Here is a 60948-nt window from a genome sequence, read left to right on the forward strand (position 1 = left end):
TAGCTAACATTAGCCAGCTAGCTGACTAGCTAACATTAGCCAGATAGCTGGCTAGCTTTATGGGTGTTGTGACATGAGTATGAAATTGTAATTCTGGTTGTTTTAGGGACTCATGAAACAACCAACAAACCAGGCTTTCGTTTTGTGTAACAGTGGATGTAAAGAATCTAGCTAGCTGAAGAATTTACTGCAAATTGAATGTACAATTTTGTAAGCTTGCCTTTTTGATATTTACCATGCAGATAGATGAAATAACGTAGCTAGCTATGTTCTTGCTTATTGTGCAGTGGATGATTAAAATACCTCTATGCCTATGGATGTGTAGCTAGCTATCTAGCCGATCTGTGTATGGACCCAAACGTTTGGTATACATATTAGTTCAGAACCTAGCTATGAACCTCAGCTATCATAGCCAGTTGTATCAACTTCAAAACAGCCTGAATGACATTAATGAAGCCTATGGATTGAGTAGAATATAATATCATGTTGTGCCAAGGATGCAAGTCGTATATACATGTAGTTATTACCATGCATGAGATCCCCACATTGTAGCCTGTACATTTAATATATTCACTGATCATGTACTCTACCTTGGCAAATAAAGGTGCAGTTTAGGTATGAATGTCTTTGAGATTATTTTTCAGTCATATCCAATACCAGGAGAATCAAATTCCAGTCTTTGAATGACGCTGTGTCTGCATGTATGTATTACAATTATACACTTCAACAGTGTTTACCAATCTTGGTCCTGGGACATCAATGGTTACACATTGTATATAATAGACTAGAAACAGGATTTAACTAGTTAATTCATATATACAGAAATATAATGTTAAAAACAGAACACTACACTTCCTATGCATCATGTAAATACTCCAACATCGGTTCATCTCAACATCTAATGCCCTTCATCTGCATTGATCTGGTAAAACACAGGATAGGTGGAGTATTTCATCACATTACACTTCATTTCAACCAGTAGAGAATGTGAAACGCTTTATTGAAAAGCTCATTATCCAAGTGTTATAAATACAAGTTCAATCTGTACTTCAATGCACATCTGTTGTGCATTATAAAAACAGAGGAAGAAAGAGGAGGTGGAGAGAGAGGTGTAAAAGACAGAAAGGGAAAGAGGTAAGCACATAGGAGCAGGGAAGGCAGCACATGATTAATGAATCACAGTGCTACATAAATATTCTCTCAGCTCATCACAATTACATAATAGTGTCTCACATCGGCACAAAGGTTATCTTAAAAGCAGGTGAGGTGGTGATGATGGGACTGGGGGTTGGCATCCTCTCACATCAAAACATATCTGCAGACGAGAGACAGATGGAGAGAGCGAGCATGTTTAAGCCTTGTGTTTTTATTCTAACATTGTTAGTCATCAATCAGGAGGTGAAATGCAAAACTGACCTTGGATCAGTAAATCTGGGACTACTGCATCTATCTGTATTTCAATGTAAAGCATCTCTTTAATAATACTTCCTGTATAATATAAACTGACCTGGGATCATTAACTCTGGGACTACTGCATCTATCTGTATTTCAATGTAAAGCATCTCTTTAATAATACTTCCTGTATAATATAAACTGACCTGGGATCATTAACTCTGGGACTACTGCATCTATCTGTATTTCAATGTAAAGCATCTCTTTAATAATACTTCCTGTTGTCCTGACCATGTGACCTCTCACCTCTGATCATGCTGTGCCCTCTATGTAGCCAGTTTAGATGCAGGAGGGGTTCACCGACACAGCTGATATAACCTAGAGGACTTAGGGAGAAGGGGAGAGAGGGATGAAGTGAAGGAGAGAGACTGTTATTGAGAAAATAAGGTAGTTAAAGCCACAGTGTTCAACAGGAATCTGTGTGTGGCCTCACCTGGTGTCCACACCACACTTAGTGGCTGCAGAGTACTTTATGCTGAAAAACATGAACGGACACACAAGGACAAACAATATAGCGTAGTTATAGAAATAATGAAGTGTCTTACTATTCTCCATGGTTGGCCCTCTTGCCTATTCTTTGAAGGTGGAAGGAGCCACAGTTATACACCTGAGCCTGCTTACTGCACAACACAATCCATCAATCAGATTGATACATGAGTGTGTAGGTGTGGGTTATAGGGTGTCTAATTGTTCTACATTTCTTCAATATTAGTGATTTAAAATAGCCTGTTTTGTTTTTGCACAGACATCACACCCTCACCTAAACAGCACCCTCACCTGAGAAGTAGAAATCAAAGGGAGAGAAACTGAATTGAATAACTGCAGTTGACATAGCTAAGTAAATGGAAGAATACTCTTACTGCAATGTGAATAGCTCTTAAAAGAGCCTTTGGTTGTGCATAATGTAGTCTATGGTGTTGCCAGGGAACAGCACCCTCTTTGAAGAGCCTTTGGTTGTGCATAGTGTAGTCTATGGTGTTGCCAGGGAACAGCACCCTCTTAAACGAGCCTTTTGTTGTGCATAGTGTAGTATATGGTGTTGCCAGAGAACAGCACCTTCTTTGAAGAAGTAGGAGGTGAAGATCTCCTGCACACGGATTGCCTCTCTTGCTGCGTTGTTGGATTCCATCCTTGAAACATCCTGCAGAGCAGCAGACTCCTCCTCTGGGACACGGCGGCGAGCTGCAGATCCCCTCCTGGTCCTCGTGTCCATCCTCATGAAGTTACGCAGGACACAGGTAGCCTTCACACACCTGAATTCCTCCAGAAGGCAGTCCCAGATGACCCTGGTCACCCAACCTTGCAGTGCCCTACACGGTAACTGTAGGCAATCGTTTTGAAGGAATCTCCAGTTACAAGGTATCTGTAGGAATATGGAAGACAATGTCATTATTAGACTTTTACATCACCAGGTCATTGTGGATTACTAAAGTATAATATCCCTGATAACAAATCATGATAACATTGGATTGATAGATGCATGGGCACATATATGTACATGTGTAGCATGTGACAATAACAGGATCATATCAAGGATAGCATCACAAATGAATACATAAATACCACTTGAAGCTTGATGATGAGTTGATCATTTGAATCAGCTGTGCAGTGCTGAGACAAAAACAACAATGTGCCTCTGAGTCCCCAGGACTGAGAACCACTGCTCTTCATTGGGACCTCTTCATATGTAGACTGGCTTTCAGAGAGCTCTTTATCTGAGGACAGAAAACCTCACAAGAAACACACTTCATTATAGTCAAATTACACCACACTGAATATTATGTTACTTTTATCTCCGTCCTCACTTCTAGGGACAGGAACTACACAAAAGTACCTGCCCTATCCAGAATAGCCTCCTCTCTCACTGACAGTTGGGGCTGCTATCCTTTCACCCTCCTCCATGGCTGGTAGCTAGCTACCTACAAAAGCATTTGGAGTTTGTTTTTTACAGTGATAAATACATCAAGATAGCTAGCTAATATGACGTTAGACAGCTGATGATATTTAATTCACTTAGCTATCTATCTATACAGACTGGTTACCTATTTAGATGTGATATGAAAGTATTGTGTGAAATTATTTTGATGTTAAAGTATTTTAAATTATTTTGATGTGATATGAAAGTATTGTGTGAAATAATTGTTATGTGATATGAAAGTATTATGTGAAATTATTTTGAGGAGTAACGGGGGCAGAGAATCAGCAGTAGAAACAATAACAAAGCGTACTCCCTGCCCGTTGAGAATCGATTCACATTTAGATGGAATATTTGACTATTTTAGCTGCCAGAGCCAGTCTACCTCTGAAAATAACATACAGTCCTTGGACCTTGAGGAGTAACGGGGGCAGCAATCAGCAGTAGAAACAATAACAAAGCGTACTCCCTGCCTGTTTCGGTAAAAAGCTGAGGGATGGGGCTGGAGAAATGCAACCATCCATGATATCAACATTCTAGTTAACCATGTTTTGGGGATATACCGTGTTTGTTTATATTTACTAACAAACATTGGAGTAAAAAAAAAGCTCATATTTTGGGTTCTGATGGGGTACGACAGTTGAAATAAGCTCATGAGGCATTTATAAGTGATTTCTTCAAGAAACAATGGGTACATATCATTAATGTATAAGTCCCAAAATGGATGTAACAACTGCTGATTCCCCCTTTAAGACTACATATTGGGCTAATCTAATAGGAGATATTGAGGACTACAGTATTTCAGGCATTGTCATTGGATGCATTTGATCAATTGTTAACGTTTTGTTGATGGTCCACTCTTGATGTTCTACATGTTACAGTGTAGCTTCAGCCATTCCTACAGAACAACATTAAAGTGTAGAACCCCTTTACAGCATATTGGTTCAACGACTGCAGAGACGGTACTTACTGGGGTTAAACAGATCTCCAACCTCCTCTTCTTCCTCCAATGTGACAGTTATCTCCCCCTCCTCTTTCACACCAAAAACTACATCCTCCTCTTTCTCATCTTCCTCCTCTTTAACTCTGAACGCGTCCTCCTCTTCTTTCAATGAAACGTCTTCCTCTTTCACTGTAACAGCCTCACCCTCTACTTCTTGTTTTACTGTGACATCCTCTTCTTCCTCCTCCTCTTTCACGACAATGTTCAGCCACAGACCTCCTTTCTCCGTCCAGCAGACCTTATCCTCTTCTTTAACAGGAGGGGAGAAGTTTATGGAGCTCATGTTCGGGGATGTTAGCTAGCTAGCTATCATTAGCGACTAGGCTAGTGCTAATTTAACCAGCCAGCTACTATAGCTGACTAATAAAAATTAACGTAATATTAAATTAAATAGGTTAACAAGTAGATAGGACAGAAGTGTGTCTAAAACACAGTAGGTAATATACACCGAAAGCGTATAAATAGCTTGAATCTTTCGGCTATGTTGGCTAGCAAGCTACCGAGGTGGTTGACGAGCTGTTTATGAAGAACCGTCCACTAGATTATACGTCACGCTGGCAGCGTCGCCTGAAAGACGCACATCGCCGTCTGCTGACTGGAGGGGAAACGCAGTTGAGGATCATATTTTATTTTCAGACAAAGATTATTGTAAATGGATTTAATTAAATAATACCATTATATTGAGACATACAAAGACAGGAATGTGTTGATTGATTAGTGCGGATAAAAAATGTTTACCACAGCATATTTAAGGCAGTTTCATTAAGTTATATTACATCTAAATTAGCAGCCAGCTACTGTAGGTCTATACTGCTCCTACATGGTGTAACAATACATCATGTAGATGTATATAATGAACAGACTCGGTCTATACTGCTCCTACATGGTGTAACAATACATCATGTAGATGTATATAATGAACAGACTAGGTCTATACTGCTCCTACATGTAACAATACATCAAATAGATGTATATAATGAACAGACTAGGTCTATACTGCTCCTACATGGTGTAACAATACATCATGTAGATGTATATAATGAACAGACTAGGTCTATACTGCTCCTACATGGTGTAACAATACATCAAGTTTTTTGTATATAATGAAAAGACTAGGTCTATACTGCTGCTACATTTTTGTATTATTATGTGTTATTTATTTCTCGTTTATTTAACCAGGTCGGCCAGTTGAGAACAAGTTCTCATTTTACAACTGCAACCTGGCCAAGATAAAGCAAAGCAGTTCGACACATACAACAACACATAGTTACACATGGAGTAAAACAAACATACAGTCAATAATACAGTAGAAAAATAAGTCTATATACAATGTGAGCAAGTGAGGTGAGAGATAAGGGAGGTGAAGGCAAAAAAAAAGGCCATGGTGGCAAAGTAAATACAATATAGCAAGTAAAACACTGGAATGGTAGATTTGCAGTGGAAGAATGTGCAAAGTAGAGATAGAAATAATGGGGTGCAAAGGCGCTAAATAAATAAATACAGTAGGGAAAGAGGTAGTTGTTTGGGCTAAATTATAGATGGGCTGTGTACAGGTGCAGTAATCTGTGAACTGCTCTGACAGTTGGTGCTTAAAGCTAGTGAGGGAGATAAGTGTTTCCAGTTTCAGAGATTTTTGTAGCTCGTTCGTATTAATGCAGATATTATGGACATTTTATTTAAAACATGTAATTAAACTATAATTGTAGCTCCTTTAATTTAGACCCAAAATGTATTTGCTATGTGTGCTATTGCCCGGCTATTAAAAGGAACAGGCGACTATTTGATACTCAGCCTCAGGAATGTTTGGTCACATGGAGTCAAGTGGTCACTAGATGTCTACGGTGCCAAAGAGAATTATAGTTGAGGGTGTTGGGAGTGTTAAGTGTGTTGATATAATGGTAATAATGTCACATGGAATCAAGTGGTCACTAGATGTCTACGGTGCCAAAGAGAATTATAGTTGGGGGTGTTGGGAGTGTTAAGTGTGTTGATATAACGGTAATAATGTCACATGGAATCAAGTGGTCACTAGATGTCTACGGTGCCAAAGAGAATTATAGTTGGGAGTGTTGGGAGTGTTGAGTGTGTTGATATAACGGTAATCAATCAATCAATCAATCAATTTTATTTTATATAGCCCTTCGTACATCAGATAATATCTCGAAGTGCTGTACAGAAACCCAGCCTAAAACCCCAAACAGCTAGAATGCAGGTGTAGAAGCACGGTGGCTAGGAAAAACTCCCTAGAAAGGCCAAAACCTAGGAAGAAACCTAGAGAGGAACCAGGCTATGAGGGGTGGCCAGTCCTCTTCTGGCTGTGCCGGGTGGAGATTATAACAGAACTATGCCAAGATGTTCAAAAATGTTCATAAGTGACAAGCATGGTCAAATAATAATCATGAATAATTTTCAGTTGGCTTTTCATAGCTGATCATTAAGAGTTGAAAAACAACAGGTCTGGGACAGGTGGCGGTTCCATAACCACCTGTTCCACTTCCATAATAATGTCACATGGAATCAAGTGGTCACTAGATGTCTACGGTGCCAAAGAGAATTATAGTTGGGAGTGTTGGGAGTGTTGAGTGTGTTGATATAACGGTAATAATGTCACATGGAATCAAGTGGTCACTAGATGTCTACAGTGCCAAAGAGAATTATAGTTGGGAGTGTTAAGTGTGTTGATATAACGGTAATAATGTCAAAATTCCACTTTTAACAACCATCAGAATTGGTTAAAAAATGTTATGCCTGGTGCAGCAGTCTAAGGTACTAGATCACAGTGTTAGAGGTGTCACTATAGACCCGAGTGGTGCAGCGGTCTAAGGTACTAGATCACAGTGTTAGAGGTGTCACTATAGACCTGAGTGGTGCAGCGGTCTAAGGTACTGCATGGCAGTGCTAGAGGCGTCACTAGAGGCGTCACCCGGATTCGATCCCAGGCTTTACCACAACCTGCCGTGATCGGGAGTTCCATAGGGCGGCACACAATTGGCCAAGCGTCGCCCGGTGTTTCCTCCTACACATTGGTGCAGCTGGCTTCCGGGTTAAGCGGGAGGGTGTTAAGAAGCGCGGTTTGACGGGTTATGTTTCAGAGGACGCATGACTCGACCTTCGCCTCCTGAGCCCATTGGGGAGTTGCAGCGATGAGACAAGATCCACATTGGGGAGAAAAAACGGGCGTAAAATGATAAAAAATGCTTAAATAATGACAACAAAGGTTGCATCCCAACGTGGCAATAAACAGTAGGCAAAGTGACCAGGACAAAATGAACTCAAACGTTTTACCATTGGAACACTTGATGTAATGATGTAATAATGGACAGAATGAACTCAAACGTTTTACCATTGGAACACTTGATGTAATGATGTAATAATGGACAAAATGAACTCAAACGTTTTACCATTTTACCCTCCATTTACAACAACGTCACCGAGCACCATCACTGTCTTTCCTTCGTGGATCTCCTGCATGTTTACATATCTGGCATTACTCATCTCATATGTATATACTGTATTCTATCCTATTCTACTGTATCTTAGTCTATGTATTACTCATCTCATATGTATATACTGTATTCTATCCTATTCTACTGTATCTTAGTCTATGTATTACTCATCTCATATGTATATACTGTATTCTATTCATTAACAAATACTAAGAGGGACCAAGAGTCTTTTGATTGGTCAGTCATTGGGTTCATTTGTTGAAGTCAAATCAAGCTTTATTTATGCAGCACATTTCAGACATGGATGCAACACAATGGCTTCACAAGAAAAAACAAATAAAAAAATGAAATATTTAGTACACAACAAACAGAAGACTAACAACTGAAAGACTAATGAGCAGCCTAAGGAAATGCCATTGATTAAAATATTAATTGGATGCAATGCAAAGTTCAAGGTATTTTTTTTTTAGGAGGGGTTCATCTCTCCCTGGTACCATATAGAACAGAAACAGTAACTCATGCCCTGGAATGTGGTCTCTTTAGGTTTTAATCACCCAAAAGACATTGTAAATCTCCTGTCAGTGTTTTCTCCCAGAGGCCCATCCTCAGTAGAAGACACAGACACAATAGTTCTAAGAACCCTCTATTCTGTTGCATAAAACAACCAGTTGATGCAATAAAAGTATTATAACATAATGTTGCAGTTTTGCTCTCAGTGTCCACTGAAAGTTGACTAGTAACAACAACTGGGACCTAAAAGACACCCACCATGAGACCCACTAAATCTGCCCAAGAAGACGCAAACAAAAGAAAAAACCCACACCAAACTTAAAGACAGGAAGCAAACCAAAAAGGTGGAGCAACTAAAGGTGTTGACTCTCCACATCTATCAAGACAACTGGAGCACTGGACCAGACACTCTTAAATAGAACCTGGACCAGCACAGGTGAAACACCTTCCCACTAACGAGATGGACAAGCCAGCACAGGTGTAACACATACTGACTAACGAGGTGACACCAATCAGTGCGCCCTACGTGCTAACGAGCTAGACGTGGAAAAGTCCAACCTCAAAACATAAATGAAAAACCAAAGACTGTAACACCTTCCCCCCTTAAGAGAATGCTCACCACCAACAGAAAACAACTTCCATTTCACATTATAATCAACTACAATGCTTCACCTTCACCAATATAAACATGGTGTCTACTGACCAACAATTAAAAACAAGGAAAAAAACGTATTTTTCTAGCTTTTCAAAACTAGCTTCTAGAATTCTTGTCTTCCTAAAACTCACTAGATTCTAGAACTCTCGTCCCCTTGGAACACATGGAACTAAAAAAAAACACATGGAAATGGAAGATATATTTTACCTCACTGGTTAGAGGACAACCTGCATTTTGGAGTGATGCATTTAAATTTAGGGGTCGCTAAACAAAGGAACGCAACACTTATTTGTCATCACTCATCGATATCATGTTGAAATCAACTGTGTGACAGGATGGAGATGAGGTTGCACGTCCTGTTAAAACTAATAGCTCAAAAACCACACGGAATCTGGGAGTAATGTGTACATCCCTGGTTAGAGGACAACTTGTAGAAAACGGCTAGCTACATTTTGAGGTGTTGCATTTTGATTCAAGTGGGTCACCAACACGGTAAATGTAACACAGCTCTTTTTGTGTTAGTCACTTTTTGTTAAATCACATAAATAGTACTCTTTCATTTCAGAGCCTGGATTTTCCCCCTGATGCTAATATCCATATCATGTTGAAATCAATAGAACAGGGGACAAATGTTTAGGGTTCTACATTGTGACATCATTAAAATACTCCTTCTACAATTTTAAAACATTCTACATTGTGACATCATTAAAATACTCATACTACAATGTTAAAACATTCTACATTGTGACATCATTTCATTGATATCACGAAATAACTCCTTTGATCAGAGATCTTTGTCTCTTGTCAGCTATAAGATTTCTCTCCTGTGTGTATTCTCTGGTGTAGAGTCAGATGGCCAGATGTAGTAAAACTCTTCCCACATTGACCACAGCTGTAAGGTTTCTCTCCTGTGTGTGTTCTCTGGTGTATAGTCAGAGTGCTAGATGCACCAAAACTCTTCCCACATTGACCACAGCTATAAGGTTTCTCTCCTGTGTGTATTCTCTGGTGTAGAGTCAGATGGCCAGATGTAGTAAAACTCTTCCCACATTGACCACAGCTGTAAGGTTTCTCTCCTGTGTGTGTTCTCTGGTGTATAGTCAGATTGCTAGATGTAGTAAAACTCTTCCCACATTGACCACAACTATAAGGTGTCTCTCCTGTGTGTGTTCTCTGGTGTAGAGTCAGATTGCTAGATTTAGTAAAACTCTTCCCACATTGACCACAACTATAAGGTTTCTCTCCTGTGTGTGTTCTCTGGTGTATAGTCAGAGTGCTAGATGCACCAAAACTCTTCCCACATTGACCACAGCTATAAGGTGTCTCTCCTGTGTGTGTTCTCTGGTGTTGAGTCAGATTGCCAGAATGACCAAAACTCTTCCCACATTGATCACAGCTGTAAGGCTTCTCTCCTGTGTGTATTGTCTGGTGTCGAATCAGATGGCAAGATTGACCAAAACTCTTCCCACATTGAACACAGCTAAATGGTTTATCTCCTGTGTGTGTTCTCTGATGAATTTTAATGCCTGATGAGGTGAATCTCTTCCCAGAGCTGCTGTGAGTTCTCTTCCCTGTGGATCTCTGCAGGTGTTTATTGAGGTGTTCTGATCTGGAGAGACTCTTCTCTGCCTCTTCAGCATCATGAGGTTGTTGAGGCTCCCCAGAGGATCCACGATAGTGAAGTATCTCTCCTGTGTGAACAACAAAGTCAGACAGATGGTTAAAGGCCCACAACAGCGGAAATCCATTGTAAAAGGTGATGCCAAAAGCGTAGCCATGATGTTGTACAACAACTGACGTCTGTAATGAATGTTAAAGTTATTTGACAATTGTCTTCTTATGGCTGCAAGGGGCAGCACTGAGTAACCTGGAAAGAGGTGGCCACTTCAAACGGCCTCCTACTCAATTCTTGCTCGTACAATATGCATATTATCGTTACTATTGGATAGAAAACACTCTCTAGTTTCTTTAACCGTTGGAATTATTTCTCTAAGTGAACCAGAACTCTTTCTGCAGCCCATTTCCTATCCGGAAGTGAGATTTCCAAAAGCGAGGTCTCTCTTCAAGAGCTTGTCTATAAAAGGGCATGTCACTTGGGACTATAGAAACACGTCATACACCTTCCCTTGGGTGTCATGCGGAAGTGAGAGCAGAAAGGACTTGAATATCTCGTTCTGGGATTGAATACAACCTCTTGGAGTGAGAGGTACGCCATAATTGTTTTTTTTGAAGCCTGAAGTTTGACCTGGAATTGCCTCCTGGAAAACCGTCGTTATAGGTGAATATGATCTCCGGCTCGGATTTTTTTTGATACATGTGAACAAATCATCATAATGTATGTTTTTTCAATATAGTTTAATCAGATTATTGACATTTTTTCGGGAGTTTTACCGTGTTCCGTCGTATGACTGTGTTTACGTCTGAGAGATTTGTGCCACTTGGCTACTTTCAATGCTAATTGAAGAGGGATATTTGCCATTCTGAATCCAAACAACGACTCATCTGGACAGAGGACACATGTTTCAACATTCTGATGAAAGATCAGCCAAAGTAAGACTCATTTTATGATGTTATTTCATATATCTGTCGTGCATGTGAACGGGTCGTGGGCGCCCAAATGTGTCTCTCTATTGTGGCTACGCTAATATAGCGATACATTTTGTTTTCGCTGTAAAACATTTAATAAATCGGAAATATTGTTTGGAATCACAAGTTGCCTATCTTTCAATTGCTGCAAACTATATATTTTTCGGAAATGTTTTATGATGAGTAATTAGCTATTTGACGTTGGTGTCTGTAAATATTATGGCTGCTTTCGGTGCACTTTCTGATTGTAGCTGAAATGTAAAATATGATTTATACCTGAAATATGCAAATTTTTTGAAAAAAAATATGCTATACAATAAATATGTTATCAGACTGTCATCTGATGAATTTGTTTCTTGGTTAGTGGCTATTTATATCTTTATTTGGTCGAATTTGTGATAGCACCTGATGGAGTAAGAAACTGATGGAGTTATAAAAGTGGTGTCATTTGCTAACGTGGTTAGCTAATAGATTTACATATTTTGTCTTCCCTGTAAAACATTTTAAAAATCGGACATGTTGGTTTGATTCACAAGAAGTTTATCTTTCATCTGGTGTCTTGGACTTGTTAATGTGTGAAAGTTAAATATTTTAAAAAAATAGCTTTTGAATTTTGCGCCCTGCACTTGAGCTGGATGTTGTCATAAGTGTACCGATATCGGGCCAGCCAGCCTAACAGGTTAAAATGAGCAACAATAATCATATTTTGTATTGTTTTCACATTAGTAGTAGAATCGATGATTGTAGGCTAGAAATAAGTTATTCATGTTGTTGAAACTCTAAGCAGTGAGCCAGACGACTTTTGGTCTCCAATATAGGCCCCTTTCTGTGTTTAATAAAATTGCGGCACGAGGGCAAAGCACATACAATTTGATTGTAGAAACACCTCCCTGCTAATGAGGAAACCACTAGTTATGGATGTAGTATATCTGGTAATGAGGAAACCGCTAGTTATGGATGTAGTATATCTGCTAATGAGGAAACCACTAGTTATGGATGTAGCATATCTGGTAATGAGGAAACCACTAGTTATGGATGTAGCATATCTGCTAATGAGGAAACCACTAGTTATGGATGTAGCATATCTGCTAATGAGGAAACCACTAGTTATGGATGTAGCATATCTGGTAATGATGAAACCACTAGTTATGGATGTAGTATATCTGGTAATGAGGAAACCGATAGTTATGGATGTAGTATATCTGGTAATGAGGAAATCAATAGTTATGGATGTAGTATATCTGGTAATGAGGAAACCACTAGTTATGGATGTAGTATATCTGGTAATGAGGAAACCGATAGTTATGGATGTAGTATATCTGGTAATGAGGAAACCACTAGTTATGGATGTAGCATATCTGGTAATGAGGAAACCACTAGTTATGGATGTAGCATATCTGCTAATGAGGAAACCACTAGTTATGGATGTAGTATATCTGGTAATGATGAAACCACTAGTTATGGATGTAGTATATCTGGTAATGAGGATAGCGCTAGTTATGGATGTAGCATATCTGGTAATGAGTAAACCACTAGTTATAGATGTAGTATATCTGGTTGTAGAAACTCCTTCCCGCTAGTGAGGATTATAGTTATAGCAAAGATTTTAGTTTTTCACAAAGTATTCTGAATGTGAATGGGTGAAAACTCAGGGGAGTAGCCTCCATTTCCAGGTTGCTTATGAGTGCATTTCACACTACTTTGGATTATAATTGTAAGGCTCGTTTGAATGTCCTGCTTAATATAATGTTTGTTTGATCATCGCAAATCAACCGCTTTGTACTTAAAAAACCCTTCAACCAGTAAAATGCTCTTTGTCTTTTCCATCAGCCTGACAATGAGGGTTTGTACACTTTTTGCCAAATTGTCCCATAACTTCACCTAACAACAAATATAGGAAAATAGCTCTGTGTGTTGTACAATAGCCTATCCATCAAGGAACAGTTCTCTACACATTATGAGCTAAGTATCTCTGTGTGCAAACAGACTAACGAGACCCTACTGTAAATCAAGCAGACAATAACATTATAAACACCAATTTGTTAGGGATGTTGGATCCAACGTGGAGCACGGCATAACTGTCTTTACCAGAGTAATGAATGAAGAAGCACTTTGGTTGTTGTTGCATGTCGTGATGTTTGTCATGTGACTGGCATTCAGAAAATTATTTCCTGCATCAGCTGATGATAGTTGAACATGTGACTAACTAAACAGCTACAGTATTAAGAATGATGTGTAATTATTGAAGAACCACGTTCATGACAGTATCCATTTGAGTGTTGTCAATAAAGTTAAGGTGACTCTAGGTTAGAACCATTTGATTAAGCAAACTCTGAAATTATTTTGGATTTCTGTGCCCATGAAAACTGTTTTCCCAGCGTAACATAAGGAGACACTAAATGTTACATAGTTAGAGTGCATTTCAGAGATCTGAATACAAAAAACTGTCCTAACAGGACAATAACCTGTAATGCGTTATCATTCTAAATGTACTGAATAAAGGAACAGTTCTCTGTGCTTTATCTTGGACTTATTTTTCTACTGTATTATTGACTGTATGTTTGTTACACTCCATGTGTAACTCTGTGTTTTTGTAAGTGTCGAACTGCTTTGCTTTATCTTGGCCAGGTCACAGTTCTAAATGAGAACTTGTTCTCATCTTGCCTACCTGGTTAAATAAAGGTGAAATAAATAAATAAAATAGATCAGCAACGGTGGCTTGCAAACAGTGGATAGTAAGTAGCCCACCTTTGGAATAACTATGTTAAGTCATAACTGTAGTATCCTGTATAACTATGTTAAGTTATAACTGTAGTATCCTGTATAACTTTGTATAGTTATAACTGTAGTATCCTGTATAACTGTAGTATCCTGTATAACTGTAGTATTCTGTATAACTATGTATAGTTATAACTGTAGTATCCTGTATAACTGTAGTATCCTGTATAACTATGTATAGTTATAACTGTAGTATCCTGTATAACTGTAGTATCCTGTATAACTATGTATAGTTATAACTGTAGTATCATGTATAACTGTAGTATCCTCTATAACTATGTATAGTTATAACTGTAGTATCCTGTATAACTATGTATAGTTATAACTGTAGTATCCTGTATAACTATGTATAGTTATAACTGTAGTATCCTGTATAACTGTAGTATCCTGTATAACTATGTATAGTTATAACTGTAGTATCCTGTATAACTATGTATAGTTATAACTGTAGTATCCTGTATAACTGTAGTATCCTGTATAACTATGTATAGTTATAACTGTAGTATCCTGTATAACTGTAGTATCCTGTATAACTATGTAGTATCCTGTATAACTATGTAGTTATAACTGTAGTATCCAGTATAGTCTGGGAGGAGGTGAAACCACTCAGGCTTATTTGATGTGATCTAATGTTTTGATCATGTAGTTTTCCTTACAAGCATTCAGTCACCAAAGGGGGTTCGGTCATTCCTTTGTTTATATACTGTCTCATTGACAAAAATATTTTGGATCATTTGTTTACATCATTCCTTTGTCTCGACATATACAGTAAACGTGCTGAGGTTCTACTGTTGCCAAGGAGACACATTTTATTATTTATTTACAGTTTGGAGGGTTGGGGGTCTGACATCCAGGAGACACATTTTATTATTTATTTACAGTTTGGAGGGTTGGGGGTCTGACATCCAGGAGACACATTTTATTATTTATTTACAGTTTGGAGGGTCGGGGGTCTGACATCCAGGAGACACATTTTATTATTTATTTACAGTTTGGAGGGTTGGGGGTCTGACATCCAGGAGACACATTTTATTATTTATTTACAGTTTGGAGGGTTGGAGGTCTGACATCCAGGCGACACATTTTAGTTCTAATGGTGCCGTTCTGTTATTCTTTTCAGCTTCTTTTTCCAAGCATCTTACATTACTCTGAGACTAGTTATCCTGGGATCTTACATTACTCTGAGACTAGTTATCCTGGGATCTTACATTACTCTGAGACTAGTTATCCTGGGATCTTACATTACTCTGAGACTAGTTATCCTGGGATCTTACATTACTCTGAGACTAGTTATCCTGGGATCTTACATTACTCCGAGACTAGTTATCCTGGGATCTTACATTACTCTGAGACTAGTTATCCTGGGATCTTACATTACTCAGACTAGTTATCCTGGGGAATAGTTTCAATACATTTGCAAAAAATCGAAACCTGTTTTTGCTTTGGCATTATGGGGTATTGTGATGTCATTATGGGGTATTGTGAAACATTTTAGAATAAAGGGATGCACCGATATTACATTTTTGGCCAATACCGACATCCAATATTTTCCTTGCCCAAAAAAAACGATACCGATAACCGATATTTAAAACTCTAGAGGCCTTTTAGGCATTCTACTACAGCACTCTAATAGTTAACACACGGACTCAGCAGTCTAAGCCACTGCATCTCAGTGCAAGAGGCGTCACTACAGTCCCTGGTTCGAATCCAGGCTGTATCACATCCGGCAGGGATCGGGAGTCCCACAGTAGTTGTCTGTTATTGGTGTAGAGTGGACGACAAAGGAGAGTGAACGACAAAGGAGAGGGATCCCACATGTGGATATGATACAAATTATCATTATTACTGGAAAATATTCATTTAAAATCCAGGAACTTTACAACTTTAGCTCTCTAGGTCAAGCCAGTAGGTTACAGTAGGTTGTATCTCTCTAGGTCATGCCAGTAGGTTACAGTAGGTTGTATCTCTCTTGGTCACGCCAGTAGGTTACAGTAGGTTGTAACGCTCTAGGTCATGCCAGTAGACTACAGTAGGTTGTATCTCTCTAGGTCATGCCAGTAGGCTACAGTAGGTTGTATCCAAGTGGAAACAATTATCAACCCAATGTGGGAAGTGTCGAATTTGGTCAACAACAAAATGAATGGCTTATTTGCTACGTGAGGTTTACTTGATCCAACAGAAGGTTCGTAGTGCTTAAGTTGTTATGTGGACACGTGACATACCGACAACTTTGATAAAAAACACTATAGGAGTTGTCTGCAGATCGCTATGCATATTCATGCTAGTAGCTTAGCATCTCTCTCCATTGAATACAGGCGGTGCATATTCATGCTAGTAGCTTAGTGTAGCAGTGTGATGTTGTTCCCCTAGATTACGCACCAAATTGCACACAAGGACCAATTCAAATAGGCCAGGTCAAGAGGGGATGTTAATAATCTGGTAATAATAATAATAATTCAGTGTATTTTTTTATTTAATTACAGCTGCATAGCTAATGTTTTTATTTGGTGTACAAACACTTTTTCATACCAATATTGTACATACAAGTGATTGTAAAAGTTTTGTATATTTTGGTTTGGCCCATCGCGGGTTATCTGTATCCCCATACCACTTTATCGTTCTCTTTTGCCTGACCCTCGGCTAGCAAGGTATGTTGTCCTTGGCTCCGAAACTGTTTAATATGGAACCGTCATAAGGTTATACAATGTACTGTTTTGCAACCATACGTTTGGTATAGTGTGGACAGTGTAGGAATTTATGTTAACAAGTTTCACAGAGCTCACTGACTGGGGTATCTGTTGTAACTTCTAAGTACTTGTGACAGTGGTTGAGTGAGTGTACATGTGCTCGCGCAGGTGCCGGAGAGCTGTGACTGCACCAAGGGTAACGTGTGTGTTGTCTCTTCGTGTGCAGGTATGTCTTTTATTTTGTCAGAATTATGTTCTGTATAGTTTTACTTGTATATGCTGTTGTGCAGCGAGTGTGCACGCAGCACCTGTTAATTCCTTTTGGCGCTCTTTTGCCTGACCCTCGGCTAGCAAGGTGCCGGAGAGCTGTGACTGCACCAAGGGTAACGTGTGTGTTGTCTCTTCGTGTGCAGGGCAAATAAAAAGATTTCAACGAGCAGACCATCAGTTGTGGCAGCGTCTTCATTAAGAATTACACAACGCAGAACGAACCACGCTACATTAGCATCTCTCTCCATTGAATACAGGCGGTGCATATTCATGCTAGTAGCTTAGCATCTCTCTCCATTGAATACAGGCAGTGCATATTCATGCTAGTAGCTTAGCATCTCTCTCCATTGAATACAGGCGGTGCATATTCATGCTAGTAGCTTAGCATCTCTCTCCATTGAATACAGGCGGTGCATATTCATGCTAGTAGCTTAGCATCTCTCTCCATTGAATACAGGCGGTTGACGACAACAACCCTCATAGAATATAAACAATAGATTACAATAAAAAGATTAATCCACTAATCCAAAGAAAGGATAGGCGGGAGCTAGATAACCCACAGTGCTACAGTAGGTTTTAACTCTCTAGGTCATGCCACTACATGACAATCACAACATGCCATGCCCCCAGTCTGCGGTCAGCAGATAGACCCTTCTCAAATATATATGTTAAGTCACTTTTTGGAAACGGAACGGAGAAAACAAGGGGTAGCTTGCGCTCCAGTCGTCTGATTCTAGACATATCAGTCATCATCCCAGGGCCCTCCGTTGAAGAGGTATTGACGAGCCAACTCCGAATATCGAAAATGTTAAAAACACATTTAAGGCGGTACTTACTGGTGTTAATCAGATCTCCTATCTCCTCCACTTCATCTTTCAATGTGACAGTAATCTCCCCTTCCTTCTTCACTCCAAAAACTTCCCCCTCTTCTTTTACTGTAACATCCTCCTCCTCTTTCACTCTGAACGCTTCTTCCTCTTCTTTCACTGTAACGTCTTTCTCTTCTTCTTTCACTGTAACAGCCTCATCCTCTACTTCTATTTTTACTGTGACCTCCTCCTCTTTCGCGACAATGTTCTGCCCCAGAGCTTCTTCCTCCGTCCAACAGACCGCCTCTTCTTTAACAAGAGGGGAGATGTTTAGTGAGCTCATGTTCAGGGATGTTAGCTAGCTAGCTATCATTAGCGACTAGGCTAGTGCTAATTTAACCAGTCAGCTACTGTAGCTGACTAATACAAAATAACGTATTATTAAATAGGTTAACAACTAGATAGGACCTAAGTGTGTCTAAAACACAGTAGTTAATATACACCGAAAGCGTCTAAATAGCTTGAATCTTACGGCTATGTTGGCTAGCAAGCTACCGAGGTGGTTAACGAGCTGTTTATGAAGAACCGTCCCCTAGATTATACGTCACGCTGGCAGCGTCACCTGAAAGACGCACATCGCCGTCTGCTGACTGGAGGGGAAACGCAGTTGAGGATCATATTTTATTTTCAGACAAAGATTATTGTAAATGGATTTAATTAATAATACCATTATATTGAGACATACAAAGACAGGAATGTGTTGATTGATTAGTGCGAATAAAAAATGTTTACCACAGCATATTTAAGGCAGTTTCATTAAGTCAAACTAAATCTAAATAATTAGCAAGCTACTGTAGGTCCATACTGCTCCTACGTGGTGTAACAATACATCATATAGATGTATATAATGAACAGACTAGGTCTATACTGCTCCTACATGGTGTAACAATACATCATGTAGATGTATATAATGAACAGACTAGGTTTATACTGCTCCAACATGGTGCAACAATACATCATGTAGATGTATATAATGAACAGACTAGGTCTATACTGCTCCTACATGGTGTAACAACACATCATGTAGATGTACACTACCATTCAAAAGTTTGGGGTCACTAAGAAATGTCCTTGTTTTTTAAAGAAAATCAAACATTTTCATTTATTTACCTGTTTTTGCTTTTTCATTATGGGGTATTGTGATGTCATTATGGGGCAATGTGATGTCTTATAGGGTATTGTGATGTCATTATTGGGTATTGTGTAGATTGATGAGGGAAAAAATGATTGAATCAATTTTAGAATAAGGCTGTAACGTAACAAAATGTGGAAAAAGTGAAGGGGTCTGAATGCTTTCCGAATGCATTGTATATATAGGGCAGTACTTAGTGACATCACTTCCTGAAACAGGAGGTACAAATATATAACATAGTTTCACAGTATCAACATTCAATGTATCAAAATACATGACCCAGCTGGAAGTGGAAACACCAGCCCAGCCACAATCCTAGAGGTTCACTGATGATCAACCTCCTCCTTCACATCTGAATCCTGATGATCAACCCCCTCCTTCACATCTGACTCCTGATGATCAACCTCCTCCTTCACATCTGACTCCTGATGATCAACCTCCTCCTTCACATCTGACTCCTGATGATCAACCTCCTCTTTTCACATCTGACTCCTGATGATCAACCTCCTCCTTCACATCTGACTCCTGATGATCAACCTCCTCTTTCACATCTGACTCCTGATGATCAACCTCCTCCTTCACATCTGACTCCTGATGATCAACCTCCTCCTTCACATCTGACTCCTGATGATCAACCTCCTCCTTCACATCTGACTCCTGATGATCAATCCATAGGAATAGGACGTCATCACCACCACCGCCCACAAGGATGTCATAAGGTGAATGCACCAATTTGTAAGTCGCTCTGGATAAGAGCGTCTGCTAAATGACTTAAATGTAAAATGTAAATGTAAGCTAATTGTCATTGAGGTTATTAATGGGAAGAACATTAGCAATATGTCCTGTCTGGTAACTTGTCTCGTTCAAAGGATTTACATTGGCAGGTGCACAGGGAGAAACACCATTAAAAAAACTCAGTTGATCTTAAACTGCGGAAACACTTTTGGAAGTCTTTAACTGCATCAAAGTCTGTGGCCTGTGATGTTGGGACAAATGATAGTCCCTTAATTATACAAGAGACAAAATTCACAAATTCTACAGCACAACGGCAGAGTCATGTCTTCAGTGTAAAACTAACAATGACTCAATAATCCTTCTGGGAATGTTATGATGTCATAAAGTTATGGGAGGAGTTAGAGAGTTGGCTGTCAGAAGTACAATTATACAATGTAAAATTACTTTTAATCTGTCTGTCTGTATATTTCAAGACATGGCATTTGAGGGTGCAGTGAGATACCCCAGAGTTGGACGATACTTTTCTCATCAATCATCTGAAATATTATACTTAATTAAACCTGGAAATCAACCAATCCTCTGTTGTTAATTCAATAGAAAGGTCAAATGCTTTATTATCTAAAAGTTGAAAGTGAGTTGGCAGAGGAGTTAGGGCTGTGTTCCAGTGGGTCTGGGCAGGTGTGATGTAGTTAATGGAGATGGAGGTGTGTTCTAGTGGGTCTGGACAGGTGTGATGTAGTTAATGGAGATGGAGGTGTGTTCTAGTGGGTCTGGACAGGTGTGATGTAGTTAATGAAGATGGAGGTGTGTTCTAGTGGGTCTGGGCAGGTGTGATGTAGTTAATGGAGATGGAGGTGTGTTCTAGTGGGTCTGGGCAGGTGTGATGTAGTTAATGGAGATGGAGGTGTGTTCTAGTGGGTCTGGACAGGTGTGATGTAGTTAATGGAGATGGAGGTGTGTTCTAGTGGGTCTGGACAGGTGTGATGTAGTTAATGGAGATGGAGGTGTGTTCTAGTGGGTCTGGGCAGGTGTGATGTAGTTAATGGAGATGGAGGTGTGTTCTAGTGGGTCTGGACAGGTGTGATGTAGTTAATGGAGATGGAGGTGTGTTCTAGTGGGTCTGGACAGGTGTGATGTAGTTAATGGAGATGGAGGTGTGTTCTAGTGGGTCTGGGCAGGTGTGATGTAGTTAATGGAGATGGAGGTGTGTTCTAGTGGGTCTGGACAGGTGTGATGTAGTTAATTAATGTTTCTATGAGGTTGTTTGTATGTGTAGGATCGTTTATAAAATATAAAATAAAATATTAAAACATTTCCAATGTTCCATTTCCATTTCCAGCATTTCCAATGCAAAGTAACACCTCACAGTTCTATTTTTGGAGTTATCACACTAAACCAATCAGAATTTAGAAGAATGCCAAAGTCAGGTGTGAAGTAATATGGACGACCAGCCTATTCCCTATGATGTATACTACAAGAGAAATAACTTAAAATGTATAACTTTAAATTAAACCAATAATTTGCACTCATAACTTGAGTGATTAAAGTAAACCACAGTTCTGTAAATACATAATGCCATCTAACCAAATATCAAAGAATGTTAGCTATATGCAGTTATCTTAGCCAGCCAGCTAATGTTAGCTATATGCAGTTATCTTAGCCAGCCAGCTAACATTAGCTATATGCAGTTAACTTAGCCAGCGAGCTAACATTAGCTATATGCAGTAATATTAGCCAGGCAGCTAACATTAGCTATATGCAGTTATCTATATGCAGTTAGCCAGCCAGCCAACGTTAGCTATTTGGCCAACTAGCTATTAGCCTAACCAGCGTAGCCAACCAGCACGGTTATGGTCAGCGAGACCAACTACCGGAGAAAAAGTTACAAAACTCCCGTAGTCTAATTCACAGAAAACATGCTGAAAAGTAGTGATGGGGAAACAAAGCTTCCTGAATCATTGGCTCTTTCCAGCCAATTTTGTCAAAAATATGTTCATTACTCAAGGCTTTGAGAATTTAGAATTTAGAACAGCCACATTTTATAGATGAAGTCACACGCCGTAGCAGCGTAGCCATTATGTCATATATTATTCAGTCAGCAGTCAGCAGCCACCTGCAATGTCGGCTGCAATGTCGAACGAGCCCAATACCAAACCAATCAGGTGTTCCACGAAATTATTCTTCAGACGTCATTGATCACGTGCTGCTGATAAAGCGACACTGCTTTGAATTATACCGCTCAGCGACTTCAGTACATGCCTCATTGCTCCAGTCTCAAACTTAACCCCGTTCCTGCTGAAGAAGAGAAGGTCTGCTGGATGGAGAAAGAAGCTCTCGTGAAAGAGGGGGAGGAAGAGGAGGCTGTTACAATACAAAAACAAGTAGAAGGTGAGGCTGTTACCGTGAAAGAAGAAGAGAAATACGTTACAGTGAAAGAAGAGGAGACTAACGATGAACGTAAGTACTGTCTTAACAGAAGCACAAACTCTGTGGTTGGAAGTTGAACTGATGTGTGTTGTACTTGGTGTTAAAGCGGAAATCTGCAATTGCTACATCCATATTTTGACTTTAAAATTATTTATATATATATATATATATATATATATATTTTTAAAGCCATTGATTCATGAAGAATATGAAACATTCCTCATGAGCTTAGTTCAACAGTTTGCCCTATCATAACTTTTTTTTGCTCCAATGTTTAGAAACAATGTAAATCAACACTGTATAGCCTCAACATGGTTAAAACTATAATGTTGATATCATGGATTGTCAGTCCTTTCATCCATAAGTCTGTCTATGAATTTGAGACTAGTTACATTTCTCCAGCCTCATCATCTTATTACCAAAACAGTGGTGGAATTACAGCTTTGTTATTGTTTCAACTGCAGATTGATTGTTGAGTGGCTTTTTTAAAAGTGGCAACCTAGTTTTTAAACAAACAAAATGGCTGCCCGGAGTCCTGAGCTGTGTTAGAATACTCATACTAACTGCACTATTTGTGATGTTAATAGAGTATATAGTCTGCTTATTGGTCATAGTATGATGTAGTTAGTATGCCAAAAGTCCCCGGATGTCGTACTAAATTCGCCAAAATATGACGTAAACACGCAGTACTTTAGGGCACATAATGCAATTCTTCAGGAAATGGTTGTGGCTTTAACGTTTTCAGATTTGAAGAAAATGGGGGAAAATATGCAGCTGAAGTCCAACGAGAGGGCGGATACAAATGAACTGCTTTAAATAATTATGACAAATGTTGAGTAATGCAATAAAGTAATGACTTTTCAAATAAGTTACCTTACACGTTATATGACTATGGTTGTTCACTTGACAATCTTAAGACAAATGTCAAATAATGAACATTCATTACAGAAGTCATTGTTTGTACAACATCATGGCTACACATCACCTTTTACAGTGGATTTCTGCTGTTATGGGCCTTAAACCATCTGTCTGACTTGTTAGTCACATCTCTCTCCTGTGTGAACATCGCGGATCCTCTGGGGAGCCTCAACAACCTCATGATGCTGACGAGGCAGAGAAGAGTCTCTCCACGTCGAAACACCAGCAGAGAACCACAGGGAAGAAATGCTCTGACTGTGGGAAAGGTTCCACATCTTCATCAGAACTTAAAATACACCAGAGAACACACACAGGAGAGAAACCTTTTAGCTGTGATCAATGTGGGATGAGTTTTACTCAGCCAAGCAGCCTGATAGTACACCAGCGAACACACACAGGAGAGAAGCCTTATAGTTGTAATCAATGTGAGAAGAGATACTCTGATAAAAGATCTCTGATCAAACATCAGAAAATGCATACATGAAGAAGTTGTTTCATGATATCAATGAAATAATGTCACAATGTAGAATGTTTTAACATTGTAGTAGGAGTATTTTAATGATGTTCTACCATATCCTTTGCCCTGTTCAATTGATTGCAGCATGATATTGATATTAGCCTCAGGGGAAATCTAGGCTCTGAATTGAAAGAGTATTATTTAACAAAAAGTGACTAACAAAAAAAGAGTTGTGTTACACTTACTGTGTTGGTGACCCACTTTAATCAAAATGCAACACTTCAAAATGTAGCTAGCTGTTTTCTACAAGTTGAAAAGCTGCTTGTTTAAAAAAATACATGTAATATGATAATTGTTGCAGATGTTTGTATACACACACATGAATAATAATAAATTGGTCTATAATCAATTTCATTAACAATCTGACATCACTCCAGTATTTCTTGACAACATTCAAATGCTAATTGTCTTTATTCCACTACTGAAGAAGCACGACTCAAATCACCTCATATTTCAAACATTCAGCCTGACAAAAGATACATGTTTTATTATTCCATGCCTCATCATTAAGTTAATTATTGCCACTACATATTAACAAAGGGGTGTACATTTGGTTTTTATATTTCATATTTACAATTCATGTAATAATTATTTATGCAACCAGCTGACCATTTTTGGGGTACAATTATATTGACAATGTTGCTCTGCTTTTAGAATATCAGGATTCATTCTCAGATGTGCCAAACCAAATGCATGACATTGGGGACTGGGCCCCGATCCAACAACATGCCTATCGAGTGAACCCTGAAAAGAGAGAGAGAAGTAAGGTGGAAAGTTACTACGGATATTGCAGGAGTTGGTTGCTGATTGTCTCAAGGGTGGGCAGTCAACAAGTTTTGCGTTTAGCCAGTGCGTTGCCATGGATTACAATTTATTTTGACTGCACGTTTTTCCGTATTGGAGACAACTTTTTGGGGCTCGTTCCAAGGGGACCAGAGTTTTAGAAGCTAGTGAGTTTTAGGATTCTATTGAAAGAAGAATAATTAAAAAAATAATACTATGGTATATTATTATTTAGAAATATGTGTTTTTTCTTGTTTATTGTTGACAGCCAGTAGACACCATGTTTATATTGTAGAAGCATTGTAGTTGATTATGTGAAATGGAAGTTTTCTGTTGGGGGTGAGCAAACATGTCCAAAAAAAAAATATAGGATGTATTTGTTGTCTAAAGGGGGAAGGTGTTACAGGCTTTGGCTTGTCCATCTCCTTAGTGGGAAGGGGTTTCACCTGAGCTGGTCCAGGTTCTATTTAAGAGTGTCTGGCCCAGTGCTCCAGTTGTCTTGATAGATGTGGAGAGTCAACACCTTTAGTTGCTCCACCTTTTTGGTTTGCGTCCTGTCTTTAAGTTAGTTGTGGGTTTTTCTTTTGCTTGCCTCTTCTTGGGCAGATTTAGTGGGTCTCATGGTGGGTGTCTTTTAGGTCCCAGTTGTTGTTACTAGTCAACTTTCAGTGGACACTGAGAGCAAAACTGCAACATTATGTTATAATACTTTTATTGGATCAAATGGTTGTTTTATGCAACAGAATAGAGGGTTCTTAGAAAATTGTGTCTGTGTTCTACTGAGGATAGGCCTCTGGGAGAAAACATTGACAGGAGATTTACAATGTCTTTTGGGTGATAAAACCTAAAGAGACCGCATTCCAGAGCATGAGTTAATGTTTCTGTTCTATATGGTACCAGGGAGAGATGAACCCAGGGCCAGACCCTGGTCTCTACACAAAGAGTACTGTTTTTACAGCAGATACTGTCTGCTGAGAATTATAACTATCTCTCATACAAATCTTAACCTTGTGACCCGTTCTATACATCTGTTGTTGCATCAACGATCAAGTCAGCTGCTGCTGCTCCAATACAGTATGAGGTGAGACGGTGAACTGACGTTCAACCGGGCAGTCAGCTGCTGCTGTTCCAATGCAGTGAGACGGTGAACTGACGTTGAACCGGGCAGTCAGCTGCTGCTGCTCCAATACAGTATGAGTTGAGACGGTGAACTGACGTTGAACCGGACTGACGTTGAACTGGGCAGTCAGCTGCTGCTGCTCCAATACAGTATGAGGTGAGACGGTGAACTGATGTTGAACTGGGCAGTCAGCTGCTGCTGCTCCAATACAGTATGAGGTGAGACGGTGAACTGACGTTGAACAGGGCAGTCAGCTGCTGCTGCTCCAATACAGTATGAGGTGAGACGGTGAACTGATGTTGAACTGGGCAGTCAGCTGCTGCTGTTCCAATACAGTATGAGGTGAGACAGTGAACTGACGTTGAACTGGGCAGTCAGCTGCTGCTGCTCCAATACAGTATGAGGTGAGACGGTGAACTGACGTTGAACCGGGCAGTCAGCTGCTGCTGCTCCAATACAGTATGAGGTGAGACGGTGAACTGACGTTGAACCGGGCAGTCAGCTGCTGCTGCTCCAATACATTATGAGGTGAGACGGTGAACTGATGTTGAACTGGGCAGTCAGCTGCTGCTGCTCCAATACAGTATGAGGTGAGACGGTGAACTGATGTTGAACCGGGCAGTCAGCTGCTGCTGTTCCAATACAGTATGAGGTGAGACGGTGAACTGACGTTGAATCATAATGAATAAGTTAATTAGTGAAACTGTTAAAAAATACTATATGGCATATTAAATATATTACGGTATTGTTATCATATAGAAACATCATGGAATATTGTACATCATATTAAATATATTACTCTATTGTTATCATATAGAAACATCATGGAATATTGTACATCATATTAGCATCAACATACATTATTGTTTCATTCAATTTCACATAATAAGGATATTTGCGCAGTGGTCTAGGGCACTGCATCGCAGTGCTAGCTGCGCCACCAGAGTCTCTGCGCCACCAGAGTCACCAGAGTCACCGGGAGGTCCTTGGGGCGACGCACAATTGGCACAATATCCTTGTCTCAGTATGTAAAATGTAAAAAAATAAAATAATGTATGCACTCTACTGTAAGTCGCTCTGGATAAGAGCGTCTTCTAAATGACTAAAATGTAAATGTAAATGTTTAATTAAATTTCACATAATAAGGATTTTTCATATTTTCAAGTTCAGAAGTCAGAACCCATCACCTGCTATGTAAAAGAAACAGAAGAATGCACAATGGTCAATGCTATCTGGGATCCTTGGAACATCCCTACCTAAACCCTATCCATAACCCCTACCCTAAACCCTAACCTTAACCCCTACCTTAACCCTTTTAAATGTCAACTTCAACGGGCTAGGGACGTCCCAAGGATGTATCTCTACCTGAAAATACATGATCTAAGTGATTGATAGTTGGTATTCAGCAGTCATAAAGCCTTATTTACTTTAATGAACTACTAAAATAGTGATTTTGTCAAACAGCATAGACAGCAGCTCTACACTTTATTGACTGACTTATCCATTCATCCTTCCATCCCTCCTCAGCCTTCCTCTCCTCTGAAAACCCAGTGAGGGTGGAGCTCAGTCAGAGAGCTGTTGAGGGACTGGTTAGGAAGAACACTTCTACAGCCAGAGAGGTGAGAGGTCACACATGGTTTAGATGGTAAATGTTTATGTCCCCTTGGCGGTTCATCACGTCAGCTAAAGGGAATATGTTCCATCATCTATGATTATTTACATTAGTGCAAATTGTCCACTGATATTGGTGTAATTTCTCACCCCTTTTGGCTGTATGAAAGGTAATTTCCCCTCAGGCACACACATTTGTTCTTTGATATTATGAAGGTAATTTGTGTCAAATGTACTTTTCCCCACTCATTCACCCCATCTCTTCACATTGCTTATTTATATTCAGTGGCCTGACTGCATCCAGACTATGTCAAAGGCCCATCCTGGTAGATCTGAACCGAATGCAGCTTGGAGTGATCAGATGACAGAAGTCACATTTACGTGCCCACTGTAACTGAGGCCATAGATGCTCCACATCCATTACTTTGAGTGTTTTATATAATATGACTAAATGTGTTTCTTTGTGTTGCAGGGGCCGTCAAGAAATGGAACGACAAGGCCAAAGAACATGACATAAGCAGAGCTGTGGGAGACCACCTCAAGCCCCTGGTAGAGCCGGGGGTGGTGTTTACCACTCCACCAGCAGAGCTGTGGGAGACCACCTCAAGCCCCTGGTAGAGCCGGGGGTGGTGTTTACCACTCCACAAGCAGAGCTGTGGGAGACCACCTCAATCCCCTGGTAGAGCCGGGGGTGGTGTTTACCACTCCACCAGCAGAGCTGTGGGAGACCACCTCAAGCCCCTGGTAGAGCCGGGGGTGGTGTTCACCACTCCACCAGCAGAGCTGTGGGAGACCACCTCAAGCCCCTGGTAGAGCCGGGGGTGGTGTTCACCACTCCACCAGCAGAGCTGTGGGAGACCACCTCAAGCCCCTGGTAGAGCCGGGGGTGGTGTTCACCACTCCACCAGCAGAGCTGTGGGAGACCACCTCAAGCCCCTGGTAGAGCCGGGGGTGGTGTTTACCACTCCACCATGCCTTCAGCAGGCTGGAAAAGTGGGATTGATACTGATTTTCATACTAAGATGGACCAACAGTCTGTTGATTGGTCAGTCATTGGGTTCATTTGTTGACATCAAATCAAGCTTTATTTATACAGGACATTTCAGACATGGATGCAACACAATGGCTTCACAGGAGAAAACAATGAAAATAAACTGAAATACTTAGTAAACAAAAAAAACTGAAATTTAAAAACTGAAAGACCAATGAGCATTCTAAGGAAATGCCATTGATTAAAACACTAATTGGATGAAATATCCAACCCAAAATATAAGCTTGTTTTTTAGGAGGGGTTCTCAAAGACATTATGGGGGTGTCCACTGAAAGTTGACTAGTAACAACAACTGGGACCTAAAAGACACCAACCATGAGACCCACTAAATCTGTCCAAGAAGAAGCAAACAAAAGAAAAACCTACAACAAACTTAAAGACAGGAAGCAAACCAAAAAAGTGGAGCAACTAAAGGTGTTGACTCTCCACATCTATCAAGACAACTGGAGCACTGGGCCAGACACTCTTAAATAGAACCTGGACCAGCTCAGGTGAAACACCTTCCCACTAACGAGATGGACAAGCCAGCACAGGTGTAACACATACTGACTAACGAGATAGCACGTAGGGCGCATTGATTGGTGTTAACGAGCTATACTTGCTAACGAGCTATACTTGCTAACGAGCTAGACGTGCTGACAAGCTGGACGTGCTGACGAGCTATACGTGCTAAAGTCCAACTTCAAAACATAAATGAAAAAAATATAATTACTTTCTATAGAATCCTAAAACTCACCAGCTTCTAAAACTCTCATCACCTTGGACAAAACTCAAATCAAATTGTATTAGTCATGTCTGATTTCAAGAGCTCCTGCAATATCCCGAGCTTCTCTCTCTTTTCAGGGTTCACTCGATAGGCATGTTGTTGGATCGGGGCCCAGTCCCCAATGTCATGTCATTCCACGGAGGGCCTAGTGTCTGCAGGTTTTTGGTTTTTCCTTTCAATAAAGCCCTAGACAACCAGGTGTGGGGAGTTCCTAACTAATTAGTGATGTTAATTCATCAATCAAGTACAAGGGAGAAGCGAAAACCCGCAGACACTCGGCCCCCGTGGAATGAGTTTGACACCTGTGCTCTAGTACATGTGGGTTGGTACATCTGAGAATGATCCCTGATATTCTAAAAGCAGGATAACAATTTCAATATAATAGTACCCAAAAATTGTCAGCTGGTTGCATAAATAACTATGACTAAATGTTACATAAATTGTAAATATGAAAATCAAAACCAAATGTACACCCCTTTGTTAATATATATTGGCAATACTTCACTTAAGGGTGAGGCATGGAATAATAAAACATGTATCTTTTGTCAGGCTGAATGTTTGAAGTATGAGGTGATTTGAGTCATGCTTCTTCAGTAGTGGAATAAAGACAATTAGCACTTGAATGTTTTCAATAAATACTGGAGTGATGTAGGATTGTTCATAAAATTGATTATAGACCAATTTATTATATAACATGTATTTTCTGATGTTGAATCCGAGATCTTTTATCAGATTATCTCTGGTCACAGCTATATCTTCCCACATTTATTACTGCTATAAGGTTTCTGTCCTGTGTGTTTTCTCTGGTGTATAGTTAGATATCTAAATCTGGTAAATCTCATCCCACATTGACCACAGCTAAAAGGTTTCTCTCCTGTGTGTGTTCTCTGGTGTGAAGACAGAGAGCTAGATGTAGTAAATCTCTTCCCACATTGATCACAGCTATAAGATTTCTCTCCTGTGTGTGTTCTCTGGTGTTTAGTCAGAGAGCTAGATTCAGTAAAACTCTTCCCACATTGATTACAGCAATAAGGTTTCTCTCCTGTGTGTGTTCTCTTGTGTGATGTCAGCTGGCCAGATCTACCAAAACTCTTCCCACATTGATCACAGCTATAAGATTTCTCTCCTGTGTGTGTTCTCTGGTGTTTAGTCAGAGAGCTAGATTCAGTAAAACTCTTCCCACATTGATCACAGCTATAAGATTTCTCTCCTGTGTGTGTTCTCTGGTGTTTAGTCAGAGAGCTAGATTCAGTAAAACTCTTCCCACATTGATTACAGCAATTAGGTTTCTCTCCTGTGTGTGTTCTCTTGTGTGATGTCAGCTGGCCAGATCTACCAAAACTCTTCCCACATTGATCACAGCTATAAGGTTTCTCTCCTGTGTGTGTTCTCTGGTGTAAAGTCAGATGGCCAGATGTAGTAAAACTCTTCCCACATTGATCACAGCTATAAGGTTTCTCTCCTGTGTGTGTTCTCTGGTGTAATGTCAGCTGGTCAGATCTACCAAAACTCTTCCCACATTGACCACAGCTATAAGGTTTCTCTCCTGTGTGTGTTCTCTGGTGTAAAGTCAGATGGCCAGCTGTAGTAAAACTCTTCCCACATTGATCACAGCAATAAGGTTTCTCTCCTGTGTGTATTCTCTGGTGTGAAGTAAGAGCGCTAGATGTAGTAAATCTCTTCCCACATAGATCACAGCTAAAAGGTTTCTCTCCTGTGTGTGTCCGCTGGTGTACTATCAGGCTGTTCAGCTGAGTAAAACTCTTCCCACATTGATTACAGCAATAAGGTTTCTCTCCTGTGTGTATCCTCTGGTGTAATGTCAGCTGGCTAGATGTAGTAAATCTCTTCCCACATTGATCACAGCTATAAGGTTTCTCTCCTGTGTGTGTTCTCTGGTGTAATGTCAGCTGGCCAGATGTAGTACATCTCTTTCCACATTGATCACAGCTGTAAGGTTTCTCTCCTGTGTGTATTCTCTGGTGTAATGTCAGCAGGTCAGATCTACCAAAACTCTTCCCACATTGACCACAGCTATAAGGTTTCTCTCCCGTGTGTGTTCTCTTGTGTGATGTCAGCTGGCCAGATCTACCAAAACTCTTCCCACATTGATCACAGCTATAAGGTTTCTCTCCTGTGTGTGTTCTCTGGTGTAAAGTCAGATGGCCAGATGTAGTAAAACTCTTCCCACATTGATCACAGCTATAAGATTTCTCTCCTGTGTGTGTTCTCTTGTGTGATGTCAGCTGGCCAGATCTACCAAAACTCTTCCCACATTGATCACAGCTATAAGGTATCTCTCCTGTGTGTGTCCTCTGGTGTAATGTCAGCTGGATAGATGTAGTAAAACTCTTCCCACATTGACCACAGCTATAAGGTTTCTCTCCTGTGTGTGTCCTCTGGTGTAATGTCAGCTGGATAGATGTAGTAAAACTCTTCCCACATTGACCACAGCTATAAGGTTTCTCTCCTGTGTGTGTTCTCTGGTGTACAGTCAGATTGCTAGATGTAGTAAAACTCTTCCCACATTGATCACAGCTATAAGGTTTCTCTCCTGTGTGTGTTCTCTGATGAAATTTAATGCCTGAGGAGGTGAATCTCTTCCCACAGTCAGAGCAGCAGTGAGTTATCTTCCCTGTGGATCTCTGCAGGTGTTTCTTGAGGAGTTCTGATCTGGAGAGATTTTTCTCTGCCTCGTCAGCATCATGAGGTTGTTGAGGCTCCCCAGAGGATCCACGATAGTCCCTTATCTCTCCTGTGTGAACAACAAAGTCAGATGATTAAAGGCCCACAACAGCGGTAATCCACTGTAAAAGGTGATGCCAACAGAGTAGCCATGATGTTGTACAACAATTGATGTCTGTAATGAATGTTACAATTATTTAACAATAATCTTAAAATGAGCAAGAATAGTCATAGTTTGTCTTGTTTTCACATTAGTAGTAAAATCAATGATTGTAGGCTAGAAATAAGTTATTCAAGTTGTTGAAACTCTAAGCAGTGTGCCAGACGACTTTTGGTCTCCAATATAGGCCCCTTTCTGTGTTTAATAAAATTGCGGCACGAGGGCGATGCAACACAACTTGATTGTAGAAACTCCTCCCTGCTAATGAGGAAACCACTAGTTATGGATGTAGTATATCTTGTAATGAGGAAACCACTAGCTATGGATGTAGTATATCTGGTAATGAGGAAACCACTAGTTATGGATGTAGTATATCTTCTAATGAGGAAACCACTAGTTATGGATGTAGTATATCTGGTAATGAGGAAACCACTAGTTATGGATGTAGAACTATCTGCTAATGAGGAAACCACTAGTTATGGATGTAGTATATCTGGTAATGAGGAAACTGCTAGTTATGGATGTAGTATATCTGGTAATGAGGAAACCGCTAGTTATGGATGTAGTATATCTGGTAATAAGGAAACCACTAGTTATGGATGTAGTATATCTTCTAATGAGGAAACCACTAGTTATGGATGTAGTATATCTGGTAATGAGGAAACCACTAGTTATGGATGTAGAACTATCTGCTAATGAGGAAACCACTAGTTATGGATGTAGTATATCTGGTAATGAGGAAACCACTAGTTATGGATGTAGAACTATCTGCTAATGAGGAAACCACTAGTTATGGATGTAGTATATCTGGTAATGAGGAAACCACTAGTTATGGATGTAGAACTATCTGCTAATGAGGAAACCACTAGTTATGGATGTAGTATATCTGGTAATGAGGAAACTGCTAGTTATGGATGTAGTATATCTGGTAATGAGGAAACCGCTAGTTATGGATGTAGTATATCTGGTAATAAGGAAACCACTAGTTATGGATGTAGTATATCTGGTAGTGAGGAAACCACTAGTTATGGATGTAGTATATCTGGTAATGAGGAAACCACTAGTTATGGATGTAGTATATCTTCTAATGAGGAAACCACTAGTTATGGATGTAGTATATCTGGTAATGAGGAAACCACTAGTTATGGATGTAGAACTAACTGCTAATGAGGAAACCACTAGTTATGGATGTAGTATATCTGGTAATGAGGAAACCGCTAGTTATGGATGTAGTATATCTGGTAATGAGGAAACCACTAGTTATGGATGTAGTTAGTATATCTGGTAATGTGGAAACCACTAGTTATGGATGTAGTTAGTATATCTGGTAATGAGGAAACCACTAGTTATGGATGTAGTATATCTGCCTGGAGCAAAAATGGTGAACAAAGATTTTAGTTTTTCACAATGTCATTTACAGGTGCTTATTAGTGCATTTCACACTACTTTGGATTATAATTGTAAGGCTAATTTGAATGTCCTGTTTAATATAATGTTTGAATGAACTACAGATTCATTAACTACAATTTAGCAAATTAACACTGGAGTGATAGATGATGTGCAAGTAGAAATACTGGTGTGCAAAAGAGCAAAAAAAGTAAATAAAAATATGGGGATGAGGTAGGCAGTTGGATGGGCTATTTACAGATGGGCTGTGTACAGCTGCAGCGATCGGTAAGCTGCTCAGATAGCTGATGCTTAAAGTTAGTGAGGGAGATATAAGTCTCCAACTTCAGCGATTTTTGAAATTCGTTCCAGTCATTGGCAGCAGAGAACTGGAAGGAAAAGGCAGCCAAAGGAGGTGTTGGCTTTGGGGATGACCAGTGAGATATACCTGCTGGAGCGCGTGCTACGGGTGGGTGTTGCTATGGTGACCAGTGATCTGAGTGAAGGCGGCCTAGCAAAGACTTATAGATGACCTGGAGCCAGTGGGTTTAGCGATGAATATGTAGCGAGGGCCAGCCGACTAGAGCATACAGGTCTCAGTGGTGGGTGGTATATGGGGCTTTGGTGACAAAACGGATGGCACTGTGATTTACTGAATGCAGTCTAAGGTAGTTTAACTTGCGTTTAAGAGCAGTTGGAGGCCACAGAAGGAGTGTTATATGGCATTGAAGCTCGTTTGGAGGTTTGTTAACACAGTGTCCAAAGAAGGGTCAGATGTATACGGAATAGCCCGAGAATTGAACCCTGTGGCACCCCCATAGAGACTGCCAAAGGTCCGGACAACAGGCCCTCCGATTTGACACACTGAATTCTATCAGAGAAGTAGTTGGTGAACCAGGTGAGGCAGTCATTTGAGAAACCAACCATTAATCAGGTCTTAGTGGTGGGTGGTATATGGGGCTTTGGTGCATCCAGTTTGCTGAGTAGAGTGTTGGAGGCTATTTTAAAAATAACATCGCTAAAGTCAAGGATCGGTAGGATAGTCAGTTTTATGAGGGTATGTTTGACAGCGTGAGTGAAGGAGGTTTTGACGCGAAATAGGAAGTCGATTCTAGATTTAATTTGGGATTGGAAATGCTTAATATAAGTCTGGAAGGAGAGTTTACAGTCTATCCAGACACCTAGGTATTTGTAGTTGTCCACATATTCTAAGTCAGAACCGTCCAGAGTAGAGGTCGACCGATTATTGTTTATTATTATTGTCCGGTTTCCTTTGAGCCTGTGGATTACTGAACAAAACTGAGGTTTTTGGATATAAAGAGAGACTTTATCGAACAAAACTAACATTTATTGAGTAAATGGGAGTTTTGTGAGTGCAACAATATGAAGATCATCAAAGGTAAGTAATTAATTTTATTGCTATTTCTGACTTGTGTAACTCTACTTGGCTGGTAACTGTTTGTAATGATTCGTCTGCTGGGCGCTGTTCTCAGATAATCGCACGGTATGCTTTCGCCGTAAAGCCTATTTGAAATCTGACACCGTGGTTGGATGAACAAATGTATAACACTGTGTGTTTTATGAATTTTTATAAGCTGAGCTAAAAAGGTAAATGACTAAATAGCTAGTAGCTAATTAGCTGGTTAGCTTCTGACGGCTAGGTTCTGATGGAGGTTCTAGCTATAAGGTCTAAAAAATAGCAGATCAGTATCACATTGGGTGAGGCGGGTTGCCTGAAGGTATATTTAATTTAAACATGGAAAAAGATTGAAATATATTGCAATATATACAACAACAAAAAAAACATAATATTTACAACAAACATGTCTTAACCTGTTGAGGCTGGGGGCGCTGTTGTCACTATTTATGCTAATCGTGTAATTTTTGAAACGGCTTCCCACAAAATTCTTGATCGTACAATATGCATATTATTATTATTATTGGATAGAAAACAGTCTATAGTTTCTATAGGAGTTTAAATGTTGTCTCTAAGTGGAACAGAACCCATTCTACAGCAATTTCCCTGACATGGAGTCAGATTTCAGAAATGTTGGCCCCTGATCTGGAGTCAGTTAAAAGGGCACTGTTATTGCTATGAGTATACGGACACTGCTTACGTCTTCCCCTGGATGCCTTCACGTGATGACGATTTGAATGGGGTCGATTGCGCGTTCACAGGCACTATAAATTAAAAAACCCTGTAGCTAGCAAGTCTTTTCTTGGTGCGTCATGCGCGTGGAGGACACCGACCCGCACCTGTTCCAAGCATTAGTGTTGGGAGTAATCTTTCTCCGGTCATGTTAAGACTCGTTATAGGAGTTAAAAACATCATAAGGTAGTTAATTTAAAGCGTTTTATAGCAATTTATATCCGTTTAGTGCGATTTTGGGACATTTATTTCTGAAACGCTGTGAATTGCTGGGCACGCTTCCAGTTCATCCCGAACGCAGTTGGCATTTCCACATGGCAAGAGGACAGCTTTCCACCAAAAGACGATTAGACCTAAGAAAGGATCCTTTGCCCAAGATACTGATGGAAGAACAGCTCAAAGTAGGAACAATTTATTATGATAAATCGTGTTTCTGTCGAAAAATGTTAGTGGCTTAGGACGCCATGTTTTTTGACGTAGCTTCGCTTGGCGCAAACTGTATTGAAAAGTAAGGATAATTTAAAAAATGTAATTCCGCGATTGTATTAAGAATTAAATTGTCTATCAATCCCTGTCCACCCTATATTTTTTAGTCACGTTTATGAGTATTTATGTATAAGAGTAGATCACTGTCTAATATGGCGCACGGACATTTTCTCACCAGCTGGGCTACATTTCACATTGTCTAACCATGATTTTGGTGGCTAAATATGCACATTTACGAACAAACTGTATATGGATGTTGTAATGTGATGTTACAGGGGTGTCATCTGAAGAATTCTGAGAAGGTTAGTGAAAAAAATAATATATTTTGGCGATGTTGACGTTATCGCTCACTTTGGCTAGAATCAATGCTGGGCTGCTATGTGCTATGTGCTATGCTGATATAACGATTTATTGTGTTTTCGCTGTAAGACACTTAGAAAATCTGAAATATTGTCTGTATTCACAGGATCTGTGTCTTTCGATTAGTGTATGCTGTGTATTTTTACGAAATGTTTGATGATTAGTAAGTAGGTAAACACGTTGCTCTATGTAGTTATTCTAGTCCATTTGTGACGGTGGGTGCAATTGTAACCTATGCCATCTACCTGAAATATGCACATTTTTCTAACAAAACCTATCCCATACCATAAATATGTTATCAGACTGTCATCTGATGAGTTTTTTTCTTGGTTAGGGGCTATAAATATCTTAGTTTAGCCGAATTGGTGATAGCTACTGGTGTTGGTGGACAAATAAAAGATGGTGGATTATGCTAATGTGTTTTTAGGTAATAGATGTACATCTTTACATATTGTGTCTTCCCTGTAAAACATTTTAAAAATCGGACATGTTGGCTGGATTCACAAGATCTGTGTCTTTCATTAGCTGTATTGGACTTTAATGTGTGAAAGTTAAATATTTAAAAAAAATATTTTTTTTGAATTTCGCGGCTCTGCCTTTTCAGTGGGGGTGGGGGGGGGGGGGAGTGCCGCTAGCGGCACCCTCATCCTAGACAGGTTAATGCTACGCCATCTTGGATTACAAGTTCATCATATGACAAGCGTAATGTTATGACTATAACTACTGTTCCCTGAAGGAGGGAAACTAGGTACAACATACTATTAAATCCACGCCTCACTGGAAGCACCACCGTCCACAGGTGACGAGTGAGGCTTGGATTTATTCCTTAAAATGTAATGCCGCTCTTCACCAACCCAGGAAAGGGCATTTTATTGCATGACATAAGTATTTGATCACCTACCAACCAGTAAGAATTCCAGCTCTCACAGACCTGTTAGTTTTTCTTTAAGAAGCCCTCCTGTTCTCCACTCATTACCTGTATTAACTGCACCTGTTTGAACTCGTTACCTGTATAAAAGACACCTGTCCACACACTCAATCAAACAGACCCCAACCTCTCCACAATGGCCAAGACCAGAGATAAAATTGTAGACCTGCACAAGGCTGGGATGGGCTACAGGACAATAGGCAAGCAGTTTGGTGAGAAGGCAACAACTGTTGGCGCAATTATTAGAAAATGGAAGAAGTTCAAGATGACGGTCAATCACCCTTGGTCTGGGGCTCCATGCAAAATCTCACCTCGTGAGGCATCAATGATCATGAGGAAGGTGAGGTATCAGCCCAAAACTACACGGCAGGACCTGGTCAATGACCTGAAGAGAGCTGGGACCACAGTCTCAAAGAACACCATTAGTAACACACTACGCCGTCATGGATTAAAATCCTGCAGCGCACGCAAGGTCCCCCTGCTCAAGCCAGCACATGTCCAGGCCTGTCTGAAGTTTGCCAATGACCATCTGGATGATCCAGAGGAGGAATGGGAGAAGGTCATGTGGTCTGATGAGACAAAAATAAAGCTTTTTGGTCTAAACTTCACTCGCCGTGTTTGGAGGAAGAAGAAGGATGAGTACAACCCCAAGAACACCATCCCAACCGTGAAGCATGGAGTTGGAAACATCATTCTTTGGCGATGCTTTTCTGCAAAGGGGACAGGACGACTGCACCGTATTGAGGGGAGGATGGATGGGGCCACGTATCGCGAGATCTTGGCCAACAACCTCCTTCCCTCAGTAAGAGCATTGAAGATGGGTCGTGGCTGGGTCTTCCAGCATGACAACGACCCAAAACACACAGTCAGGGCAACTAAGGAGTGGCTCCGTAAGAAGCATCTCAAGGTCCTGGAGTGGCCTAGCCAGTCTCCAGACCTGAACCCAATAGAAAATCTTTGGAGGGAGCTGAAAGTCCGTATTGCCCAGCGACAGCCCTGAAACCTGAAGGATCTGGAGACGGTCTGTATGGAGGAGTGGGCCAAAATCCCTGCTGCAGTGTGTGCAAACCTGGTCAAGAACTACAGGAAACACATGATCTCTGTAATTGCAAACAAAGGTTTCTGTACCAAGAATTAAGTTCTGCTTTTCTGATGTACCAAATACTTATGTCATGCAATAAAATGCAAATTAATTACTTAAAAATCATACAATGAGATTTATGGATTTTTGTTTTTGATTCCGTCTCTCACAGTTGAAGTGTACCTATGATAAAAATTACAGACCTCTACATGCTTTGTAAGTAGGATAACCTGCAAAATCGGCAGTGTATCAAATACTTGTTCTCCCCACTGTAAAAGTAGGACTAGTCTACCTGACTACACATAGAGAAGTAGGACTAGTCTACCTGGTTACACATATAGAGGTAGGACTAGTCTACCTGACTACACATATAGAAGTAGGACTAGTCTACCTGACTACACATAGAGAAGTAGGACTAGTCTACCTGGTTACACATATAGAAGTAGGACTAGTCTACCTGGTTACACATATAGAAGAAGAACTAGTCTACCCGACAACACATATAGAGGTAGGACTAGTCTACCTGGTTACACATAGAGGTAGGTCTAGTCTACCTGGTTACACATATAGAAGTAGTACTAGTCTACCTGGTTACACATATAGAAGTAGAACTAGTCTACCCGACAACACATATAGAGGTAGGACTAGTCTACCTGACTACACATATAGAAGTAGGACTAGTCTACCTGGTTACACATATAGAGGTAGGACTAGTCTACCTGGTTACACATATAGAGGTAGGACTAGTCTACCTGACTACACATATAGAAGTAGGACTAGTCTACCTGGTTACACATATAGAAGTAGGACTAGTCTACCTGGTTACACATATAGAAGTAGGACTAGTCTACCTGGTTACACATATAGAAGTAGGACTAGTCTACCTGGTTACACACATATAGAAGTAGGGCTAGTCTACCTAGTTACACATATAGAACTAGGACTAGTCTACCTGGTTACACATATAGAAGTAAGACTAGTCTACCTGCTTACACATATAGAAGTAGAACTAGTCTACCCGACAACACATAGAGAGGTAGAACTAGTCTACCTGGTTACATATATAGAGGTAGGACTAGTCTACCTGGTTACACATATAGAAGTAGGACTAGTCTACCTGGTTACACATTTAGAAGTAGGACTAGTCTACCTGGTTACACATTTAGAAGTAGGACTAGTCTACCTGGTTACACATATATAAGTAGGACTAGTCTACCTGGTTACACATATAGAAGTAGGACTAGTCTACCTGGTTACACATATAGAAGTAGGACTAGTCTACCTGGTTACACATAGAGAAGTAGGACTGGTCTACCTGGTTACACATATAGAAGTAGGACTAGTCTACCTGGTTACACATATAGAAGAAGAACTAGTCTACCCGACAACACATATAGAGGTAGGACTAGTCTACCTGGTTACACATATAGAGGTAGGTCTAGTCTACCTGGTTACACATATAGAAGTAGTACTAGTCTACGTGGTTACACATATAGAAGTAGAACTAGTCTACCCGACAACACATATAGAGGTAGGACTAGTCTACCTGACTACACATATAGAAGTAGGACTAGTCTACCTGGTTACACATATAGAGGTAGGACTAGTCTACCTGGTTACACATATAGAGGTAGGACTAGTCTACCTGACTACACATATAGAAGTAGGACTAGTCTACCTGGTTACACATATAGAAGTAGGACTAGTCTACCTGGTTACACATATAGAAGTAGGACTAGTCTACCTGGTTACACATATAGAAGTAGGACTAGTCTACCTGGTTACACATATAGAAGTAGAACTAGTCTACCCGACAACACATATAGAGGTAGGACTAGTCTACCTGGTTACACATATAGAAGTAGGACTAGTCTACCTGACTACACATATAGAAGTAGGACTAGTCTACCTGACTACACATAGAGAAGTAGGACTAGTCTACCTGGTTACACATATAGAAGTAGGACTAGTCTACCTGGTTACACATATAGAAGTAAGACTAGTCTACCTGCTTACACATATAGAAGTAGAACTAGTCTACCCGACAACACATAGAGAGGTAGAACTAGTCTACCTGGTTACATATATAGAGGTAGGACTAGTCTACCTGGTTACACATATAGAAGTAGGACTAGTCTACCTGGTTACACATATGGAAGTAGGACTAGTCTACCTGGTTACACATATAGAAGTAGGACTAGTCTACCTGGTTACACATATATAAGTAGGACTAGTCTACCTGGTTACACATATAGAAGTAGGACTAGTCTACCTGGTTACACATATAGAAGTAGGACTAGTCTACCTGGTTACACATATAGAAGTAGGACTAGTCTACCTGGTTACACATATAGAAGTAGGACTAGTCTACCTGGTTACACATATAGAAGTAGGACTAGTCTACCTGGTTACACATTAAGAAGTAGGACTGGTCTACCTGGTTACACATTAAGAAGTAGGACTGTTCTACCTGGTTACACATTGAGAAGTAGGACTGGTCTACCTGGTTACACATATAGAAGTAGAACTAGGCTACCCGACAACACATATAGAAGTAGGACTAGTCTACCTGGTTAAACATATAGAAATAGAACTAGTCTACCTGGTTACACATATAGAAGTAGGACTAGTCTACCTATTTACACATATAGAAGTAGAGCTAGTCTACCTGGTTACACATATAGAAGTAGGACTAGTCTACCTGCTTACACATATAGAAGTAGAACTAGTCTACCCGGTTACATATATAGAGGTAGGACTAGTCTACCTGGGTACACATAGAGGTAGGACTAGTCTACCTGGTTAGACATAGAGGTATTACTAGTCTACCTGGTTAGACATAGAGGTAGGACTAGTCTACCTGGTTACACATATAGAAGTAGGACTAGTCTATCTGGTTACACATATTGAAGTAGGACTAGTCTACATGGTGACACATATAGAAGTAGGACTAGTCTACCTTGTGACAAATATAGAAGTAGGACTAGTCTACCTTGTGACAAATATAGAAGTAGGACTAGTCTACCTTGTGACAAATATAGAAGTAGGACTAGTCTACCTTGTGACACATATAGAAGTAGGACTAGTCTACCTGGTTACACATATAGAAGTAGGACTAGTCTACCTGGTTACACATATAGAAGTAGGACTAGTCTACATGCTTAAACATATAGAAGTAAGACTAGTCTACCTGCTTACACATATAGAAGTAGAACTAGTCTACCCGACAACACATATAGAAGTAGAACTAGTCTACCCGGTTACATATATAGAGGTAGGACTAGTCTACCTGGGTACACATAGAGGTAGGACTAGTCTACCTGGTTAGACATAGAGGTAGGACTAGTCTACCTGGTTTCACATATAGAAGTAGGACTAGTCTACCTGGTTACACATATAGAAGTAGGACTAGTCTACCTGGTTACACATATAGAAGTAGGACTAGTCTACCTGGTTACACATATAGAAGTAGGACTAGTCTACCTGGTTACACATATAGAAGTAGGACTGGTCTACCCGACAACACATATAGAGGTAGGACTAGTCCACCTGGTTAGACATATAGAAGTAGGACTAGTCTACCTGGTTACACATATAGAAGTAGGACTAGTCTACCTGGTTACACACATATAGAAGTAGGGCTAGTCTACCTGGTTACACATATAGAGGTAGGACTAGTCTACATGCTTACACATATAGAAGTAAGACTAGTCTACCTGGTTACACATATAGAGGTAGGACTAGTCTACCTGGTTACACATAGAGGTAGGACTAGTCTACCTGGTTAGACATAGAGGTAGGACTAGTCTACCTGGTTAGACATATAGAAGTAGGACTAGTCTACCTGGTCACACATATAGAAGTAGAACTAGTCTAAATAACAAAAAATATAGAAGTAGGACTAGTCTACCTGACAACACATATAGAAGTAGGACTAGTCTACCTGGTTACACATATAGAAGTAGGACTAGTCTACCTGGTTACATATATAGAAGTAGGACTAGTCTACCTGGTTACACATATAGAAGTAGGACTAGTCTACCTGGTTACACATATAGATGTAGGACTAGTCTACCTGGTTACACATATAGAAGTAGGACTAGTCTACCTGGTTACACATTAAGAAGTAGGACTAGTCTACCTGGTTACACATATAGAAGTAGGACTAGTCTACCTGGTTACACATATAGAAGTAGGACTAGTCTACCTGGTTACACATATAGAAGTAGGACTAGTCTACCTGATTACACATATAGAAGTAGGACTAGTCTACCTGATTACACATATAGAAGTAGGACTAGTCTACCTGATTACACATATAGAAGTAGGACTAGTCTACCTGGTTACACATTAAGAAGTAGAACTGGTCTACCTGGTTACACATTAAGAAGTAGGACTGGTCTACCTGGTTACACATTAAGAAGTAGGACTGGTCTACCTGGTTACACATATAGAAGTAGAACTAGGCTACCCGACAACACATATAGAAGTAGGACTAGTCTACCTGGTTACACATATAGAAGTAGGACTAGTCTACATGCTTACACATATAGAAGTAAGACTAGTCTACCTGGTTACACATATAGAGGTAGGACTAGTCTACCTGGTTACACATAGAGGTAGGACCAGTCTACCTGGTTAGACATAGAGGTAGGACTAGTCTACCTGGTTAGACATATAGAAGTAGGACTAGTCTACCTGGTCACACATATAGAAGTAGACCTAGTCTAAATAATAAAAAATATAGAAGTAGGACTAGTCTACCTGGTTACATATATAGAAGTAGGACTAGTCTACCTGGTTACACATATAGAAGTAGGACTAGTCTACCTGGTTACACATATAGAAGTAGGACTAGTCTACCTGGTTACACATATAGAAGTAGGACTAGTCTACCTGGTTACACATAGAGAAGTAGGACTGGTCTACCTGGTTACACATATAGAAGTAGGACTAGTCTACCTGGTTACACATATAGAAGAAGAACTAGTCTACCCGACAACACATATAGAGGTAGGACTAGTCTACCTGGTTACACATATAGAGGTAGGTCTAGTCTACCTGGTTACACATATAGAAGTAGTACTAGTCTACCTGGTTACACATATAGAAGTAGAACTAGTCTACCCGACAACATATATAGAGGTAGGACTAGTCTACCTGACTACACATATAGAAGTAGGACTAGTCTACCTGGTTACACATATAGAGGTAGGACTAGTCTACCTGACTACACATATAGAGGTAGGACTAGTCTACCTGACTACACATATAGAGGTAGGACTAGTCTACCTGACTACACATATAGAAGTAGGACTAGTCTACCTGGTTACACATATAGAAGTAGGACTAGTCTACCTGGTTACACATATAGAAGTAGGACTAGTCTACCTGGTTACACATATAGAAGTAGAACTAGTTTACCCGACAACACATATAGAGGTAGGACTAGTCTACCTGACTACACATATAGAAGTAGGACTAGTCTACCTGGTTACACATATAGAGGTAGGACTAGTCTACCTGACTACACATATAGAGGTAGGACTAGTCTACCTGACTACACATATAGAGGTAGGACTAGTCTACCTGACTACACATATAGAAGTAGGACTAGTCTACCTGGTTACACATATAGAAGTAGGACTAGTCTACCTGGTTACACATATAGAAGTAGGACTAGTCTACCTGGTTACACATATAGAAGTAGGACTAGTCTACCTGGTTACACATATAGAAGTAGAACTAGTCTACCCGACAACACATATAGAGGTAGGACTAGTCTACCTGGTTACACATATAGAAGTAGGACTAGTCTACCTGGTTACACATATAGAAGTAGGACTAGTCTACCTGGTTACACACATATAGAAGTAGGGCTAGTCTACCTAGTTACACATATAGAAGTAGGACTAGTCTACCTGGTTACACATATAGAAGTAGGACTAGTCTACCTGGTTACACATATAGAAGTAAGACTAGTCTACCTGCTTACACATATAGAAGTAGAACTAGTCTACCCGACAACACATAGAGAGGTAGAACTAGTCTACCTGGTTACATATATAGAGGTAGGACTAGTCTACCTGGTTACACATATAGAAGTAGGACTAGTCTACCTGGTTACACATATGGAAGTAGGACTAGTCTACCTGGTTACACATATAGAAGTAGGACTAGTCTACCTGGTTACACATATATAAGTAGGACTAGTCTACCTTGTGACAAATATAGAAGTAGGACTAGTCTACCTTGTGACAAATATAGAAGTAGGACTAGTCTACCTTGTGACAAATATAGAAGTAGGACTAGTCTACCTTGTGACACATATAGAAGTAGGACTAGTCTACCTGGTTACACATATAGAAGTAGGACTAGTCTACCCTGGTTACACATATAGAAGTAGGACTAGTCTACATGCTTAAACATATAGAAGTAAGACTAGTCTACCTGCTTACACATATAGAAGTAGAACTAGTCTACCCGACAACACATATAGAAGTAGAACTAGTCTACCCGGTTACATATATAGAGGTAGGACTAGTCTACCTGGGTACACATAGAGGTAGGACTAGTCTACCTGGTTAGACATAGAGGTAGGACTAGTCTACCTGGTTAGACATAGAGGTAGGACTAGTCTACCTGGTTTCACATATAGAAGTAGGACTAGTCTACCTGGTTACACATATAGAAGTAGGACTAGTCTACCTGGTTACACATATAGAAGTAGGACTAGTCTACCTGGTTACACATATAGAAGTAGGACTAGTCTACCTGGTTACACATATAGAAGTAGGACTAGTCTACCTGGTTACACATATAGAAGTAGGACTAGTCTACCTGGTTACACATATAGAAGTAGGACTGGTCTACCCGACAACACATATAGAGGTAGGACTAGTCCACCTGGTTAGACATATAGAAGTAGGACTAGTCTACCTGGTTACACATATAGAAGTAGGACTAGTCTACCTGGTTACACACATATAGAAGTAGGGCTAGTCTACCCGGTTACACATATAGAGGTAGGACTAGTCTACATGCTTACACATATAGAAGTAAGACTAGTCTACCTGGTTACACATATAGAGGTAGGACTAGTCTACCTGGTTACACATAGAGGTAGGACTAGTCTACCTGGTTAGACATAGAGGTAGAACTAGTCTACCTGGTTAGACATATAGAAGTAGGACTAGTCTACCTGGTCACACATATAGAAGTAGAACTAGTCTAAATAACAAAAAATATAGAAGTAGGACTAGTCTACCTGGTTACATATATAGAAGTAGGACTAGTCTACCTGGTTACACATATAGAAGTAGGACTAGTCTACCTGGTTACACATATAGATGTAGGACTAGTCTACCTGGTTACACATATAGAAGTAGGACTAGTCTACCTGGTTACACATTAAGAAGTAGGACTAGTCTACCTGGTTACACATATAGAAGTAGGACTAGTCTACCTGGTTACACATATAGAAGTAGGACTAGTCTACCTGGTTACACATATAGAAGTAGGACTAGTCTACCTGATTACACATATAGAAGTAGGACTAGTCTACCTGATTACACATATAGAAGTAGGACTAGTCTACCTGATTACACATATAGAAGTAGGACTAGTCTACCTGGTTACACATTAAGAAGTAGAACTGGTCTACCTGGTTACACATTAAGAAGTAGGACTGGTCTACCTGGTTACACATTAAGAAGTAGGACTGGTCTACCTGGTTACACATATAGAAGTAGAACTAGGCTACCCGACAACACATATAGAAGTAGGACTAGTCTACCTGGTTACACATATAGAAGTAGGACTAGTCTACATGCTTACACATATAGAAGTAAGACTAGTCTACCTGGTTACACATATAGAGGTAGCACTAGTCTACCTGGTTACACATAGAGGTAGGACCAGTCTACCTGGTTAGACATAGAGGTAGGACTAGTCTACCTGGTTAGACATATAGAAGTAGGACTAGTCTACCTGGTCACACATATAGAAGTAGACCTAGTCTAAATAACAAAAAATATAGAAGTAGGACTAGTCTACCTGGTTACATATATAGAAGTAGGACTAGTCTACCTGGTTACACATATAGAAGTAGGACTAGTCTACCTGGTTACACATATAGAAGTAGGACTAGTCTACCTGGTTACACATATAGAAGTAGGACTAGTCTACCTGGTTACACATAGAGAAGTAGGACTGGTCTACCTGGTTACCCATATAGAAGTAGGACTAGTCTACCTGGTTACACATATAGAAGAAGAACTAGTCTACCAGACAACACATATAGAGGTAGGACTAGTCTACCTGGTTACACATATAGAGGTAGGTCTAGTCTACCTGGTTACACATATAGAAGTAGTACTAGTCTACCTGGTTACACATATAGAAGTAGAACTAGTCTACCCGACAACATATATAGAGGTAGGACTAGTCTACCTGACTACACATATAGAAGTAGGACTAGTCTACCTGGTTACACATATAGAGGTAGGACTAGTCTACCTGACTACACATATAGAGGTAGGACTAGTCTACCTGACTACACATATAGAGGTAGGACTAGTCTACCTGACTACACATATAGAAGTAGGACTAGTCTACCTGGTTACACATATAGAAGTAGGACTAGTCTACCTGGTTACACATATAGAAGTAGGACTAGTCTACCTGGTTACACATATAGAAGTAGAACTAGTCTACCCGACAACACATATAGAGGTAGGACTAGTCTACCTGACTACACATATAGAAGTAGGACTAGTCTACCTGGTTACACATATAGAGGTAGGACTAGTCTACCTGACTACACATATAGAGGTAGGACTAGTCTACCTGACTACACATATAGAGGTAGGACTAGTCTACCTGACTACACATATAGAAGTAGGACTAGTCTACCTGGTTACACATATAGAAGTAGGACTAGTCTACCTGGTTACACATATAGAAGTAGGACTAGTCTACCTGGTTACACATATAGAAGTAGGACTAGTCTACCTGGTTACACATATAGAAGTAGAACTAGTCTACCCGACAACACATATAGAGGTAGGACTAGTCTACCTGGTTACACATATAGAAGTAGGACTAGTCTACCTGGTTACACATATAGAAGTAGGACTAGTCTACCTGGTTACACACATATAGAAGTAGGGCTAGTCTACCTAGTTACACATATAGAAGTAGGACTAGTCTACCTGGTTACACATATAGAAGTAAGACTAGTCTACCTGCTTACACATATAGAAGTAGAACTAGTCTACCCGACAACACATAGAGAGGTAGAACTAGTCTACCTGGTTACATATATAGAGGTAGGACTAGTCTACCTGGTTACACATATAGAAGTAGGACTAGTCTACCTGGTTACACATATGGAAGTAGGACTAGTCTACCTGGTTACACATATAGAAGTAGGACTAGTCTACCTGGTTACACATATATAAGTAGGACTAGTCTACCTGGTTACACATATAGAAGTAGGACTAGTCTACCTGGTTACACATATAGAAGTAGGACTAGTCTACCTGGTTACACATATAGAAGTAGGACTAGTCTACCTGGTTACACATATAGAAGTAGGACTAGTCTACCTGGTTACACATATAGAAGTAGGACTAGTCTACCTGGTTACACATTAAGAAGTAGGACTGGTCTACCTGGTTACACATTAAGAAGTAGGACTGTTCTACCTGGTTACACATTGAGAAGTAGGACTGGTCTACCTGGTTACACATATAGAAGTAGAACTAGGCTACCCGACAACACATATAGAAGTAGGACTAGTCTACCCGGTTAAACATATAGAAATAGAACTAGTCTACCTGGTTACACATATAGAAGTAGGACTAGTCTACCTGGTTACACACATATAGAAGTAGGACTAGTCTACCTGGTTACACATATTGAAGTAGGACTAGTCTACCTGGTGACACATATAGAAGTAGGACTAGTCTACCTTGTGACAAATATAGAAGTAGGACTAGTCTACCTTGTGACAAATATAGAAGTAGGACTAGTCTACCTTGTGACAAATATAGAAGTAGGACTAGTCTACCTTGTGACACATATAGAAGTAGGACTAGTCTACCTGGTTACACATATAGAAGTAGGACTAGTCTACCTGGTTACACATATAGAAGTAGGACTAGTCTACATGCTTAAACATATAGAAGTAAGACTAGTCTACCTGCTTACACATATAGAAGTAGAACTAGTCTACCCGACAACACATATAGAAGTAGAACTAGTCTACCCGGTTACATATATAGAGGTAGGACTAGTCTACCTGGTTAGACATAGAGGTAGGACTAGTCTACCTGGTTTCACATATAGAAGTAGGACTAGTCTACCTGGTTACACATATAGAAGTAGGACTAGTCTACCTGGTTACACATATTGAAGTAGGACTAGTCTACCTGGTGACACATATAGAAGTAGGACTAGTCTACCTCGTGACAAATATAGAAGTAGGACTAGTCTACCTTGTGACAAATATAGAAGTAGGACTAGTCTACCTTGTGACAAATATAGAAGTAGGACTAGTCTACCTTGTGACACATATAGAAGTAGGACTAGTCTACCTGGTTACACATATAGAAGTAGGACTAGTCTACCTGGTTACACATATAGAAGTAGGACTAGTCTACATGCTTAAACATATAGAAGTAAGACTAGTCTACCTGCTTACACATATAGAAGTAGAACTAGTCTACCCGACAACACATATAGAAGTAGAACTAGTCTACCCGGTTACATATATAGAGGTAGGACTAGTCTACCTGGGTACACATAGAGGTAGGACTAGTCTACCTGGTTAGACATAGAGGTAGGACTAGTCTACCTGGTTTCACATATAGAAGTAGGACTAGTCTACCTGGTTACACATATAGAAGTAGGACTAGTCTACCTGGTTACACATATAGAAGTAGGACTAGTCTACCTGGTTACACATATAGAAGTAGGACTAGTCTACCTGGTTACACATATAGAAGTAGGACTGGTCTACCCGACAACACATATAGAGGTAGGACTAGTCCACCTGGTTAGACATATAGAAGTAGGACTAGTCTACCTGGTTACACATATAGAAGTAGGACTAGTCTACCTGGTTACACACATATAGAAGTAGGGCTAGTCTACCTGGTTACACATTAAGAAGTAGGACTAGTCTACCTGGTTACACATATAGAAGTAGGACTAGTCTACCTGGTTACACATATAGAAGTAGGACTAGTCTACCTGATTACACATATAGAAGTAGGACTAGTCTACCTGATTACACATATAGAAGTAGGACTAGTCTACCTGGTTACACATTAAGAAGTAGAACTGGTCTACCTGGTTACACATTAAGAAGTAGGACTGGTCTACCTGGTTACACATTAAGAAGTAGGACTGGTCTACCTGGTTACACATATAGAAGTAGGACTAGTCTACCTGGTTACACATATAGAAGTAGGACTAGTCTACATGCTTACACATATAGAAGTAAGACTAGTCTACCTGGTTACACATATAGAAGTAAGACTAGTCTACCTGGTTACACATATAGAGGTAGGACTAGTCTACCTGGTTACACATAGAGGTAGGACCAGTCTACCTGGTTAGACATAGAGGTAGGACTAGTCTACCTGGTTAGACATATAGAAGTAGGACTAGTCTACCTGGTCACACATATAGAAGTAGAACTAGTCTAAATAACAAAAAATATAGAAGTAGGACTAGTCTACCTGGTTACATATATAGAAGTAGGACTAGTCTACCTGGTTACACATATAGAAGTAGGACTAGTCTACCTGGTTACACATATAGAAGTAGGACTAGTCTACCTGGTTAGACATATAGAAGTAGGACTAGTCTACCTGGTTACACATATAGAAGTAGGACTAGTCTACCTGGTTAGACATAGAGGTAGGACTAGTCTACGTGGTTACACATATAGAAGTAGGACTAGTCTACCTGGTTACACATATTGAAGTAGGACTAGTCTACCTGGTGACACATATAGAAGTAGGACTAGTCTACCTTGTGACAAATATAGAAGTAGGACTAGTCTACCTTGTGACAAATATAGAAGTAGGACTAGTCTACCTTGTGACACATATAGAAGTAGGACTAGTCTACCTGGTTACACATATAGAAGTAGGACTAGTCTACATGCTTAAACATATAGAAGTAAGACTAGTCTACCTGCTTACACATATAGAAGTAGAACTAGTCTACCCGACAACACATATAGAAGTAGAACTAGTCTACCCGGTTACATATATAGAGGTAGGACTAGTCTACCTGGGTACACATAGAGGTAGGACTAGTCTACCTGGTTAGACATAGAGGTAGGACTAGTCTACCTGGTTAGACATGGAGGTAGGACTAGTCTACCTGGTTACACATATAGAAGTAGGACTAGTCTACCTGGTTACACATATAGAAGTAGGACTAGTCTACCTGGTTAAACATATAGAAGTAGGACAAGTCTACCTGGTTACACATATAGAAGTAGGACTAGTCTACCTGGTTACACATATAGAAGTAGGACTAGTCTACCTGGTTAGACATATAGAAGTAGGACTAGTCTACCTGGTCACACATATAGAAGTAGAACTAGTCTAAATAACAAAAAATATAGAAGTAGGACTAGTCTACCTGGTTACATATATAGAAGTAGGACTAGTCTACCTGGTTACACATATAGAAGTAGGACTAGTCTACCTGGTTACACATATAGAAGTAGGACTAGTCTACCTGGTCACACATATAGAAGTAGAACTAGTCTAAATAACAAAAAACATAGAAGTAGGACTAGTCTACCTGGTTACATATATAGAAGTAGGACTAGTCTACCTGGTTACACATATAGAAGTAGGACTAGTCTACCTGGTTACACATATAGAAGTAGGACTAGTCTACCTGGTTAGACATATAGAAGTAGGACTAGTCTACCTGGTTACACATATAGAAGTAGGACTAGTCTACCTGGTTAGACATAGAGGTAGGACTAGTCTACCTGGTTACACATATAGAAGTAGGACTAGTCTACCTGGTTACACATATAGAAGTAGGACTAGTCTACCTGGTTACACATATAGAAGTAGGACTAGTCTACCTGGTCACACATATAGAAGTAGAACTAGTCTAAATAACAAAAAACATAGAAGTAGGACTAGTCTACCTGGTTACATATATAGAAGTAGGACTAGTCTACCTGGTTACACATATAGAAGTAGGACTAGTCTACCTGGTTACACATATAGAAGTAGGACTAGTCTACCTGGTTAGACATATAGAAGTAGGACTAGTCTACCTGGTTACACATATAGAAGTAGGACTAGTCTACCTGGTTAGACATAGAGGTAGGACTAGTCTACCTGGTTACACATATAGAAGTAGGACTAGTCTACCTGGTTACACATATTGAAGTAGGACTAGTCTACCTGGTGACACATATAGAAGTAGGACTAGTCTACCTTGTGACAAATATAGAAGTAGGACTAGTCTACCTTGTGACACATATAGAAGTAGAACTAGTCTACATGCTTAAACATATAGAAGTAGGACTAGTCTACCTGGTTAGACATATAGAAGTAGGACTAGTCTACCTGGTTACACATATAGAAGTAGGACTAGTCTACCTGGTTAGACATAGAGGTAGGACTAGTCTACCTGGTTACACATATAGAAGTAGGACTAGTCTACCTGGTTACACATATAGAAGTAGGACTAGTCTACCTGGTTACACATATAGAAGTAGGACTAGTCTACCTGGTTACACATATAGAAGTAGGACTAGTCTACCTGGTCACACATATAGAAGTAGAACTAGTCTAAATAACAAAAAACATAGAAGTAGGACTAGTCTACCTGGTTACATATATAGAAGTAGGACTAGTCTACCTGGTTACACATATAGAAGTAGGACTAGTCTACCTGGTTACACATATAGAAGTAGGACTAGTCTACCTGGTTAGACATATAGAAGTAGGACTAGTCTACCTGGTTACACATATAGAAGTAGGACTAGTCTACCTGGTTACACATATAGAAGTAGGACTAGTCTACCTGGTTAGACATAGAGGTAGGACTAGTCTACCTGGTTACACATATAGAAGTAGGACTAGTCTACCTGGTTACACATATTGAAGTAGGACTAGTCTACCTGGTGACACATATAGAAGTAGGACTAGTCTACCTTGTGACAAATATAGAAGTAGGACTAGTCTACCTTGTGACACATATAGAAGTAGAACTAGTCTACATGCTTAAACATATAGAAGTAAGACTAGTCTACCTGCTTACACATATAGAAGTAGAACTAGTCTACCCGACAACACATATAGAAGTAGAACTAGTCTACCCGGTTACATATATAGAAGTAGGACTAGTCTACCTGGGTACACATAGAGGTAGGACTAGTCTACCTGGTTAGACATAGAGGTAGGACTAGTCTACCTGGTTACACATATAGAAGTAGGACTAGTCTACCTGGTTACACATATAGAAGTAGGACTAGTCTACCTGGTTACACATATAGAAGTAGGACTAGTCTACCTGGTTACACATATAGAAGTAGGACTAGTCTACCTGGTTACACATATAGAAGTAGGACTGGTCTACCCGACAACACATATAGAAGTAGGACTAGTCTACCTGGTTACATATATAGAAGTAGGACTAGTCTACCTGGGTACACATAGAGGTAGGACTAGTCTACCTGGTTAGACATAGAGGTAGGACTAGTCTACCTGGTTACACATATAGAAGTAGGACTAGTCTACCTGGTTACACATATAGAAGTAGGACTAGTCTACCTGGTTACACATATAGAAGTAGGACTAGTCTACCTGGTTACACACATATAGAAGTAGGGCTAGTCTACCTGGTTACACATATAGAGGTAGGACTAGTCTACATGCTTACACATATAGAGGTAGGACTAGTCTACATGCTTACACATATAGAAGTAAGACTAGTCTACCTGGTTACACATATAGAGGTAGGACTAGTCTACCTGGTTACACATAGAGGTAGGACTAGTCTACCTGGTTAGACATAGAGGTAGGACTAGTCTACCTGGTTAGACATATAGAAGTAGGACTAGTCTACCTGGTCACACATATAGAAGTAGAACTAGTCTAAATAACAAAAAATATAGAAGTAGGACTAGTCTACCTGGTTACATATATAGAAGTAGGACTAGTCTACCTGGTTACACATATAGAAGTAGGACTAGTCTACCTGGTTACACATATAGAAGTAGGACTAGTCTACCTGGTCACACATATAGAAGTAGAACTAGTCTAAATAACAAAAAATATAGAAGTAGGACTAGTCTAAATAACAAAAAATATAGAAGTAGGACTAGTCTACCTGGTTACACATATAGAAGTAGGACTAGTCTACCTGGTTACAAATATAGAAGTAGGACTAGTCTACCTGGTTACACATATAGAAGTAGGACTAGTCTACCTGGTTACACATTAAGAAGTAGGACTAGTCTACCTGGTTACACATTAAGAAGTAGGACTGGTCTACCTGGTTACACATTAAGAAGTAGGACTGGTCTACCTGGTTACACATTAAGAAGTATGACTGGTCTACCTGGTTACACATATAGAAGTAGGACTGGTCTACCTGGTTACACATATAGAAGTAGGACTGGTCTACCTGGTTACACATATAGAAGTAGGACTGGTCTACCTGGTTACACATATAGAAGTAGGACTGGTCTACCTGGTTACACATATAGAAGTAGGACTGGTCTACCTGGTTACACATATAGAAGTAGGACTGGTCTACCTGGTTACACATATAGAAGTAGGACTGGTCTACCTGGTTACACATATAGAAGTAGAACTAGGCTACCCGACAACACATAGAGGTAGGACTAGTCTACCTGGTTAGACATATAGAAGTAGGACTAGTCTACCTGGTTACACATATAGAAGTAGGACTAGTCTACCTGGTTACACATATAGAAGTAGGACTAGTCTACCTGGTTACACATATAGAAGTAGGACTAGTCTACCTGGTTAGACATATAGAAGTAGGACTAGTCTACCTGGTCACACATATAGAAGTAGAACTAGTCTAAATAACAAAAATATAGAAGTAGGACTAGTCTACCTGGTTACATATATAGAAGTAGGACTAGTCTACCTGGTTACACATATAGAAGTAGGACTAGTCTACCTGGTTACACATATAGAAGTAGGACTAGTCTACCTGGTTACACATATAGAAGTAGGACTAGTCTACCTGGTTACACATATAGAAGTAGGACTAGTCTACCTGGTTACACATATGGAAGTAGGACGAGTCTACCTGGTTACACATATAGAAGTAGGACTAGTCTACCTGGTTACACATATAGAAGTAGGACTAGTCTACCTGGTTACACATTAAGAAGTAGGACTGGTCTACCTGGTTACACATTAAGAAGTAGGACTGGTATACCTGGTTACACATATAGAAGTAGGACTAGTCTACCTGCTTACACATATAGAAGTAGAACTAGTCTACCCGACAACACATATAGAAGTAGAACTAGTCTACCCGGTTACATATATAGAGGTAGGACTAGTCTACCTGGGTACACATAGAGGTAGGACTAGTCTACCTGGTTAGACATAGAGGTAGGACTAGTCTACCTGGTTAGACAGAGGTAGGACTAGTCTACCTGGTTACACATATAGAAGTAGGACTAGTCTACCTGGTTACACATATAGAAGTAGGACTAGTCTACCTGGTTACACATATAGAAGTAGGACTGGTCTACCCGACAACACATATAGAGGTAGGACTAGTCCACCTGGTTACACATATAGAAGTAGGACTAGTCTACCTGGTTACACATATAGAAGTAGGACTAGTCTACCTGGTTACACACATATAGAAGTAGGGCTAGTCTACCTGGTTACACATATAGAGGTAGGACTAGTCTACATGCTTACACATATAGAAGTAAGACTAGTCTACCTGGTTACACATATAGAGGTAGGACTAGTCTACCTGGTTACACATAGAGGTAGGACTAGTCTACCTGGTTAGACATAGAGGTAGGACTAGTCTACCTGGTTAGACATATAGAAGTAGGACTAGTCTACCTGGTCACACATATAGAAGTAGAACTAGTCTAAATAACAAAAAATATAGAAGTAGGACTAGTCTACCTGGTTACATATATAGAAGTAGGACTAGTCTACCTGGTTACACATATAGAAGTAGGACTAGTCTACCTGGTTACACATATAGAAGTAGGACTAGTCTACCTGGTCACACATATAGAAGTAGAACTAGTCTAAATAACAAAAAATATAGAAGTAGGACTAGTCTAAATAACAAAAAATATAGAAGTAGGACTAGTCTACCTGGTTACACATATAGAAGTAGGACTAGTCTACCTGGTTACAAATATAGAAGTAGGACTAGTCTACCTGGTTACACATATAGAAGTAGGACTAGTCTACCTGGTTACACATATAGAAGTAGGACTAGTCTACCTGGTTACACATTAAGAAGTAGGACTGGTCTACCTGGTTACACATTAAGAAGTAGGACTGGTCTACCTGGTTACACATTAAGAAGTATGACTGGTCTACCTGGTTACACATATAGAAGTAGGACTGGTCTACCTGGTTACACATATAGAAGTAGGACTGGTCTACCTGGTTACACATATAGAAGTAGGACTGGTCTACCTGGTCAGACATATAGAAGTAGGACTAGTCTACCTGGTCACACATATAGAAGTAGAACTAGTCTAAATAACAAAAATATAGAAGTAGGACTAGTCTACCTGGTTACACATATAGAAGTAGGACTAGTCTACCTGGTTACACATATAGAAGTAGGACTAGTCTACCTGGTTACACATATAGAAGTAGGACTAGTCTACCTGGTTACACATATGGAAGTAGGACTAGTCTACCTGGTTACACATATAGAAGTAGGACTAGTCTACCTGGTTACACATATAGAAGTAGGACTAGTCTACCTGGTTACACATTAAGAAGTAGGACTGGTCTACCTGGTTACACATTAAGAAGTAGGACTGGTATACCTGGTTACACATATAGAAGTAGGACTAGTCTACCTGGTTAAACATATAGAAGTAGGACTAGTCTACATGGTTACACACATATAGAAGTAGGGCTAGTCTACCTGGTTACACATATAGAAGTAGGACTAGTCTACATGCTTACACATATAGAAGTAAGACTAGTCTACCTGGTTACACATATAGAGGTAGGACTAGTCTACCTGGTTACACATAGAGGTAGGACTAGTCTACCTGGTTAGACATAGAGGTAGGACTAGTCTACCTGGTTAGACATAGAGGTAGGACTAGTCTACCTGGTTAGACATATAGAAGTAGGACTAGTCTACCTGGTCACACATATAGAAGTAGAACTAGTCTAAATAACAAAAAATATAGAAGTAGGACTAGTCTACCTGGTTACACATATAGAAGTAGGACTAGTCTACCTGGTCACACATATAGAAGTAGACCTAGTCTAAATAACAAAAAATATAGAAGTAGGACTAGTCTACCTGGTTACATATATAGAAGTAGGACTAGTTTACCTGGTTACACATATAGAAGTAGGACTAGTCTACCTGGTTACACATATAGAAGTAGGACTAGTCTACCTGGTTACACATATAGAAGTAGGACTAGTCTACCTGGTTACACATATAGAAGTAGGACTAGTCTACCTGGTTACACATATAGAGGTAGGACTAGTCTACCTGCTTACACATATAGAAGTAGGACTAGTCTACCTGGTGACACATATGGAAGTAGGACTAGTCTACCTGGTTACACATATAGAAGTAGGACTAGTCTACCTAGTTACACATATAGAAGTAGGACTAGTCTACCTAGTTACACATATAGATGTAAAACTAGTCTACCTGGTTACACATATAGATGTAAAACTAGTCTACCTGGTTACACATATAGAAGTAGGACTAGTCTACCTGGTTACACATATAGAAGTAGGACTAGTCTACCTGGCCTGCACACAAATGAAGGCCTATAAATGTGCCCATATGGGGATGTCTGATATTATTTCTGATTGTCTTAATGCACCACCACTGAGTTGTGGAGCGTCTCAAAGCACATTTTTCCCCCCACCTCAAACAGCAAGTAAACAAAGTCTAATCAAAGTCAATTGCAAAGGAGAATAACTCCTCAAAGTATTTGTAAAATATTTCCAGCTCTCGCCCTTTCGATAACCACTCGGCACAAAAGGGAAAAACGTAATGCTTTGATCCAGTGGAAATGTCAAAACACCTGATTACTTCTTATCCCTTTCACAAATAGCCTACAGCTGTGTCGGTCGAGAACTCACAGGCACGGGAAGCTGAGGGCCCAGAATATTTTATACAATGTTTCAAGTTCGTTATGGACAGGCCATGTGATTTATAGGACAGTTATTAGCAATGTTTTTATTTGTTGGCTTTATGTAGGCTATTTTTTACATAGGTGGCAATGGCAATAAAAGTTACTTTTAGATTTGTATAATTTTCATTTAGATAGAATGTAGATTAATCACAGACAATGATTGAGATACTATTATAAATGAAATGAAACTGTTCCAGTAAAATGAACATATGAAAATCATAACTGTCACCAGATCAGTAGAAATGGTAAGATACATTTGCACTCCAAATGTAGGTTGCACACTGCTTGTGTAGCTTATTACCAGCAACTTCAGAATGTATGAAGGACAGCAAGAGGAGGTGGTTCAGGAAGAGTTTCTTCTCTTCTGGTTGGGCTGTATTGATGTAATGGCATGAAAATAAATGCTGAATATTATACAATGATTTATCAACAGCTCTAACAATTTGACCCCTACAGGAAATCTACACTGGCAATTCTAGAATATACTATATAGCCTAGAAACCTGGTTAAACTATCATTATGACATCATGGATGAATTCTACAATATACTATATAGCCTAGAAACCTGTTAAACTATCATTATGACATCATGGATGGCCAGTCCTTGTATTCATAGTGTAGTGAATTCAGGGGGTTGCCCTGAGCTGGACTCAAACCTGGGTCCAGCGACTGTCAAGCCAACACCTTATAACTGTTATGCCAAGATGTCTGAACTTCTTGACGAGGTCGCTAGGTTTTGGGTTACGGTTGATACAATAGCTTTCTCTATTAATTTGAGAGTGGTTACATTTCTCCAGACCCCATACCAGCCCCCATCCCTCAGCTGTTTACCAAACCAAGTCTCTGGGCAGCCATTTTGTTGCTGTTTAAATACTAGGTTGTCCCTTTAAAAAAGCCACACAAGAATCAATCAACCAATAACAAAGCTGTAATTCCACCACTATTTTGCTAATAAGATGATGGATGGGGCTGGAGAAATGTAACTACTTTCAAATTCATAGACAGACCTATGGATGCAAGGACTGTCCATCCACGATATCAACATTATAGTTTTAACTATGTTTTGAGGCTTTACAGTGTTGATTTACATTGTTTCTATACATTGAAGTAAAAAAAGCTTATTCTGGGTTCTGATGGGGTACAACAGTTGAACTAAGCTCATGAGGAATGTGTTATATTCTTCAAGAATCAATGGCTATAAATAACTAATTTAAAAATCAAAATATGGATGTGGTAATTGCAGATTTCCCCTTTAACACCACACATCCTTCCAGTGACTGGAGCGAATTTCAAAATTCGCTGAAGCTGGAGACTTATATTTCCCTCACCAACTTTAAACATCAGCTATCTGAGCAGCTAATCGATCGCTGCAGCTGTACATGTACTTTTTTGCTCTTTTGCACACCAGTATCTCTACTTGCACATCATCATCTGCTCATTTATCACTCCAGTGTTAATCTGCTAAATTGTAATTCTTCGCTACTATGGACTATTCATTGCCTACCTCATGCCTTTTGCACACACTATATATAGACTTTCTTTTTTTCTACTGTGTCATTGACTTGTTTATTGTGTTATTGGCTTGTTTATTGTTTATTCCATGTTATTCCATGTGTAACTATGTTGTTGTCTGTGTCACACTGCTTTGCTTTATCTTGGCCAGGTCGCAGTTGTAAATGAGAACTTGTTCTCAACTGGCCTACCTGGTTAAACTATCATTATGACATCATGGCCACCTGGTTAAACTATCATTATGACATCATGGTCACCTGGTTAAACTATCATTATGACATCATGGCCTACCTGGTTAAACTATCATTATGACATCATAGCCACCTGGTTAAATAAAAAAATAAAACAGTTCAACAACTGCAGAGTTTGTGTCTCTGTTTTTAAGACAGTACTTACTAGTGTTAATCAGGGCCCGTTCATCGTTAGAACCATTGGATGCCTTAAGATGCGTTTGGGAAACCGAGCCCAGATATTCAGTTTCCTCCTCCTCTTCTTCCAATGTGACAGTCATCTCCCCATCCTCCTCTTTCACTCCAAAAACTGCAGCTTCCTCTTTCTCTTCCTCCTCTTCTTTTACTGTAACATCCTCTTCCTCTTTCACTCTGAACGCCTCTTCCTCTTCTTTCACTGTAACGTCTTTCTCTTCTTCTTTCACTGTAACAGCCTCACCCTCTACTTCTTGTTTTACTGTGATATCCTTCTCCTCTTTGACGAGAGCATCTTTCTCCGTCCAGCAGTCCTTCTCTTCATTAACAAGAGAGTAGCTTAGTGACCTCATGGTTGGAGATGTTAGCTAGCTAGACTAATGCTAACTTAACCAGCCCGCTAGATGAATAATAAAAACAATACCGTAAATATGAAATTAAAACGGATAACTAACTAGACGACAGAAGTGGGTTTAAAATACAGTGGCTAATATACACTAAAGCGTCTAAAGAGCTTTATTGGTTCGTATATTTTGGCTAGCAAGCTACCGAGGTGGCTGACGAACTGTTGCTGCTGTTGAAAGAAGCGTTCCGTCCACTAGATTACACGTCACAGTAGCAGCATTGCCTTAAAGTCGCAGACCGCCATTAGCTGACTGGAGTGGGAAACGCAGTTGAGTAAAATGTAAATTTAATTTTCAGACAAAAGGTAGGTAGGAATCAGGAACATAGCTAGTCCTAAAATATTAATTAGCCCCCCCCCCCCCCCTAAATAATTCAATATCAGTCAATATATTTTTTCTCTGATTTCTTATTTTCGTCAACCGTTCCATCGCATCATAAACTTTTTACCGGGCCGGCACTAGGACCGGGGGAGGCTGCTGCAATAGTGACTGTTATACTTTCTTCAGCAAAGATGGCGGACAGAAATACTAGGAGACAGGGGTACCCCTACACAGAGCTGAATCAAAGATGGCGGACAGAAATACTAGGATGGAAGCAAAAACTGTAAGGGATTATAACGTCAGAAAAAAATCATGCAAAAACATGTACAGTTGACAGGAATGTTAGTTCATGTAGAGACAAACGATTATGTATTTTTTTAACATAAAATTTATTTAC

The 60948-nt window shown here is 39.8% G+C and overlaps 2 protein-coding genes across 6 annotated transcripts; both read right to left on the reverse strand.

Moving 5' to 3' along the window:
- Positions 1 to 983: 983 nt before the first annotated feature.
- Positions 984 to 4915, reverse strand: LOC129842383 (uncharacterized). Of its 5 annotated transcripts, XR_008757578.1 has the most exons (6): positions 4338 to 4914; positions 3016 to 3182; positions 2509 to 2815; positions 1886 to 1927; positions 1699 to 1778; positions 984 to 1315 (listed from the first exon to the last, which is right to left on the reverse strand). XR_008757578.1 is itself a non-coding variant. In XM_055910927.1 (5 exons), exons 1-5 carry the CDS (start codon positions 4651 to 4653, stop codon positions 1305 to 1307), a joined length of 873 nt encoding a protein of 290 aa, XP_055766902.1. In that variant the 5' UTR covers positions 4654 to 4915; the 3' UTR covers positions 984 to 1304. The 5 variants fall into 5 exon arrangements, 2 of the variants coding, with proteins under 2 accessions (XP_055766902.1, XP_055766904.1); XR_008757576.1 differs by lacking the exon at positions 1886 to 1927; XR_008757577.1 differs by having other exon boundaries at positions 1699 to 1927.
- A 3153-nt stretch (positions 4916 to 8068) lies between these two features.
- On the reverse strand, positions 8069 to 60515 carry LOC129842367 (zinc finger protein 271-like). Its single transcript, XM_055910904.1, has 6 exons — positions 59798 to 60515; positions 58191 to 58262; positions 29982 to 31986; positions 22294 to 22369; positions 18139 to 18469; positions 8069 to 10672 (listed from the first exon to the last, which is right to left on the reverse strand). The coding sequence occupies exons 1-6, from the start codon at positions 60177 to 60179 to the stop codon at positions 9786 to 9788; spliced, it is 3753 nt and encodes a 1250-aa protein (XP_055766879.1). The 5' UTR covers positions 60180 to 60515; the 3' UTR covers positions 8069 to 9785.
- Between the last annotated feature and the right edge of the window lie 433 nt (positions 60516 to 60948).

This window comes from Salvelinus fontinalis, unplaced genomic scaffold, assembly GCF_029448725.1.
Source record: "Salvelinus fontinalis isolate EN_2023a unplaced genomic scaffold, ASM2944872v1 scaffold_0036, whole genome shotgun sequence".
Lineage (NCBI taxonomy): Eukaryota > Metazoa > Chordata > Actinopteri > Salmoniformes > Salmonidae > Salvelinus > Salvelinus fontinalis.

Coding starts and splice junctions, on each gene's coding strand:
- LOC129842383 (XM_055910927.1), bottom strand. CDS start 4,653: ATGAGCTCCATAAACTTCTCCCCTCCTGTTAAAGAAGAGGATAAGGTC. Junction 3,183..4,337: donor TGGAGATCTGTTTAACCCCA/GTAAGTACCGTC, acceptor GTTTCTTGTGAG/GTTTTCTGTCCTCAGATAAA. Junction 2,816..3,015: donor TCATCATCAAGCTTCAAGTG/GTATTTATGTAT, acceptor ATATTCCTACAG/ATACCTTGTAACTGGAGATT.
- LOC129842367 (XM_055910904.1), bottom strand. CDS start 60,179: ATGAGGTCACTAAGCTACTCTCTTGTTAATGAAGAGAAGGACTGCTGG. Junction 58,263..59,797: donor ACGGGCCCTGATTAACACTA/GTAAGTACTGTC, acceptor ACATCAATACAG/CCCAACCAGAAGAGAAGAAA. Junction 31,987..58,190: donor CATACATTCTGAAGTTGCTG/GTAATAAGCTAC, acceptor TTGTTCACACAG/GAGAGATAAGGGACTATCGT.